Source organism: Trifolium pratense, linkage group LG2 (genome assembly GCF_020283565.1).
Source record: "Trifolium pratense cultivar HEN17-A07 linkage group LG2, ARS_RC_1.1, whole genome shotgun sequence".
NCBI lineage: Eukaryota > Viridiplantae > Streptophyta > Magnoliopsida > Fabales > Fabaceae > Trifolium > Trifolium pratense.
The window spans coordinates 16,843,518-16,895,058 of NC_060060.1; the positions used below are offsets into that span (position 1 = coordinate 16,843,518).

Below are 51,541 nucleotides of genomic sequence, written 5' to 3' on the forward strand. Positions count from 1 at the left end.
TAGTATTGCTGACTTACTGATAAAAACTTTTCATACAAAACTTTTCAGAAAATAAAAAAACAGAAACATAAAATAAAAGGACAACTATTTTTGTTTTAAGTAAATTTTTTTTAAAAAATATGTGTAGACAAATATAGCATTAATATTTTATTTTTTTAGGTAATTTAAAAAATGGATTTGTAGATAAAAAGAAAAAAATGTGGGAGAAGAGGTAATTTAGATTTAATTTGGGTTACATACAAAAAATTGGATTTGTAGGTGAAAAGAAAAAAAAAAGTGTAATCTACCTATATTAACAAAAACGTGGCAGATGGTCGATGCCCAGTTAATAAATATGTATAGGATATATCGATGCCCAGTTAATAATTGATTTTTATTTACTAAAAAATTGAATTTGTATAAAGTGAGGTATTTGAATTTGGGTTACATACAAAAAATTTGATTTTTAGATAAAAAGAAAAAAATCGTGGAAAAAGTAACAAATAAAGTCGAGTTTTGTGGTTACAATTGGTCATTTAACTCATATTGATTATATGTTAGTTCCAAAAATATAACAAATTAATTCATATGGCTTAGTGGTAAATTTAATAAGAAGTGTAACTAAAAGGTTAAGGGTTCGAATCGTACTGAGAAATTTTTTTAGCATTTTTCTACTAACTTTTTTTGATAAAGACAAAAAATAACCCTGAATTGATTATGTGTCAAAAAATGAAAAAGGGGCAAATTGAGAATTTCATTAGTATCTTCTTTTCTTATATAGTAGATTAACTCGAACAATACTTGTGTGGTTGTTCAATTTAGACACTAAATTTGGTATCACACGCATAACAATACATATTATTGAATTGTTTTAAAAATACATATTATTTAATTCTTTTCTCTTTTTACTCTTTCACCAATATATGTGTGACCAAATTGAAGATCTAAATTGGGCGGAGGCTAGCATGAGAAAGCTTCCTAGGTCTCCCACCATGGAAAAGTAATGTGAACCGTCGGGTGAACAATGTTATGATGCACCACATGTACCTTTTTCTCTCTCTTCCAATCATCTCTCTTCCTAGGTCTCCGGCCGCATACTATGGATTCCGAAAGAGTGATGGATTGTTTGGTTTTTCATATACCATGTTGGAGGTTGCAATGATTTTCATCAAAATTTACCGTTAATTTTGATGGGTCTCAATAACATATCAAATAATTTTTGATTTTTTTTAAAATTTCTATGGATGATCTATATGATATAATTTTTCAATCCAATAGTCAATTTTGTAAAATTTGTTTTTGTTATAATATTATTCGAGACTTGTGCACCATACATCACATAAATCACTTGTGCATGTTAGAGTTGACCTCAAACATAATATAGTAAAGTGGGTCTTCATTTTGCGTGTGAAAATGGGAGCAATAGTAGTTGATTGAGTCTTGAGCAACAACCGTAAACATGTCAATAAACAGTGGGTTGAGATGTTGTTAACAGGAGATGGGAAGAAACTAAGATGATGATGTACGACAAACTTTTTGAATTTTTTTAAAATTTGTGGATTTAATTTAGAGATTTTTGAATTCAACGGTTGGATTGAAAAAATAAAATGCCTGGTGAGAATATAGCAAGTGTGAGTTTGTGGAAATAGTCTCACATTGGATAAAAATGTAGTGAATTGAGCATTTATAAGTGGGAGAACACATTCACCTATCACCTTAAGGTTTTGGGTGGACAAATGGTGTGTCTTCCACAAAGGTGTGTTGCTAAAAACAAAAAGTCTCACAAAATTAAATGTTCCTCGCTCGACTCTCCCCGATTATTACACTAATAATACCAATATCGAATTATTAAGTGGAATTATTCATGAAGTCGGCTGATCCTCCTCATAAACATGTTGCTTTTAGTCTAAAATTTTTAGACTTTAGCTGGCAATTTCCTCCACAATTTAAAGTTTAAACGGATTGAAGCAAATTTATTACTAGTACTATATATGTATTGATTGATATGGACTTGACCAATAAAACGAATTGATTGATGGAAGAGATGTCAGTATTTACACCGTGCGATGACTTTGTATACCACGGGTCTTTTTTCATGTTACTAGTATAACTTACCCGTGAATTCGTTCCGGTTAATGCTCAATGAAAAATATAAGATCATTTTTTTGACGCATTAAAAATATGAATTATTAAAATTTTAATATTTTTTGATTTTTTTAATTATTTGTAAAATTAATTTTATATTTAATGTAATAATTTATTTAAATATGATAAATGATACAAATTTTGAATATTTAAGAAAGGAATGACGGAATAGAGAGTGATAGTGATACTCGACTCTCCGTTTCCAACTCACATGTTATAACATCATAAAAAAAATTAAATAATTAAATTCTATATTATTTTGTAGATGAAGGTCAACCTACTTTCTTTTTTTTGTTAATATATTATTGTACATTTTATGTTTTATGTAAATCAAGATGTATTTATTATTTTGATAAATTCAATTTCTTTTAGCACATTTTACACTTAGTTTGCTATACGAAAAATATAATGAACAAATATACAGATAAATACGGTGAAATGTTCGAATATACAGAAAAAGATATTATTTGCTTAATACTTCCATGTAGGTTATTTTTTTATCAATAACCCCCACATAATAATATTTTATTTGGTACAAATCACCATGTATATTTGAATCTGAGTTAATTCCTTTTTAATTTATTTTTAATAGGTGCATTAAATACAATTTATAAATAATTGAGAAATGATTGAATTTCCAAATTAGCCAAAGGTCAAGTAAAATGTAGGAAATAAATGTTGATTTGGGAAATAATAATTACAATAGATTAAGAGGATAAGATCAAAATCAACCAAAATTATGAACATCTTCTCAAATCAACATTTATTTCCTATATTTTACTTGACCATAAAATTTAACAACTCGGTCCCTGTTAATTTTATACTACCATTTCTCAAAATTTAACATTTTCCTACATTTTACTTGACCATAATAACTGAGTTGTTAATTTTATGGATAGGTGTCCCTGTGAAACTCATTGTTTGGATTTAAGGAATAAAATAATTGAAATACTCTAATACTCTGTGTGATTGAATTTTAAGGAACAAATCCATGCTTTTCCCTAATTGACGGCAAAATCCTTTTTTTTTTCTCGTTGAAATAAATTAGAGGGCTTTTTTTTTATAGAATTAATGAATAAGAGAATTACTCTTGCCTCTACGTGTCCTCAATATATTATTAAAATGTACTCAAAATAGTGAATATTATCTTTAGGTTCAGTTCATATTAGGATTTTCCTCAATATATTATCTTTCGCTTAAAAATAGAGAATACTTATGTAGAACCAATGATCTAGCGAACTTCTTAATATATAGCATAATAAGGAATATTATGAACCTTTTACATGATTCTGAAACCAACAAATTAAATGACTAACTCACTACAATAACAATTAAAAATAATATGAAGCAAATTATAACGAAACTGTTCTTAATATTGATAACTTTGCAACAACTTCAGAAACACACTATCAACAAATTAATGGCAGCGACCCAAAGAGAAAAAAAATAGAATTTAAAGAAAACTTTTGAAAAACTCAACCGTGATTCAAAATTGGTGTGAGATGTGTGAGAATCAAGAGCACTATTTATAGCTAAAAATATAAGAGATCAAAATAATTACCCCCTTATTTTATGCATGTTGTAAACCTAAAAAAGTAATTGTGGATTAATACTCATCAATTTATACAATTGAATTTGAAATTAGAAACAAAATCACACAAATTGAAAGCCACAAATGAACAATAATGTACCATTCAATCACATATTAATTATTTTCGTTTTTTCTTATCTCCATAGAATTATGCCTTATTAATATTAATATTATAATTAATATTATACTATTATAGTATTATAATATTATATTAATTATATTAATTTATTTTATTTTATTGGTTTGAAATTGATACGTTTTATGTTATTTACAACATCATTTAAATATTATTGAAAAATAAACATTATTTTTTTTTTATTTAAAAGTAAATTTCGAATTTTAATTTTTATGAAAAAAATCAAATGTGAATAAAAAGATTATAAAAATGGATTGGTCAAAACAATATATAATAAGAATAATTCATAATGATTGTAAAGAGAAATTAAAGAGAATTGGTAATGTTATTAAAAAAAATTAAAATGTATTCAATTGTTTCCTTTTGAATAATTATTTTTGAATTAGCATTAAATTTTGTTTGAGAAGGACACCAAAGAAAAGAACATTCCTTATATGAGTACCAAACATAATTTTTATTGAAGATCTTCTCAAAGGTTGCCACATAGGAAAAGATGTTCTCACAAGTTGCCACATGGATTATGATAAATGCGAGGTGACACTCTTTTTGGCGCTAAAATTTAATTTCAAAAGTATCTGCCAGAATTAGAAGTCAACTATTTATGGTGTCATTGATTAAATATTTGATTTAATATGGTGCAGGTATTCACAATCGAAAATCATGGGAAATATTAATGAGGTCAACCATGAAGATTGAAGTGAATGGAAATAGAATGTCCATCAATTTAGGGCTTATTTGAAGTTCAATGTGTGATGGCAGAAATCAATCATCAAAAAAACGTGTATCAATCTGCACCTTGACATATGATGGCAGAATTCATCATAGAATGTCCATCAATTTACTATTAAATTAAATTAATATTATTCCACTGACAAATTATTATTACTATCAGAAGAAAAAAAACGTGTATATAAAATTATTATTATTATTATTATTATTATTATTATTATTATGATTACTATTTTTTTTTGCTACAGAAAGTATTATTATGACTATTAATTACCAAAAAAATTATATGTTTATTGTTTCTTTCGGTGCAATAATAGTATACAATTATTCAAAATAGAAATATTATTTTTTATTATATACAATTATTTAGAATAAAATTATGACCTTTATAATGTGTCTTTCATCCGAAAAACATGTATTAATTATTATGCAATTGACAACTAATTCAAAATATCATATACAATTTGTACCAAAAAAAAAATTCAAAATATCATACAATTAAATATTACTATACATTTAATTTTTTTTTGGACAATAATACTATACAATTATTCAGAAAAATAAATTTATTTTTTACTATATACAATTATTTAGAATAAAAATCCGACATGAATGTTATATATTTATAGGTAATAGAACATTCTAATTCAAATTCTAAGTGCATTAAATGTTAATTTGTCTTGTGGAAGAATTAAATGCTATTTTGTCTTGTGAAAGAATTCATAAGAAAGAACTCTTAAGCATTTGCCACATAGGAAATGTCCAACCATAAGAGTGCCACCTATTACATAGATTAAGGAGATGTTGCCACTTAGGAGAAAGATCATGAAAGAGAAACTTATAAACATATAAATAATAGATTATCGGAGAAAACAACACAAGTAGGAAACCAGCAGGGTCCATGAAACTAGTTGGCCTTATGATTTTCGTAGAAAACAAGAAGTTAGGGTATGTTTGTTGGATTTTTTTCTCCCTATACCCCCACTTTTTTCCCTTATTTCTGTAATACCTCCGTTTTCAAAATAATTATCGTAATACCCCTGTTCCAGACAAAAACTGTTGCTGTGCAGGTGCCTGCACATGGCGGAACTGGGAATAACGCCATGTCAGTGAGGATGGCGGAAAAGGAAGTCTCGCCATGTCAGTGAGGATGGCGGAAAAGCGAGTGACGCCATTGACTGACATCGATTTCAGTGCCTGCGTGAAGGCAGTCTCGCAGGTGTGTTTTTTTTTGTTTTTTATTTTTTGTTTTTTTTTCGTTTTTGTGGCCAAAAATAGCCTTTTTTTTTTTAAATAATTATAATTAATAAATTTAAACATTATTAATAAAAATTAAAATAAATATATACATTGCGAAATATATTTTATTCAAATAGTAGTAATAATACACACTAATACTACATGTGTCCACCAGTGCCACAAGGGGGACGATTACGAGGACGAAGTCCAAGTCCAAATAGTTCTTCATCATCGGTGTCATTATCCTCCTGCACTCCAAGAAAATTTATAGCTGCTGTTACTGGAGAGGGGGTTCAACCGGAGCCGATGCAGAACCTTGACCTTGAGCCCACGTCGAGTTTAAATAATCGTCTGATAATTGTGCCCACGTTAATTCCTGAGGGTGAGGGGGTTGTTGGGTTGGTTGAGGTTGTGTAGAATCACCGGATTGGTAAAGATTTCTGAAATTATCATTGAAACGTTGTGTTCTCGGTGATTCGAAGTTGTCGTGATCGAAGTCGAAGAAATTCCGCGTTTGTGGAAATGAGGTCATAAAATCGGAATCACTAAATGACATCGACATCGGATGTTGGGTAAATAGTTGTTGTTGTGGGGTAGAGTTATGTTGTTGTTGTTGTGGGGTAAAGGTAAATGATGGTGGGTCTGAGATATATGTATGTTGTTGTTGTTGGGTGAATAATGGTGGATCTGGGATATAGGAATGTTGTTGTTGGGTAAATGGTTGTGTGAAGATGGTTTGTTGTTCTTGTTGTTGGGTAAATGAGTGTGGGATATTGGTGTATTGTGGTTGCATCTCAGGACGTGGACGTAGGCCATTCAAATAATAATCCTCGGACAAATAGGGCATGTAGTCTCTTCGATATTGAGTTAAATACTCGGTTGACTGCATCAGTGGTATAGTGTTGACCGGAACTCCTTGTAGAACACGAAGATGGCGAGTATCCCACTGTTGGATTTCAACATCAAAGTAAGAGGCCCAATCATGAACATTTTTTCGCATGTCTATCTTGTGGTAATGTTTCATGATTTGTGCGTGGTCTGTTACCTCATTATTAAGTCCAAATTGTAACCGGACTCGGTCGGTTTGGTGAAACTTAACAATCCCAAAATTAATGAGATATGAAACTGGATAAAATATGCTATCAGATACATGACAAATTATAATTGATAAAAAATTCAAAATAATTATCATATATACTAATTAAATCATACGCAAGACAAAATACGATACTGATTCAAATACAAAAAAATTATTTATAACTACAAAATATATACATTGGTAAAAAAAATATCCTTTCACATACGGAATAAATTATAACTTATAAGAAAATCAAAATTGCTATTATATACACTAAATAAATCATTAAATATTAATGAAAGTCTTCTGCTTTTTTTCTTCTTCTTTTCAAATGACTGTCTTAATGCAATATTTTATTTCCTTAATTTTAATTAGTAAATTGTAACTTAAAAAAATATCGACGTAACGTTACGACCAGTCGCACGAGTCTATTACTACTAGTTATTTCTTTATAAGTGGAATTCAATTTCACTACTCCTCTTCTCTTTTTCCCACTCTTGTTTTTTTTGTTGTTTTCATGATTCTGGAACGCCGATAATAATGAATCCACTATGCATAATATTGTTTATAGAGTCACATATTGAATCCACTATGAATCCTGACAATTGTTGCTTAATTTTGCAACATTTCTTTGACATCTAAATTTAACATAATTAGCAGGTTTTGGAAATCTAGAAGGTAACGAGGGAATGATTTCCTACACTCAGTATGGGTATTTATGTAATTATCACATTTATTTGGATTTTTTTTTTAAAAAAAAATTTCCCAGGAATTAACATTTTAACCAAACCCTTTTTTCTATATTTTCCCAGGAGTAAAATTTCCAACTTGACTTTTCTGGGAAAGTTAATCCCGGGAATAAATTTTGTATCCGGTAAACAAACGCCCCCTTAATTATAAGATTATGGTAACATTGGTAAGTGTATATTTATTTTGGCGAGATAGTAAACCTGTATTATACTGTGGCTTTGGCTAACATGGAAAACTTGATGAAGTCTTTCATGATGCACAAGTTATAAAAAAACATTATAACGAATTCAAATTTTACAAAATTCACCCTTCGATTGAAATTTTATATCATATAGATTATCCTTTTTTTTTAAAGAAATTAAAAATAATTTAATATGTCATTGAGAATTGAGATCCATAAAAATTAACGGTATATGCTTATACACTATAGATTTGGTTAAGTACGTATACTAATGGCATCATCTTATAAAGACATATTTCATATCTTCAATGAAATAAATAAATAAATAAATAAATAAATAAATCACATTGTACCAAAAATAAATAAATAAATAAATAAATCACAACTTAGTTATAAAATGCTAATTGAATTTGTAGTGTTTGATAAGATTATAACGGTTGAATTAGTTTATAAATAGGAAAATAACATAAAAAAATTGTTTTAAATTAATATTTAATTTTATTTAAGTAAGACGATATGGGTAAACTTGAGAGAAAAAAATAATAAGTTATAAGCTTTAAGGTTTAAGCTAGAAAAAATAAATTATAAGTTCGTAAAAAAAAGTTATCAAATAAGTATTTTTTTTGTCATACGAGCAGGGGCGAAGCCAGGTTAAGGTGAGGGGGTGCAGCTGAGCTGCACACCCTGAGATTTTCAAAATTACACATATAATACTATGATTTTTACATCTTGAACCCCCTGAAATTTTGTTTTTGCACACCCTGAATTCAACATATCCAAGAGAAGAACAAACATAGAAGAAAATAGAAGATGAAAATGCACTAAAATAGAAAAGAAGAAGAAGTAATGTGCAGAATAAATGAACAAGCAAATGGAACATGAAACTGCGGCCACCGTAGAAACTAGAGAGTTCAAAGTGATGCCGTGTAGTACTTATTACTAATATTTAGGTTTCCTAACTCATTTGGGCCTTTAACTTCATGAATTTAACATTGTGTTTGTTTAGGTAGATTTACAAAAGAGAGAAATAAGAAAAAGAGAGATAGCAAAGAAATTAGCTATTAATATGGTTTGGATGATGAGAGAAATAAGGAAAGAGAGAAATATAATGGTTAATAACTACCAAAAATAAATCTCTCCATATCATGAGAGATTTGTGTGACAAGAAGTGAAATAAACAATTTTACAACCATACCTTCATTCAACTAATTTATTTTCTTGTAGAAAAGGGTAAATTTGTTATTTTCTCATTTTTATTAATTTCTCTCTTCTCACTTTTCTATCCATCCAGAGCATATAAAATTTCTATCCAATTTCTCTTCTATCTTTCTTCTTTCTTGTTTCTCTTTTCACTATTTCTCTCTTACCTATCATGTAGAGCTGTCAAAACGGGCGGCCCGGCCAATTTCGGGCCGGCCCGGTCGGGCTTCTGGCTTCGTCGGGCCGGGCTAAAAAGTCCGGATAAAAAACGGGCTACCAAAATTAGTGCCCGAGCCCGGCCCGGTACGGGTAGTCGGGCTTTCGGGCGGCCCGGTTTATTTTTTGTTTTATTTTTTTATTTTTACTTTTAGTGCTCAAACTCAACTATATAAATAACATTAATAATTCTCGTGCGTCCTATTTTGTACTCATCCGCTATAAATATTATATAATTCGCGCGCGCCGTATTTTTACTCATCCCCTATCTACGAGTTTCTCGCGCGCCCTATTTTTACTCATCAACTACCTACGAGTTTCTCGCGCCCTATTTTTACGCATCCGCTACTTACGAGTTTCTCGCGCATCATATTTTTACTCATCCGCTACCTAGGACTTTCTCGCGCGCCCTATTTTTACTCATCCGCTACTACGAGTTTCTCGCGCGCCCTATTTTTATTCATCCACTATGTACGAGTTTCTCGCGCGCCCTATTTTTACTCATCCACTAGCTATGAGTTTCTCGCGCCCTATTTTTACGCATCCGCTACTTACGAGTTTCTCGCGCGTCATAATTTTACTCATCCGCTACCTACGACTTTCTCGCGCCCCCTATTTTTACTCATCCACTACGTACGAGTTTCTCGCGCGCCCTATTTTTATTCATCCCCTACCTACGAGTTTCTTGGGTGCCCTATTTTTACTCCTGCTACTTAAGTAGCGGACGGTATTTTATAATTTATATTACAAACTAATTTCAAATCATCCGAAACAAATTATTTATATTTATATTTTATTTTATTTTTAATTTTAATTTTTTCGGGCTTGCGGGCCGCTCGCAGCCCATTCGGGCTAGCCCATATTTTAATCGGACTTTGTCGGGCCAGGCTAAAAAGCCCGGAAATAATTCGGGCTAGGATTTTCAAGGCCCGAGCCCGGGAAAAAATCGGGCTTGGCGGGCCGGCCCATTCGGGCTAGCCATTTTGACAGCTCTACTATCATGACCTTATTAGTCTTCTCTTTTTTGTTTTAATATAAAAATATGTAAATTCTTAAGTACTCAACTTATATTTAACAATATAAGTTTTTTTTCGTCAAAAAAGAAACTTTTTTTTAACCAAACCGTCATAAAAGAAACCTATATTGTTAAATATGTGTATTTTTTAGGTAAAACTTATTTAAAATATAAATTTTTTAAATATAAATTAATACAAAAATATGACATCACATTAAATTTTGCTGCAATAACCAATTAATGTAAATTGGATACTGAAATATTCACCATAAAATTAGACGACCTTCTAAATCTCAACAAAAAATGAAAGAAAACAACGTTAGCGAAGTTATAAAAAAATTTGTAAACCTTATATAATATATTATTATTTATGTTAAATTTGTAAAGATAATATATACATTGATTTATGCATTGCAAATTTGCAACTAGTAAGTCATTCATTCGATTAGTAACTCAATGCTATGCAATATCAGAGAAAATTATCAATAATTTGCTTATCGAAATAATTCGATTGTGAGATGACAATTTATTTTGTATATTAGGTTCAATATTTTTGTCCCAAAATGGGGGTAAAAAAGTTTGCATCCCCTGATCCAGGGTACTGGCTCCGCCACTGCATACGAGTAAGCATGTAAGTTCAAAATTTGACATCGCCAAACAGAGGCTTTGTGTTCATTCGTAGATAATTTCAGTGTAATGCTCTTAGTTTTTTATTCCATGGAAGTTTTTGGTTTATAAATGCATGTGATATAATTTTCTTTTGAATGCCGGGGATGTGAAAGTAAAGTGTTGTTTGCCCATGTTACAAAGTTCGTGTGATTTGGTACAATTTTAGGATATGCACATATGGTAGGGTGATTTAATTTCTATCTGCATATTTGTATGTAGTAACTAGTAATATATTATTAATTGGTTTTGTAATTTTAAACTAGCATTGTATAGGTGAATATGACAGTTGCTTGGTATGCAAGTAACATGGTATAACTAACTTGTTGAGAGTTTGTTAGGTAACTTCAATGACAAGTAACCTCTCATTGTGTTGGTAATTTCAATGACAACTAACTTGTTGAGAGTTTGTTAGGTAACTTCAATGAAATAACACATTTTCACAAATCAATTTTCATATTTCATTCATTCAATATTCAGTTTTCATAAAAATCTTAGGCTTATCTCCGATATGTATGTCATTAGGAGTGTGAATTAAATTATATCATTTGGTTAATTGAGTTAAACTATGGATACATACTTTATCTTTGAGTTGCCTGCTGTTAATATTTGCTTAATCTAAGACGTAAATTGATTATTGGTGTGCTCATTTTCGGTTATTATATGTAAACAATTGATTATGAGCGTTCAGTAATCGATTAATCATACCCTCTGCCTGTAACTTTGTTAATTAGCTCAATAATTAATCGATTAGAAGTGTTGCTCATAATCAAATTTAAGTGTTCATTCTCAACGATTAATACCGATTTGTGTTCCAGCTCATTAAACAATCAATTAACTTGGTATACATTATAGATTGAGCCATTTCATCATTTAATGAACATTTTTCCTAGACTGAATCTAAAATACACCTCTAGTTTAAGAATAAGAAGTTTTGAGATTTTGAATATTTGTATGTTATAATCAAAACCCAATTTGTTTAAGAGAAAATCTCAAATTACTAGACTTGATATGATGTGGTTTGATTACTATTTTAAGTTGTAATAAGTGAGGAAACTTTTATCCCAAAAAGGGACTCTTGGTCTTGGTAGAACAATTGACTCGGCATCTCATGTAATATTGAAATACAAGATTATTCTTTGTCTAGATGAAAAATTACAGATTCTCGAAACAATAGAAGGAAAGCAAAGACCATAATAAGTTTCTTTAATTGCAAGAATCTCTATTGTTCTTGTGAGTAACTAACTTCTGTTGAACCATACATATATATATATATATATATATAAATGTTGTCATCCTTCTATGGTACTGATGCGGTTTTTCCATGTAGAGTGGATGATTTCCTTCATGAGGCGCAGCTGCGATAGTACAAGAACAATAATTGGAATACTCCCAAGTAACATGATAAGTACTATAATGGACCATTTATTGGTTCGATATCCCTTTGAGATCATATCAATAATGGCAGCACAAAATGCAACTATCATGGAACAAACAGAGAGAAAAAGGAATGAAAGTCCGAACATTAATTTCCAAGGCAAGTTCTTGACGAAGTCTTTCTCAGCATAACGCGATGTGAGGATTCCAATAAAAATCAAGACGGAAGTGGCTGATGCAAAGAGAGACAATGCGTCTGCTATGAGAAATGTAGTGAATACGTTGTCATGCAAGAAGATGGGCAAACCGGTATTTTGATCATTTCCACCTGGGACTGTAAAGGCTGCAGCAAACATGATGGTAATGATGAGAGTACCCACAATTGTATAAGAAGTTGCTGTGTCTTTTGCCCATTTCTCTCCATCTTTCACAAGCTCCTCGTGGTTTTCGGTGAATATCTCATAAGGCTTCTTACCATCATCATTTTCGGCTTCCTTAAACTTGGGATGCAAAACTTTCTCAACCGCCTGCAATGGTTTCATAAGCAACTTATTAAACAATAATCATGTACGGTCTCTGAGCTTCAATAAAATCACAATGCCGAGACATGATTCTTAGTACATTTGGAGCGTTATAAAGATAATTAAGTTGGGTGACCGACCTTAAACCATTGAATTTCTCTTTGCATTTGCATAGCAGCCCCAGACCTGCTATGACGATCAGATGGAGGACCTAAATGTGCGGCCAGGTGCAGCATGTTATTTCCAAACGTGTCTATACTATATCTAAACATCTCTTTCCTTCCATTGAGACAATGTATCAGTTGAAACACATTTTGTTTACGATATTGAATTGCATAAGAAAATATCCCTCTGTTGCAGCTATTGACGGCTGAAAGCAAAGCAGGTTTAGCCTCCCTCATGGCATTTATGAATTCAATTATTCCGTGCTCGGCTGCATACAACATGGCTTCATATGCGTAAGCATCTTTAAGCTGTTGACCATTTAATTTTCCAATACTTCGAGAGAAGTAACTCAATATTCCTATAACTTGATAATGGGTACATTTTTGCTCATATATTTCACTGATTCCTGACACAATTGAAGGGCCTTAATCAGTCTTCGACTTGTTACATTAAATTATTTCAAATTAAGCGTCTGAATTTACGTACCATACAGGCGTTTGAGAGTTTTATCGAACAAGTATGCAATTTCACATAATATTCTCCAGAGGTGTAAACCTGAACAAATCAACCAATCAGTAGAAATAGAAAAACAAAATACTAGAAGAAACATGATTCCACTATATGAGATATATAGTACACAACATACCGAAAAACTTTACTGGCCAAAAGAGTAATCTTGATACCATCTTTACGGGCCAAAAGAGTAATGTTGATACGGTCTTTACGAGCCAAAAGAGTAATGGTAATTCATTCTTTAGCGGCAGTATCCAAGACCAGAAGAGCCAACCTAAAGAAAATCTTTGAGCCATTTATCATATATATGTATATATTAATTGGTGATATTATATTAGAGGTGTCGGAATTCAAATTTCGAATTATACACTTCTCTGTATATATACTCTCTCCAACAATAAAAATTGATGTATATATAACGTAGCCAAAAGGGAAGGAACATAACGTACCCGAAACTAGTGTTGTAAGAAAATCCAAAACGATCAAAACCTTGTCATAGCGACTGAGAGGCCGGTTTGTAGAAGTCTTTAGCTGTGTTTTATCAACACTTGTTACTTTTTGGACGAAGTTCGTGATTTCGGTAATGCCATAGTCTTCGCTGAATTTCCTATCGACGCTCAAATCTACATGCAACATATGTTCAAATATTTTAACAAGTGCTCTTAAAAAACATTTATTATTATATTTTTTGTGTATCCTCTGCGCACAACTGCAGAGATTAATCCCTCAAGCCTTGTGGACCCAGATGAGTGACAAACTTTCCCTAAGAGTTTTAACACTACTGCATATCCAAACCAGAGATCGAATCTAGAACCTTGGTTAAGCTATTATCAACGATATTATTACCAAGAGAAAAGAAAGTACCAAAACTTACGGTTGTAAATGAATTGCCTTAGATGTCCATATTGGGTGCCACTTGGAAAAACTGAAGGCATTTTAGCTAATTCCATTAAGACTGAGAATTTAACAGATGACGATTCCGGTTGAGGAACTGGTTTTGAGTTTTGGTTTGGTAATGAGAATGATTCCCTCCTTCTAAGCAGCTTATGATCGGTGAAGCCATATGATTCATCGGGGAGATTTTGGAAACGCTTGAGTAATTTCAGAGCCACATCTGATCATAGAACAAATCAACCCACACACATTTGAATAAAAAAAATAGAAAATGCTTATTGGTACAATAATTAGGGGGTGAAAATAAGATAGCTGACTTTATTAAGCTTAAGACCCCGTTTGGTTGCCAGTTTGTTTTCTACTTTTTTTTACTTCTCCTTAAAAGAAATAGAGAAGTAGAAAATTGTATCTGACTCTATTTCTTCTTAAAAGAATTACAGAAATAAAGTAAAGAAATAGAAAATAATGACAAGTTAGATAAAACACAATTTTTTTTACCTATTTACTACTTTTAAGGAGAAGAAAAAAAGTTGAAAAAAAATAGGGCCAAACGGACTCTATGATTTGTAATCCGTCGTAGATTTAATTTTTAAGACCGTAATCCAACCTCTGTGATATGGATATTTAGCCTATTTAAAACTATATTTCATATTGAGTAAAAAAAACTATATTTCATATGCACGTATTTAAAAATAATTATATCAAAGGATAAATAAATTTTTGGTCTCTAGATATAAATATTTTAAATTTCATTTTTAATCCTATAAAAAATTTAACAAGTTTTGAACCCCAAATATTTTTTGTCGTGATTTTTTGTTTTGGTTTAAGTCAACTCATATTATGTACTCTTCATTTTTTTTAATGAATTTTTGCATTCATGTTATAATATTACAAGAATTTCTCCCACGCAAAAATTAAAAGTTTTAAAATAAAAATATGAATTTTTAAATCATAAAAATTTATAAATTTATAAAATTTAACTATATATGACATTATATTTCAATTATAATTTATAATAAAATTTTATAATAATACTTAAAATTATATTTGATTTATATTTTAATCCAAAGCATAAAATTTAATATATAACAATAGTATTATAAAAATATTTTTCTTATTTACTTAAATAACCATTCTATAACTGGCCTAAAAGTTTTTTTCTATGGCATGTAACCTGACTGTTTTTAGTTATTTTTTTATAAAAATTCAAAGGTATCCTCTACGCGCAACTGTAGATATTAAATTACTTAATTATTTTCGTAGAGCGGTTATTAACATTATTTTTTTCTTTTTAATAACAAACTAAACTTTGTCCACAAGTCATATCTCAACTAACAAAAATATGTCGAAATTGTTAGGTAAGACACCATAATCTCAGTTCGAACCCAGATACCCTCACTTATGTTTGTGAGTTTATGATGGCTTTGTCATTTCTACTCAAAAAAATAAAACAAAACAAACTTTAAATTGCTTACCAAATATTTCAGCCGTGATACATAGTGAAAAAAGCAAAACACGATTTTTTTTTGATTCATCGAACACTTTGGAGGGGGTTTTGGAGTAAAGATAAGTCGTCAAATCCTTGTGTCCATTAGCGGCAGCTAGATGAATAGGGATTACATTGTCAAGGTTCGTTTTTCCTAGCAGCTCTTCTTGAGATTTATCATTTATTTCTTCAACCATGCACTTTGCTATATTCGTATTTCCAGTATAACGAGCAACAAGAGAAAGTGCTGTATCACCATGTTGGTCTTGCATGCAAACTAACTTGGCATTCCCTTCTTTCACTAACTTTTCAACATTTTCCACATTTCCAACAATTACTGCAACATGAAGAAGTGTTGACCTACTTGAAGCCGAGGAAACATATGGGTTAAAATCCATACCCGTGTTTCCAATAAAATCACCTCTCTCAATCTTCCTGAACATTTCTTTATACTCCAATGGACCGCTATCGTCCATTAATAATACTTCTGCGATAATTACATTAAGAGGTTAATTAATTGAGGTAACATATATATATATATATATATATATATATATATATATATATATGGGCCAGGATCAAAAGACATCAACTAGTTTGACATCAAATGTTACATCTCTCAATAACGTTTTAACCGATACAAATTTATTAAAATCCACCGTTGGAATGAAAGTTTATATCATATAGATCATTTATATAAAACTTCAGAAAAATTCAAATTTGATATGTTATTGAGAAACATCAAAATTAACGGTTTGCGTCTTTTTTTTATATGCCGTTAATTTTTATGTGTCGCAATACCATATCAAATTATTTTGGATTTGTCTAAAATTTTACACAAATGATCTATATGATATAAACTTACAATCAAACGCTGGATTTTATAAAATTTATATCGGTTAAAATATTATTGAGAGGTGTAACATTTAGTATCAAACTTTTGATCATGCCCATATATATATATATATAATTGTCATAAAAATATTAGTTTAGCATCACTAAATATATATAGAGAGAAATTCTATCGTAAAGTTGCGATTTTTTTACCAGTGTAGTTTTTAGAGCTTATTATTAAAGAGGTGTAGTTTTTAAATAATTTACCAAAATGGTGTAAGTCGTGAATGAGAGTTACAATTTGATTTTTTTTTATGAAAGTCGTCATTACCATTAACGACTTACTCATCTTTTTTTTTGTATGAAAATTGTCACTGCCATTAACGAATTTTTTTATATGGAATTCAATAAAAGGGTAAAAAAAATAAAAAATTAAAGTTGCGTGACGACTTTCGTATGAAAAAAATTTGATAAATTATTTAAAAGGTATATATCTTTAGTACGTAGTAATAAACTCTAAAAACTATACACTTGTTTGGTAAAAATATCTGAAGTTGCCACTTTGAATGCATTGGAAAAGTCAGTTGACTGGCCAATCAAGGGCATGTTGTACGTACCTTGTAAAATATCTGTACTAGCCGTTAAATCGTTGCCGTATTGTGATTTCAAATAATTCCAGGCATTTTTGGCTGAATCAAAATGACTAATCTCATCTAGAATCTCTCGTCCACATGATAGTTGAATGGCATGCAAGGCTTTCGCATTCTTTGTTTTCCATGACGCTTCAGATTCGAATTCTGAAATACTCTGCATAACACCCCATAGACCTTGCCCCAACAATTAACAAGATGTATTTAGAGGAAAAGATAAAGACGATACTTTTTTTTTTTTGATAATGATAAAGACGATACTTTTTTTTTTTTGATAATGATAAAGACGATACTTTGTACATATAAATTATTATCAAAGAGAGAGAAAATATTTAATTCGCTAATGTTTGTTCTACGAATGGTCATGAGAACCGGGGAAATGTTTAATTCGCTAATGTTTTTGGATTAATGTTGGTCTAGAAGCTGCGTTTTTCTGTTGTTTTGCTACTGTTGTTGTGTGTTTTTTCTGTCTTCTGTTTGCTTTTCTCTATGTGTTCTTGGCTGCCAGCTTGTGTTTAGGGTGTTGTATTTCAGAGGGGCTCGCATGCATGTGCGAGGTGTGCGATGATATAGGGCCTCAACTCAAAATTTTGAGGTCCTATAATATTACTTATATATTATTTATACTTATAAAATATCAGATGTATATTAATAGATTAATTTTTAGGCCCTAAAATAATAGTTATATATTGTTAATGTTCATAAATATTATGAGTATCAATATATTAGTTATTTATACTCGTAAATATAGTTCTAGTCCATTTTAATCTTTGCATAAAATTTAATCTTAGATTATGATGTTCCTTTTTGACGTTATATTCAAAGATAATTATTTTGTATTTCTTGTTCTATTTAATTTAATGTAAGATTTAATATTGATAATTTATATGTTTACAAAAATGTTTTTTTTATATTATATGCAATTTAAATCGATAATTTTTTTAATTTTTTTTATTAAGGGGCCACTTTTATATTTTGCACAGAGTCTCCTAAAACTCGGAGACGCCCCTGTTGTATTCCTCTCATTGTGCTTGTGTTTCGGCTAAAATTGCAGGCTTGTATCTCGTAGTTCTAAAGTATGTCTTATGCCGGTACCAGTATCCATTATTTTGTCAAACTGAACCAATTGGATAGTTAACCCTCAAAACAAAAATTATATTTGTATTCTTGACACACTAAGCTTTCCAACGAATGGTCGTTTACTCAAATCGGACATCGTTTAGTATTTCAAATAAATTGTGAAAGTTGAGGGTCTCATGCAGAATTTATGCAGGAAATCTGGAAAAAAATTTGTAACACAATATTTCGGTTTATATTAACCGAAATTTTTTAGCATGACAAAAAAATTCGATTCGTACAAACCGAAGTACCCCCAAGGGCAAAAACGGAAATTCAGGGGGTAGAAAAAAAAAGGCGAGGGGTCGGGAGAGAAAACATCAAAGAGGTGGGTGATAATTTCAATGTGACCCCGTTGGCCCGTTCTACCTCGTACTGTTTAAAAACGAGTTACTGGAAGGGTGGACCACTCCAGAACGGGTTAGAAAATGTTACAAATAAAAGATAAAGGATCAAAATGTTACCAAAAAAAAATAGGTGACAACTTAGCTACCCATCACATCAAATTGGGTCATGCTGCCCATCCAATGTGTCTTAAATATATTGGTTCATCAAAACCTCACTTATAATATTATTAAAATGTGATTAATTTTCAATTTTGGCATACAACTTCTAACAATTGTATATTCACCCACGTACTAATTCAGTTTACTGATTTCTCTATCATTCTCGTTTCATCTTAACGTATTCCTAAAAAAAACTCCTTTTAGTCTAAATTTCTCTCCTTCTTCTTACACAAATTCATCTCTTGCACAGTACTAAACTCTAAAGTAACCATGGATGAAGCTCACTCTAACAAACCTTGGAACAACGGAACCCATGAACTGATCCTTCTTCGATTTTATTTCAGTTTTTCAATTTAAATCATTCAGTTTATTGATAAATGAAAGCATTCAACAAAAATTAGTTGATGCTATAAAACAAATTATTCAACTTATCGATTGAACAAAAACAAAATCAGATCTGAATATTTCTTCAACTTCAACATCCATTAAAGACACATACAACAAATTTGAGTATTTCATACTTATCCATTTACCTTTCGTCTGATTTTGCTTTGTATGATATTTCTGTGTTGTTAATTGTGAATTTTTAATGTTAAAATTGATATGAAACAAACGGGTTTTAATCTACACGTACAGGTTTTACTATTTGATTTAACACTTTTTATCGAAATTGAAAGCAGAAAAATATTAGAAATGATTTGTATGATGTTTCTGGGTTGTGATTTTATGTTAAAATTGGTCTGAAACGTGCGGTTTGAATCTCTATGTACGGGTCATAATCCGGGTCAAATTGACCCGCTGGAGGTCATAATCCGGGTTAAATAACTATTTATAATAACGCGTTGAACATTTGCCGTGGTGGTCAGTTGTAGGCTCCCTGTTTAATAGGTTGTGTGTTCAACTTTCACTTGTGCCATTTTTTTGTGAATTTTTTTTGTTATTTTCTATTTTAAAAACTAACTAGATTTCTTGTCAAAAAAAAAAAAAACCTAGATTTCTTTATTCTTCTTTTGTTTTTATTTACAAAAATGTTAGCTTGAACTAACAATCTATAGTTTATGGTAAAGTTAGTTTAGTTCGTTCATAAAAACTAGATTTCTTATTAAGCAATGGTTACTATAACTATATTACTAAGAAAATGATTGATTTTTGAAATTGGAATTCCTAATAGATCGATAGTATAATTAGGCGGATATTTGAACGGTTCAATTTGATAGACAAAATTTAAATTTCTTAGTCATACTAAGTTTTCTTCTTTTTTTTTTCTTGATTTTCACCTCCAGTATCCATACCATACTTTTTTTTTATGTAACATACCATACATATTCAATATTCCATGATTAAAACATTTTTGTGAAATTTTTTTAATTTATATTTTAAAAAAACTAACTAGATTTTTTTATAAAAAAAATAAAAATAAGGTTAATTAATTAGGACTATCAAATAATTTTAAATTAAATTTTAAATTTAAAAGATTGAACCGATTGTCAAAATTCAAATATTTAATTTATTTTTTAGCCCGATTAAGTAATATATTGAATTGTATGATGAAAAAAATTGAATTTATTAGATATGGTAAAGTTAGTTTACTCCATTCATGAGAACTGGATTTTTTATATTAACCACTCCAAGTTAAAATTGATAATTTTAGTTGGATTTCATGACAATTTCATTAAAATTATGTTTTCGATGAGTCTGTTATTACAATCGGTCTATACATTAGGAGTGATGTTGAACGGTCAGATAGATAAAATTCGAAATGTCCAGTCAAAATCGATAGTTTTAGTTAAATTTCACGACTCTTTCAGTGAAACTACGTTTCTGATGAGACTGTTATTACAATCGGTCTATACATTAGGAGTCTGATCATCAACTTTTTCATTCTCATCGGTTTGTCAGTTCAATTAGGTGATATTGAACGGTCAGATTGATAAAATTCAAAATCTTCAGTCAAAATCAATTGTTGTAGTCAAACTTCTTGACCATTTCATTAAAACCAAGTTTTTAATGAGGCCGTTAATACAATCGGTCTATACTTTCGGAGTTCGATCATCAAAATTTTTATCCTCATTTGTTTTCGGTCCAATTATGTGATATTGAACGGTTGGATTGCTAAAATTCAAAATATCCAGTCAAAATCAGTAGTTTTAGTCAAACTTCTTGGCATTTTCGTAAAAAATGGTTTTACGATGAGACAGTTATTTATTACAATCGGTCTATACGTTCAGAGTCCAATCAGTCTAAACTGGTTGAAATATTCACTCAAAAGCGATAGTTTTAGTCAAACTTCATGATCATTTCATTAAAACTATGTTAGGTTAAGACTGATATTACAATTGGTCTATACGTTCGGAGTCCAATCATGAAAATTCTCATTCTAATTCGTTTGTTAGTCCAATTATGTGATATTGAACGGTCAGATTGATAAAATTTGAAATCTCCAGTCAAAATTGGTAGTTTTAGTCAAACTTCACGACCCTTTCATAATAAATAGGTTTCTGATGAGAGTCCGATCAAAATCAGTAGTTTTAGTCAAATAAATCCATGGTAGTACTTTTTTTTAGGGTCAAGTAGCCTATTGACTATAAATTCCACCAACAATTTTTGAAAACTCTAATAAGATGAAAAAAAATAGGCTCTATATTTTAAGAAAAATTGTAGTATATTATTATTTTTTTTTTTTTGAACAAGCCAAATCTTATAATAAAAAATAAAAATAAAACAACTTTAACGTTTTTTTTAAAAAAAAGTAAGATTTACCAAACAATTTTAATTTTAATTTTAAAACTATTATTTCTAGCTTTAAGGTTAAAATAACTTCTAGACCTAAAAAACTGGGTCAAACGATACCAACATATGATAAAATACCAACATAAGTATTAAATAATGTGACAACACATTATTAGATACTATATGTCTAACATAATATTAGACTAATAATGCACAACAATTAAACTAAAAAAAATTAGAGTATATTATTAAAAAAAAAAAAAAAAAGTATAGAATAATGGGAATTTGTTTTGACAAATAAAGGGAGTACTGCTAGTCTGCTACGCGCCTACGCCTAGCCTTTGCCATGGGAGAGACCAAACGTTTGAGTTTTCAACAAATAGAAATAAATGCAAGACACTTGAAAATTGTGAAAGTATTTAATTGTGAAAGTATTCAAAATAATACTATTTAACTGTTTTTAATTAATTAATATATTTGTTATATTTTATAAAAATAATGTAATGCATTAAAAAAATTCAAAAAAATATCAGAAAAATAAAGCTCATTAAATAAAACGCAACACAAAAAATGGCGTACAAAACAGACGCTCGTAGCTATCACACTCTCTCTCACTCTCCCCTACCCGCGAGTGGGGTTTACACGCACGTGAACAGTGTCACCCTCAACCTCTTGTGGGTCGACCCAGACCAGAAACCGGGTCAAAACGCGGGTCGTTGCTCCAGCATCATTATCTTCGGTTTTCCATCACCATTTCGTCCGATTTTTTGTGGGTTTCAACCAGAATTCAATCTCTAATGATTTTAACACAAAATTATCAAGTGTTAAACATCAAAACATGAGATTTAAAGCAAAATTTGCGAACTATGTGAACCCCATAAAAAGGAATGATTTTTCTTAGATTACTCCCTCTATGGTTGTTGAAAAAACACAAAATTTGTGGCATTAGATTCGAAAAATCAAGATCTACAAGAGCTTTGTAATATTTCACTTCAATTTGTTGCATAACAAGTTTCGAAATTTTGAAAAAAAATAAAACGAAAATTATCTGAAAATTAAGAAAATAAGAATTTAGAGATGAAAAAATAAAAAGTTCATTTGCGGGTGTTAGAGATGACACGAAAATTATCAGTGTTAATTTTTTGTGGGTGATTTTGCAATTACATCATTTTAACTTACTACTTTTACAAAGTTTGTATATTCATTACATAGAAATAATAGAAGATAGATGGATGGTTTAGATTTTGCCAACTCAAATGGGCTGAGTTGCCCATTTTAATGAAATGGGTAGATAAGAATTTGTCAAAAAAATAAAGGATCAAAGTGTTACAAAAAAAAAAAAAAAAATGATCTGCCGTGTAATTTTGTCATCCTAATATATTAATCTAATATTAAATGCATTTATAATCTTCTCTTTTATATTCTAAGCTTATTCCGATACGCTAACCCTAAACCTAATATTTTTTCCGCTCATTTTTCCTCTCTTTTTATTCCAGTTTTAAATTAAAAAATAAATAAATTTGTCTACGGTGGGAATCAAACTCGCATCATTTGCTAACAATAAATTTTTTTTAAAATGCCTTTTAATATTATAATTTTTTTACATATTAGACTAATTTGATCTGTGCGATGCACGGGTCGAAGTTCAAGTACATTAAAACGGAAGCAACGTTGAATTGAAAAATAGCAATTTTTCTTTCTTTATTTTTTTTGAACAAGATGGGGATAATTTTGAAGAAAAATAATATATTAAAAATGAAATGCCTGGGAAGCAATGTTAAATTGAAAAAAGACAAAAAAAAATTCAACGTTATGGTTAATTTTTGTTGGTGGTTAATATACTACGTACTCAAAGAGTAATATAGAAACAACCTGGCTAATAATAATAATTTTCCTTCCCCAATTTATTTATTTATTTGTGTCAAATAGTCACAATTTTGTTTTTTAAAAGAAAGAATATAAATGTATCGTGAGCTTATCCTAGTTGACACGAATACTACATTATACATGTAGGGAGTCGGAGTTCGAACTTCAATCTTCCAACTTATCTAACTTAAAAGATGAAATTTTTAGTCATTAAACTATTTGACAGAAAAAAAAAAAATATAAATTACTTCGGAAAACATAAATAAGTATAGATCCCGAGTACTATACTAACCTTCCTCCAAATCTGAAATGGATTTTGAATCTGTGAAGTGATTCCTGCTAGATTCTTTTACTGTTTCAAGGACCCTCTTAGAAGCCTGATTAGTACTATCGACAAGATACCAGAGACCTTGCCCCTCAAGATAGTTTTGTATAACAATTTTCCATCTTTCGTAGTTGTCTTTACTCAATACTTGATGAACTACTCCATCGGAAACAACACCTGTTGATTTCATTCAGTTTATCCAAATCTGAAATGCACCAAACAATTCAATCAGTAAAAATAAATCTCAATATTCAGTTTTATAAATGGTTTAGAACAGAGTAGTAATTAGGCACAGGGAGGACAAGACTACTATAATCACATACTTGACTGGGAAAGTTAGGTGATTAATTGGAATTTTTTAGTAGTGTTGTATGCAAAACTATATAAAGAAGCTCTATTTATAAAATAATCTCGACGTAGGCACTGTATTTTAAGTTCATTGTGAAAGTCCAACCCTTCTACATCGAGATTATTTATAAATAACATCTCTCTTTAATTATTATATTTTTCTTAAACAGTGTGAAATGATTAAATATGTTATTTAAAATAGAACGGATGGAGTATTAACTTAGTACCTGCTTCTCAATTTATTAAAAAACAAATAAAAAAATTAACTGTTTTCTCCAAATGATAAATAAAAAAGAGTAGTTTTGTTTTTATTTTTCATAATCAATAACCAATAAAAATTATTTTTACAACTATCCATAAAATTTATTTAAAAATAAGCATAAAAAATTATACTTCAAATTTATTTTTTTAATAAGTGCGAAAATATTCTTATAATTTAAGATGTTGGGAGTACAGGATATACCCCTTTTGTAACTCCAAAGAAAATGGGACAGTTGCTCATTTTATACCAATTCAAATTATTATTTTTATCATCTTTAGCATCCTAAATAATAGATAAACTAAAATAAAATTAGATTACATGTGTATTGGAGCATATATTCAACTTAAAACGGTTTGTATAAAACGCAAGTTTTATTTAAAGAGATAAAAGAGAGGGTATCGAGAACTTACTTGATGGATCAATAGAAGAAATGTTCTGAGCTAGATGTCAGAATCTGAGGATGGAGATGATCAACAATGTAAAAAACAAAAACAGATACCTTTAGAAAACACTCTAACGCCTAAGTTAATATAAGTTTAAAGTAGTGGTTAGAGTAATGTATAACTTGTGAGATTATGAATGGTCCGACCTAAAAGTTATGTCACGAGTCGATATAAGCTTAAGCACCGGACTTTTAGGTAGTACATAAAGTTATGGGTTGAGCTTTTAAAAAATTAAAAAATTATTTTTTATTATAGTAAAATCTTGAATATTTAAAAGTTCAATACACAATTTTATGGACTATAATTTTCAATTTCTTAATATGTATTATCATATTAACAAAATACTCTCTATTCTTTAATATAAGAAAAATTTATATTTTAGATTCATTCAATAATTATTATATCTAGTCTATAAAATGAATTAAATACATCAATTATTCAATAAATTTAAAGAATAAATTTTTTCTTTTATTGAAAATTAGAGGGAGAATTTTTTTATCAATACTTCTTTTCTTAATATGTGTTTATATATAGGGACGGGGGTAAGTATGTGCTTCCATTGTTGTCCCAAAATATAAGAAAAAACATTCACATTTATTAAAATATAATAATTTGTTGAAGCATTATTTTTTGGGTTTTTCTTAAAATAAGTTTCATAAAAAGATGTAAATTTATTTATTTTTTTGAAAAAGCTAAATATATATATATATATATATATATATATATATATATATATATTAAAAAGTGTGGTTAAGCACAAGTTGTGCTTAACAAAACAGCTTACATGAAAAATAACGAGAACAAAAAGCCTCAAGGCTTAACAAAGTCAATTTCTAACCCCTAAACAAGCTAAAGGGTTAGACCGCTACAAGTTGAAATATAATCGAAGTCATGCTTACCAGTCTTTAGCCACCACCAAGAAGCAATTTTCATTTTTTCCACCAATGCTTCAACATATAATGCTTTATGGACAACTAACCTGTTATATCTTTCTTTCTAAAGGAAAATACCTTCAAGAAGCAACTTTATTCCAAATAACTCCGTCATCATATCATCATATTTTTATCAATACTTCTTTTTTTTTTTTTCCTTATTATAGATTGACTTTAAATCTTAAATAGTCCTGGTCATTTTTTATACAGAGTACCATGTTACTACCACAAAATAATTGTCAAATTGTTACTATCGATGACATTATAAAAATAAAAATAAAAATGATCGGAAGTCGGAACTAATGTGAATATCTTTTTCAAGATTACTACTACTTTTTTAAGATAGATCGATGACTTAAATACCGGTCATATTTTATTTTTTTTTTTGTATACAAATACCGGTCATCTTTTATTGGAATATACTACCATAAAAATTGCCAAATTGTTACTATCGGTGACATTTTAAAAACACTACTCTGGTAGACCGATGACTTACTGGTCATTTTTTATACCACAATATCATACTCCAATAATAATAATAATAAATGTTATTATCGGTCTCATATGTGTACCTCAAATAGTAAGTAGTAACTACCAGAAATATTATTGGAGTTGTCGGAATTCGAATCCTAAATTTCACATTTATCCATATTTATATGTGTGAGAGTCTAACTACTAGACTACTTGACAAAAAAAATATTTTCTCATGAGTTTGATACCCACAACCGAGTAGTGAGGAATTACCAAACCATATTATGATATTATTATGTTTTATTTTTGTTAATAAGTGTAAATTTTTTTCTTGCGTATATAATGTAAAACGGAAGGAGTATTTCATTATATCCTAGCAAATTTTTTTATTCAGACTTTTAATTTTCAGCATGATTCTTAAAAATAAAAATTACATGTCATAAATAATTATACATTTTTTTTACGGAATAAATAATTATACATGTGAAGAAGTAAAAATGAAATACATTTAGTACTGCCGCGTCAATTTCTTTTTTTTTTTGTTGATAGACGAAATGATAAAGCTATTGAAAACTCACAAGTGAAGTGACTGAGGTTCGAACTCCGGTCCCGAAGTCCGACACTAGCAATTTCGACATTTCTGTCAGTTGAGCTAGGATTTTGTGGACTGCTGCGTTAGTTTATATTAATGAAATTAACAGTGGGGAGTAATTTTAAAGACAAAAAAGTTTTGTGGGACTTTTATTCAATAATTTTTATTTAGAAAAATGTTAACTAAGGTCTTTAGGGCACTAGTTAAGTAACTAAATAAGATAAAAGACTTTTGAAACCTATGCAATCTACGCTTGATGAAAAGTATAAAGAATACTGTACTTTATTTAATGTAAAACTTACTTTTTGTGGTGTCCTTAACTAATGCTTCGAGTCACTAGTTAGCATGACCCATATTTTTATAGAGATTAAAGGTGAAAATTGAAATATTTAGAGGGACTATAAAAACATATTCAACCTTTAAAATTTACTCCATCCGTCCATAATTATAGGAACGTTTTTATAAAAATAAATAATTATCCTTAAATACAATACCCTCTATAAATTATAGATGCAATTATTGTTTCAAATATATATCTCATTAATATCACTAATTTACAATAGAACATGAAAAAACAACATTAAGGGTGTGTTTGGTTTTGTGGAAAGAAAGATAATTACGGAAACAGATGGATGAATTTGGACTATCATCCATTGATTTCTGGAATTTTCTTTTCTTCCACTTTATTTTCTTCAAACCAAGCCTTAATACATTAAAAACAAATTTACTACACTTGATAGAGAGGCATGAAGATATGATAAAACTATCATATTTCTATTCAAATCCCTTGTCTGAAGGTTAATTTAATTTTGGCTTAAATGCAGTTTTATCCTTCTATTTTGATTGAATAGGAATTTTATCCTATATTTTAAAATCAGGAATTTTAATCCTCCTAATTTATAATTCTTTGAATTTTGGCCCCAATAATATTTGACTCATATAAACGCATATGATAAATACGTATTTATTATTTAATCTCATTCAAGAAGTTTAAGGCATATTTACCATACAAGTAGTCGGAAGTTACATCGTAAATCACATTAAGTACTTAATCTCAACATAAGTTTTGATGATTTCACCAAATAGAAGCAGTAATTTCACCTGTTAAGTGAACTGAAAATTAAAACGTATGTGGTTTTGCCACTTGCAAACTCTACTGGTAACACCATGTTAAGCGTGTATTTGTCACCAGAGTCCACATTGGTTACATATAATATAAAATATGAGTTAAATATTACAGGGGTCAAAATCCAAAGAATCATAAAATAAGAGGGTTAAATATTAAGGTTTACATTACAGTGGGGTCCCCAATGTGTTGAGGATCTGCCACATATAACACCTGAATTGTTCTTTGTTTTGGGAGCATCTTTGGATATTGGAAGCCTATAGTCCTTATTTGTGCTTGTGTATTGATACCGTGGTCATTTGTGCCACGCACATGCTTATCCCATTAACATGGGCCTTGATGTGTATTGGACTTTTAGCCGATCCAGAACACCTCTGCCACCCCCTAGTATCGCTTCTGACTTCGAGTAGAGATCCTCTTAATTACTTAAAATAAATCGACATCACTATTACGCTCTCTGGTCGTTTTATAAGGAACACTTTGAATATATTTTTTGTCCTTTTTATACAATTTCATTTATTCCTTTATTAAATAAAATCAAATAATTAATTCCAATGTTAGTGCATTAATTAGAGAGCACATATTTCTCATACTAGTCAAGAGTTAGTTTTGGAATAAAATATAAAATTTTAGAATTATTAATGATAAAAAAATAGCATTATTGATCTATGTGACTTTTCAATGAGTTTCTTATAAAAATGATCAGATGGAATACTATAGAAAAGTATGAATTTATGCTATATAAATCTAACTAGTACCTACGAGTTTTTTTTTCTTTTCAAAATCCACTACCTAGTACCATTTAAAAAACTAAATATTGTAAATAAATATTGAAACTTATGTTATTCTACTTCTTAAAAATGTAAATAATGTTTTGTAAAAAAAAAATTAAATAATTTTTTTTGGGAGACAAAGGGGCTAAAGCCCAAAAAAAAAACTACAACGCTACTAGTCGGGGGAAGAAAACACCCTTATCATCATGGTCCGGCACTTGCATCAAGTTAGTATGCAGTTGGTTAGGTTCCATGATTATGAACACACCTCATATTGGCGAGCATATCTGCACCTCTGTTTGCCTCTAGGTAGATATGATAAATTTTAACACTCCAATCTAAGCTCGAGAGACTATAAATTTTCTTAATGATACTCCAACCAGAGACATTTCCATGACCATGCTTATTAATGATGCTTACTATAATTTATGAGTCCATTTGCACTTTCAACTTGTCAAACCCCATGCTTCTCGCCATAGATAAACTTTCCAACAATCCTCAAAGTTCAGCTACATACGCAATTGTTGATCCTAAAGATTTAGAAAAACCGTGAATCCAATGACCATCTTCACCACGAAATAACCTTCCACAACCGGCACTTATATTATCCGGAGTAGTATGAATCCAATGACCATCTTTATTGACATATTATATGAGTAGTATGGATTCTCATCGAAGCTTGTAAAACAACAAGAGTAGAGTGAATAAAGATGTGCGATGATATTCTCCGGAGCATGGTTGGATTTGTCTTATTAATGATGCTTACTATAATTTCTGAGTCCGTATTAAGACAAATCCAACCATACTCCGGAGAATATCATCGCACATCTTTATTCACTCTACTGAGTACTCTTGTTGTTTTACAAGCTTCGATGAGAATCCATACTACTCATATAATATGTCAATAAATTCATAATAATCTCCCAAGGCTTATAAGGATCCTGAAAGCTAGTATCATGCACTCTTTGATTCCTCCATTGCCACAGTAATGACAAGTTGTGGCCCATGTTGCATCCCATTTAATCTCTTTATTCCTCCCAATATGAGTTCTCAAATTCAATTCAAAACCATTGCTCTCTAGTATAAAGAAAAAACGTGCTCCAATGGTTTACTTCTACTAGGTGTTGCCACACTATAGATGCAAGGGGACAATCCCTCAATACATGAAGTAAGGATTCCTCCATTTGACCACAATAATCACAATAAGGTTCTTTCAAGTGCCAAGATGCTATCATTAGTTAATAACCTGTTATGTAATGTTTGTTTTGACTTCCCAGCACCGGCGGATTTTTTTAAAAGAGTTCAAAAGGTTATGCATAGTGATATTGTGTCTCTTAGGTCAATGAATGCGATTTGCCAGCGGCGCAATTTGTTGCCCACTAATAGGGATGACAAAAATATCTGTAACTGCAGATATTTACGGATAAAATCTGTCACGGGCACGGAACAAATAGTTTAATGGATATCCACGGATAAAATAAATGGATATTTCAATTATCCGTATCTAATAGATATGGATGCGAGTTTAATACTAGCCGTGTCCGCAGATATCCATACCCGCTAATAAATTAATAAAATTATTTAAATGTCTTTATTTAAATATAACTCTAGTATTTTTATCTTATTAAAAAAAATTGTCTTCTCATATTTTTATTTTTCTCTTCATATTCAATAGAGAAAACTTTTCATGTTATTTTTTCATCTTTTGAAGTAAAAAATTTCATTTATGATAAAAAAATCCTAATTTGTCATTTCATCCATGGATATATGAAAATATCCACGAATATCTAAAAATTTGTGGATTACCCGTTTAACGGATACTCGCACAGATATGGAGCCGACACGGATATCATATTTATCCAGTGAAATGGATACGGATATCATACTATCCGCCTCCATGGATATCCATATACATCCCTACCCACTAAGTTTCATCTTGTGTAACATATTTTGTTGTAAAAAAAAAAAACAAAAAAAAAAAACAAAATATACTTCTTTTGGATTTCTGGAGCACTAGTTAGCATGTACTCACTCCGTATGAAAATATAAATAAAATGATTCAAAAATATTTAATATATTTAATACAAAACTTACGTGTAATTGTTGTATTTGACTATTGTACACTTGGTGATGTACAATTTACTATAATCAAATTGTATATCATCATGTGTCTGAGGGCATCAAGCAAATTACAAGCAATGATTCAATCACAACCAATAATTATATTGTTTTTGAAATCATGATTTACTTTGTTGACTAATTTTTATTTGTATTTTAGAACGGAGGGAGACTTTAAGAGGAGTTGTTTCTATGCCGTTTAAGTCGTTTTATTTAAATGAGTAAAAATAAAAACTGTAACAGTCAGTCACACACGTTAGGCGGCAAACACCACATGCGTCGATGAACCCAAAAATTAGCAACATTTTAAAATTACTAGTTGAAGAAAGAAACCACCTATTACGCTTTCTTGTCAGATTATCAATTAATAATCATCAATTAACAATGATAAATCATGATCAAGTACTATTTTTATATTGTTTTGATTAAATCAAGAGAGTTGAAAAAAGTTTAGTGATTTTAATACTAATAATATCTTCTTCTTCTTTCACCATCTAATTACCAGAGCACTAATCCATCATCCATTTTTGAACATTATTATTAAATTTTCACACACAAAAAAAAGATCAAAATGGACGTAACCATGCTTTACCATTCAATCTCCAACATCCTACAATGGAAGAAATCTCTAAAACCACTAGCCAATCGTTTAACAGGAATTGACATCAACCAGATTGAAACCATTCTCATAGAAATCAATGAAAAAGTCCAAAAACAGAGTAACTATTATTCCAAAGAGTGGCTTCAAAAGGTTAAAGATGTAGTGATCGATTTTAACGATTTGATGGAAGATCTCCGTCAAAAGGAAGGTACCGGTGGCTTAAATTTAAACGATCGTTTCAAAGCCACGGTCCAAGTGAAGAAAGCCACAGGGGAACTCAAACTCCTCCTGCTTAATGATAAAGAGGCAGCAAAGGGAGAAGAAACACCAACAGCTAATACTGCTGCTGCTGCTGATGATGATATAAGGAAGTCTGCATACGAGGTGTTTGACAAAAGTATCAAGTCTGCAGTGTTTGGAAGAGAAAATGAGAAGAAAGAGTTTATCGATCAGCTGCTGAAGCCGAACAACTCTGATGCTGTTCCTGCGGTAGTAATTGTTGCTATTTTTGGTGTTCCAGGAATTGGGAAAACAAAACTTGCAAATCTCGTTTGTAAGGATGATCGTGTCAAAGCTCATTTTGGTTTCCAGCCAACCTGGATCAATCATCTGCAGATTCTCAACGAAACCTTTGATGTTAAATCTATAGTAAAACGCGTCACCACCACCGACAGTAAACGTCTATTACTTGTTATAGATGATCTGCGTGTTGAGATTGAGCATGGTCATCTTGAGAAGATGCAGAAGAAATTAAAGGAAGTGATTGGTTGTACTGATATCACGATGCTGGTTACTACAAGGAGCAACCATGTTGCCAACAGCATTGCTGCTGCTGCTGGAGGACATGTTCTGAATTTGCAGGGGCTTAACCAAGAGGAATCTCGGTCCTTGTTTCAGTGTGTTAATGAGCCAAACACCGTTGAACCTGAACCGAAGATTTTGAAAGATTGTAGTGGAGTCCCTCTATTGATTTTGATGATAGCAACCTTGATAAAGAACCGTGGTGGTGAGTCCACAATGCAGGAAGTAGCAGCTGCAACACTAACGGAAGAAGACGTGGAGAGGAAGTTTCTACCGGAGCTCGAGTTTTTCTATTATGGCAATCTTCCCACGCATCAGAAGTTGTGTTTTGCTTATTGTTCATTGTTTGCAGAAGATTATTTGATTGATGCCGACAGATTAATTCAACTCTGGTCAGCTGAAGGATTTCTCACTATTCACTCCGACAAAATTCCAGAACAACAATTTGGTCGATCTTGTTTCAACTACTTTGTTCCTTTGGTTTTTCATCAAGGGGAAGAAGAAAACAAATATAGAATGAACCCGTTAATGCATAAACTCGCAAAACTAGTTGCCACCAACTATGACGAAAACGTCATCGTGGATTCAATGGGGGAGAGAGTTCGCAGCGGAATGCTGCGAGCTTTGTTTGATTACCCTATAGATCTGTTGTGTGGGATCCCAGATTCGATGTTTGATCAAGCAAAAAAACTAAGAACCATTCTTTTGCCATACAACAGTAACAACCCGCGGCTTCCACACGAGGTAAGGATGACAACATCAACCTGTGATAAGATCTTCAACACCTTTATATCCCTGCGTGTGCTGGATATGCATGACTTGGGAATCAAGACAGTTCCAGGCTCTATTGAAGAGGTGAAGTACTTGAGGTTTCTAGATCTATCCAATAACAACATAGAGAAGCTTCCTAGTTGCATCACAAACCTTACCCACTTGGAAACATTGAAATTGTCTCAGTGTCATGTCCTCAAGGAATTGCCAAAAGACATAGAGGATTTGAGTTGCCTCAACCATCTTGACATTGAGGGATGTCTTGATCTTACTTACATGCCAACTGGGATAAATAAGATCACTTCTTTACAAACATTGTCACTCTTTGTAGCTAGCAAGAAACAGGTCATGGGAGGACTAAGAGAACTCACTGATCTTAACAATCTGAGAGGCCACTTGGAAATTTCTCATCTAGAACAAGTCAAGTTATCTCCATCCAAGGACACCGCTAAAGATGTTTTTTTGAAAAATAAACAACACCTTGAATTGTTGACTCTAAGATGGGAACAGGAGGAAAATGAAATGGAAAAGGAGAAGGAAAAGAAAAAGGAAAAGGAAAGCACTGTCAACAGAGACAAAGATAAGAATTTGCTTGATTATCTTGAGCCAAATGAGCATCTGAAAGTGTTATTCGTTGTGGGGTACAATGGTAAGACCTTGTCTAGCTGGTTTGCTTCACTTCATTATCTTGTTAAGTTTACCTTGAACAACTGTCCCAAGTGCCAATATCTCCCATCATTGGATGGCCTTCGACTTCTCAAGGTTCTCCAACTTCGGAGGTTGAACTCTCTTGAATTCATTTCAAAAGACAGTAATCAACCTGAAGAAGGTTCCTCTCCCTCTACACCAACATTCTTTTCATCCTTGAAGGAACTTACAATTTCGGATTGTCCTAATCTAAAAAGTTGGTGGGAAAATAATACAATACAAGTTAAAGATAGACCATATTTCAGATGCATTTCAAAGCTAAATGTACAATATTGTCCTAAATTAGCTTGCTTGCCTCTGTATCCTGGTCTTGATGAAGAGCTGGTTCTGGTGGATTCAAAGGCTAAATCCATAAAGCATACAATAGTGCATCAGCATCCTGAGTCCATCATTCCCTTCTCCAAGTTGAAGTTGATGGTAATTGAGCGTATTGAGCATTCTCCACCAGAGGCTTGGATTGCGAACTTCACTTCGCTTCGGCAACTTCACATTCGAGATTGTTCTACTTTAAAGTCTCTACCACAAGGTTTCAAGTCTTTGTCTTCACTCAAAACACTCACTATTGAAAGATGTCAACAACTTGATCTTGACATCTCCAAAGATGAATGGAAGGGTTTGAAAAGCCTTCATTCTCTTACATTAAGGACTATTCCACAACTTAAGTCCCTTCCAGAGGGACTTGAAAATGTGAACTCTTTAGAAGTTTTGAGGCTTTATGATTGCTCTGGTTTAACTTCTCTATCAGAAAACATAGGAAACCTCACCTCACTTAGCAAACTGGTTCTTTCTGAATGCAGAAGTTTGGAATCGCTGCCCAAAGGAATGGAAAAGCTGAAGTCTTTACAAACTTTGATTATTAGGGACTGCCCCTTTTTATTGCCTAGGTCTCAACCAGAAACTGGTGATGATTGGCCACAAATTGCTCATATCCCAGAAATACTAAAGAAGCAAACTCCTCATGACTCAAGGGACTTGTGAAGATGATCAAGATTCAAGAGAAAATGTCTTACACGTTTGTCGGTTAAGTGAATTAATTAGCTAGAAACCGTATGTCTTAATTGAATTGTAATTCAGATTTTGTTGAAGCGGAATAGATTAGGTTGGTTTTACTGAATTTAGATAATTTAGATTTGTCAAGAATCCTCACTTTTTTGTTGTTTTCGGTTGCTCTGCACTCTTTTTTTTCCCTTGTTAGGTTTTATTCTTTGGGATTTCTTGGCAAGGTTTTTAATGAGGCAAAGATCGAGTTCTTTTGGTTTTTATTCTTCACACTTGACCAAATAAATCACAATCAACAATCAAATCATTATAATTTTCATCCTTTTTAAAGCCACCTGAACATAAAATAGAAGTTGGATTCAAGACTCCACAACGAACTATATTATCCTTCAAAGGGAGTCTCTGTTAAGAAAAAGACGCCAAGCAAACAGAGAAATTTTCGAGAGAAGTTATATTATACAGGTGTAACATTTGTGTGATCTTATATTGTTTATTAACACTTTTAACGAATACAAAATTTATAAAATTCATGGCTGGATTAAAAGTTTATATCAGATAGATATTCATGTTCAGTTTTTTAAAATTTTAAATCATTGGGCATGTTATTGCAATCCACAAAGATTAATAGTTGGATTCGTTGTAGTTATTGATTTGATTGTGCTTGTTTTGTAAATTCTGGGGTTTTAATATTGTAAATTGAGATTGCTAAGCATATGCATTTTGAGTTCCGTATCTACGAAGATAAGCAGAGTTGATGTTCGTTCATAATTTTAATCTCTATTCCTTCCACATTGGCTCATTTTAATGTCATCAGGAGGTCTTTTTGGGTTTCAAAGTTTTTTTTAAGCTTGATGTTTTTTCTCTTTTTGGGATAAGTTTGATGGAATTTTTAGGAAAAAGAGAAATTCAATCAATTTAATCTTTTGCTTTGGCAAAAATTAAGCTATAAATTAGCTTATAGCTACAAAGCTAGCTGATAGCCGAAAAACTAGTTTATAGTTGATAACTGATAGCTTATAACTGAAAAGTTAGTAAATTAAAATTAAATTGTTTAACAAATTTAGCTATTGTAAATGCAAAATGACGTTAAAATGAAAAATAATACTAACTAATAAGAGTAAAAATGAAATAAATGTAATAAACAAAAATTATTAGCTCGTACGCTACTTAAAATAGTATGTTAAAAAATGCTATAAATTAATTAGAGAAATTTGTTACCTAGTATTTTTATTAAATAAACTTATAAGTTAATTGAATAACTTATTGAACTTAACAAACATACACTTTATAAAATTGGAAGGCAAGATGTAACTTGTAAGGATACATCATCGATTTTAAGTTTAACAATTAAATTTGACGTAAAAATTTATTTAATGTAAGTTAGGTAAATTTAGCAACTATTTAGCTATTTCAAAAAATTTTGAGGATAAAATTGATTGATGAGTATAAATTTAAGACTAACAAGTCTATTAACTTAAATTTTTTCTTCACAGTGCAATCATGCAACATTTATTACTTCGACATCTATGTTTCTTACAAAAATGGCACTCTCTCTTCATTTCAAATTATAAGAAAAAAATTCACTTTTTTGTCTAATGAGTAAAAATTTCACCTTAAAAATGAATAAATAAATTGTTCAAGATTCAAATTTCGGCTTTTACATTAAAATATTATGTCCTTACCAACTGAATTAAGCTCACAGGAACCAAAAATTCAATTATAAAAAAGAAAAAAAAAAGAAAACACTTGTATTCCCTATGTCATGTGGCCAAATGAGCTGATGTTACCGAGAAAAAACAATATTTTTTTTTAATCCGCATTAAGATATTAATAGAAAAAAAAAACTTTTATTGACCAAAACCATCGGATTTGGAACTTCTCCTTTAATACTTTCTTCGTCCCATTTTATAAGACCTCATTTGATTAAATGCACTATTCATATGTCTTGTTTTGACCGTATTTTTCTAAAAGTATATAAATGTAAATATTATCATATAAGATCTTGTTTGATTTGTTTCGACGAGTATTTTCAAAATATCAAATTTCTATAATTTTTACTAATGGACAATTAAATATATTTGTAATCAAAGTTATGCATCGATGTACGTGCAGTGATCAACTAGTTCTTATATTTTAGGACGGAGTGAATATTTCACTATATCTTTCTCCTAATACTATCTGTCTCTTCAATAAAAAATAATAAAATTATTCAGATATAGAGAGGAATATTGAAGGAGAGAATCCAATTTCAAAACCAACACACACTATAATTAGATAGACTATAATAAACACAAAAAAAAAAAACAAAAAAAAAGACTAAAATAATACTCACACATAAACCTCGATGATGATATCCGACCTAATAATTTTAATATCTTTGTTGATTGAACTAGAATTTGTGAACGAAAAAATCCCCTGAATTTGTGTTGTGGTGAGGAATTTATATATGAGTCATTTGATCATAGATTCAAGGTAATATTGTAAAAATAAAAAAATTTGTTGATAGAATAAAATGATATTTAAATCTATAAAATATAATAATAGGCCAAGTGGTACACCCGGTTGTTTGCTAAGCATAAAAAATGACTAGGATATATAAACAAGTCATCGATTTAACGAAAACATATTTAACCCATAAAATTATTTTTTGGAGAGTAGTTCAGAGTTTATCTTGTAAAGAAGCATGCAGACAAGTAATTCCTTCTTTTCATTATTTTCCTGATCAATTATTCATACAGGAAATCAAATAATATAATGGACAACACCCAGTTTCCTTGACTATAATACTTACTAGGGACACTAAGATACAATTCACACACTACATATGATCCATGTTGTTTTGAATGGGTTAAGAGTAAACAAAAGGGTAAGTAATCAGAGTAGGTTATTATATTAGTTAATTAATTATATATTAATCAATGGGCTAATTGTCACCTAAAGTAACATGTGCCCCCGGCCAACTAGTCTGTTCTCATGTCTTTATCTTCAATATATAAAATAGACTTCATTAATCATCAATATATAACAAAGACTTCATTAATTAATGGAGTCAATTGTGTACCCCCAAAAAAAAGTATATTCAAGTCGTCGTTAATGTAATATTCATTATGATTTTTGTTATCAGTATCAGAACGTTACATAATATTAATATGTCATCTGTTGTTCTGAACTAGACTAGGACTAGTCCACTTCATACCCTCTAAAGTCCACATGGCTTGCCCCATTATATCCATGTCAGCAGAACATGGTGGAACCTCTCCAAGATATGAGCAAATTACTGTTCTACCCACTATCTAAGGGTGATATCTTGGCAGTCCATCTTATTAGGCCTTGGCAAGTCCAACCCAATAAGAGGACCTTTGGCCCAGAGCTGGGGGCTATATAAGCTCTCCTATACAGGAGAGCTAGGTAACATTATTCATTCTCTCATTTACTTTCTCTCTCTAGTATCTCTCTTGCTCTCTTTCCTTGTCTGACTCTGGCATCGGAGCACCTGCAGGTACAACCCCCCCCTCCGTGGATCAGCTGCTCGACTCACCGTCAACCACCTGCTCAACGGACTGCTAACTGGCCATCTACCTGTTCTGATCAACAGTTAAGATCAGTGGCGCCGTCTGCGGAAAACTGAGTTCTCCCCTTCTTTATTTCGAGCACGAAACTAAAGAACAAAACCAATCAATCACTCATGGCCAGTTCATCACAATTCAACAACAATGACATTGAGGACGTGAATACTGCCGTCCAAACATCTCCCCGGAACACTGTTTTGTCCCCCGTTCGCATTACTGACCTCCAGGCCCTCCCCGAGACTGACTCCAGAGACGGGCAGGACCTTTCCTGGGCTTCCGAGGACGGCGACCTGGTCGCCTTAGAGTCAGCGGAGCAATCAGGTGCAGGCTCTTCCCAACTTCCCTAAGAAAAGGAGCTATGGCATGGTACCACAGTCTAGCTCCTCAATCTGTATCTTCGTGGAGAGATCTAGCCGACCAATTTTGCAGGCACTTCACTGCCTCTCGGAAACAACCAAAAACCGAGGCAGTGTTGGACGCCATTTTCCAAGGTGATAATGAATCCCTTCGCAACTTTATTGAGAGATTCAACAATGAAGCCGTTCAGGTGGACACAACTGACGATATGAAGAAGTACCTGCTCCAACGCGGTCTTCGCCCGAACAGTGACTTCGCAAAAGCTGTTGGAATTGAAAAACCACGTACTTTAGATGACCTCCTCCTCAAATCTCAAGCTTACATACAATATGAGGAGCAGCAGGCAGCAGATGCAGCTCGTTATATATGGGCGAGCAGGCAATACCCATTCTGCTCCTCAATCTCATCAAGAGCAGTCAAACCGAGGAGGAGGAGGAGGAGGAAGAAGAAGAAACGAAAGGCCAAGAGAGCCCCGAGGACCTCCAACTACATTCAGCAACTATACTCCCCTTAGCAGAACCAGGGATGAAATATTCAAGGAATGTAACTCAGCCGAATTCACAAAAGCGGGAATCAAGTTCCCAAGACAAACACCTCTCAAACCTGGTCAAGACAAGAACAGATATTGCAAGTACCACAAGGGTTATGGCCACTTGACTGAGGACTGCATTCAGCAGAAGGATGCCATCGAAATATTGGTCAGAAACGGACAATTGAAGCAATACGTCAAAAAGAGCAACAATCCCCGACCAGAAGCTGCTGGAACCAGCACAGTTGAAGAAGCTCCACCTGAAAAAACCGGGCACAAGCCAGTCGCCCTCTCCATTTCCCGTCTAGAGGATTTTTCCATCCCTGATTATCTAGAAGACGATTACATTGCTCCCACTCTGCATGAATGGGAAACTTTTGCTGAAGCCATTGTCATATCCGCTGGAGGATTTGACAAGCACACCGTTGGCTCAATTAAAAGAAAATTTGAAGAACTCATTGATGCCTCTTCCAACATGAGTGCAACCCTGGACAAAGCAAAAGGACAATCAAAGCCCCTATCATTCTACATGGAAGAGATGCCTGGAGGAGCTGCAAACTCCCAGATTCCCCTGCTCATCAGGGTCGATATGGCAAATATGGATGTTCGACGAGTATTGGTCGACCAGGGAAGCTCCTGCGACATTATGTATGCCCAGCTCTTCAAAACTTTACAATTGGACGAAACTTACTTGACTCCTTACTTGGGATCTGATCTGACAGGGTTCAACGGAGCAACTACCAAACCGTGGGGGTATGTCGACCTCTTGGTCACCTTCGGTTCCCAGTAAACAGCTAAGACAATTAAGGTCAAATTCCTGGTCGTCGACTGCCTTTCCCTATACCAATGCATCCTGGGCAGGACTGCCATAGCAGACTTGGTAGCTGTGCCCTCCACTGCTCACCTGAAGATGAAGTACTACACCCACAAGGGGCAGGTTGCCACTTTGCATGGGGACATCGAAGCTGCAAGGAGATGCTTCAATGCATCCTCCAAGGGAAACAAGTACATTGGAGAAGCTCCCGAAGCCAAGAAAACCAAAACTCCAACATCGTCACCCGCACCACACATCAGCTCAATCGACCTGGACGGCCGCTTCTCCAAGAAAGAAAACAAGGAGGAGAAGAAACTACGCAAGGAAAACAAAGAAGAGGACGAAGCTAGCAAAGAGCACCATCGTCCAATTCCCGATGGCGAGTTCGAGCTGGTCCCATTCGGCGAAGATCCGAGCAGGGGTGTGAAGATTGGGACAGGGCTCCCCGACCTGGCTAGGAAGCAGCTAAAGGCCTGCCTAAGAGAGAACGCTGACCTGTTCGCCTGGCACGCCTCTGAGATGCCCGGGCTCGACCCCAATGTGGCCTGTCACCAGCTGACCATCGATCCTTCTGCTAGGGCTGTAGTACAACGTAGGCATAGGCAGTCTCCCGAGAAAGCGGAGGCTGCAGAGAAAGCTGTAAAAGACCTCCTAGAGGCAAATTTTATTTCTGAAGCCAGATATACTACCTGGTTGTCCAATGTTGTACTCGTTAAAAAATCTAATGGAAAATGGAGAATGTGTTGTGACTATACCGACCTCAATAGGGCTTGCCCTAAAGATTCTTATCCTTTACCCTGCATTGATAAATTAGTTGATAATTCTTCTGGCTTTAAATTATTATCTTTTATGGATGCATATTCAGGATACAATCAAATTCCAATGGCAGTTGCGGACAGCGAAAAAACAGCCTTCATGACTGAGTCGGGCAACTATTACTACAACATAATGCCCTTCGGTCTGAAGAATGCTGGAGCAACATACCAGCGAATGATTAACAAAGTATTCCGAGGACAAATCGGCGACATGCTCGAAGTTTACATGGACGACATGATCGTCAAATCCCCAGAGGAAAACGATCATGTCGAGCACCTACGAAAGGTCTTCGAGCAGGCCAGAAAATATAATATGAGATTCAATCCAGAGAAGTGCACCTTCGGAGTCCGAGCAGGAAAATTCCTTGGATTTTACCTGACCGAGCGAGGAATTGAGGCAAATCCCGACAAATGTCGTGCCTTCGCTGAGTTCCCAACTCCTAGTGACAAAAAATCAATACAAACTCTCAACGGAATGCTAACGTCCTTATCTCGCTTCGTAGCCAAATCCGCACAACACGCGCTCCCACTTTTCAAGTTATTAAAGAAAGAGGCTATTTTTGAATGGTCTAACGAGTGCGAGCAGGCTCTTCAACATCTGAAGAAAGCTCTATCCGAGCCACCTGTCCTCTCACGACCAAATGACAAGGAGGTACTATACTTATACCTCTCTGTCGCGTCAGAAGCCGTAAGTGCAGCTCTCGTCCGCGAAACGAACAAAGGACAAAAGCCAGTGTACTTCACGAGCAAAGCCTTACAAGGCCCAGAACTTAGATACCAGCAAATTGAAAAAATAGCTCTCTCCTTAATCTACGCTGCAAGGAGATTGAGGCATTACTTCTTGGCTCATACTATTGTGGTCCGAACAGACCAGCCCATCAAATCACTACTTGGTCGACCAGATATGGCGGGCAGGATGCTGAAATGGTCCCTCGAACTTTCAGAGTTTGACATTCGTTACGAAAGCAGAAAAGCATTAAAAGCTCAAGTCCTAGCCGACTTCGTAGCAGAGTGACGAGCCCTTCCCCCTCAACTGACGGGGCAGATAAGTGGACGATCTTTGTGGACGGAGCGTCAAGCGCAACAGGAGCAGGTGTAGGTATCATACTCGAAAATGAGGATGGTATACTGATCGAGGTATCACTAGCATTGTCTTTCCCAACCTCAAACAACCAGGCAGAATATGAAGCTTTCCTCGCTGGCCTACGTTTAGCCGAGGACATCCATGCCAAGGAGATTAAAATCTATACAGATTCACAACTAGTTGCTTCTCAAGTACTAGGAGAATATCAAACCAAAAACGATAACTGTAAGACCCGTAATTTCCCAATTTATTTTGTGTAAGAAAAATAAATATTGGATAAAAGTTTTAGGGTTTTTGTTTAAGTCGTTTTGTATGTATCGTTGTAATGACGGCATTTTGCTGAGTTTAAGTCTGTTTTGTACTCGTGCGCTGAAAAGGCACAGACTTTTGGGCTGTAATCCTCTTTTATGTATGAGAAGGTTTATGCAAATTTAGAATGACGAGTTTTGGATTATTCTCGCTTTTGGAAAAACGAGTAGAAATTTTACCCGCTGACGTAAAACTTTACGGTTTCTGAATTCAGTAAAATTATTGGGAGGAAGTTTTATATATCTGAGCGAGTTAGGATATGTCCTGAGAATAATTTTCGAGAGTGTGGAAGAAAATTACAGTCGGGGAAAAATGTTTCGCGATAATTTTTGGAAATCGTTTAAGGCGAACGTTTAGTTTCTAAATTTTCTAGTTTCGCGAGTTTGGTCCGTAAGCGTAATGCGACTCGTCTGTGAGGCGTGAGTTCTCATGAGAGAAAGAAAATATCTTAAGAGGATAGACTTGGATCGATCCAATGGTTAGGGTTTAATCTTGCTTTAGTGGCACTATTTGATCCTATGGCTAGGAATGATCATGATGCCTTTACATAGGATGACTTTGGTCATTGTTTTGTACTTAGAAAATATCACAAAGACCTCTCCTTTCTCTTGCTTGGCCGTGAGACCCTTCCATGCCCTAGCTCATCACAAAATTTTCATTTCTCATCCATTCAAGCTAGGATTTGTCTCTTTGGAACTAGGAACTTGCAAGGAAATCACTCCTCTTAAGGTAACTCACCTTCTCCATGCTTTTGTTTAGCTAAAAGTCATGATTCCTAGAATATTTTAGAGATTGTCAAGACTTTGTTCTTGAGTAATCTTTTTCTAGAATAAGTTTTGGGTGTTTGTGGTTCTAGGGAAGTGTTTAGGAGTAGTTTATAAGCTTGTTTAAGCTTGGCACATGTTGGTTTCCATGGTGATTAAAATTTTCATGAAAACTTTTGTTAGGGTTTGGAAAATTTATTTGAAATGCTCATAACTTTGAAAACTTGTGTTGTGCTTTTATTTTTGGTGTTGTTTATGAGCATTGTAGGGAAATGGATGTTAGGAAATGGTTTTGATTTTGTGAAACAAGGAAAAATATTTTTGTGTGTGTTCTTGAGGACTTTATGAACAAATTTTTGGAAATTCTTGTTTTGACCCTCAAAATGAATTGGTTGATCATTTCCATAGGCTTGTGAACTAATAGAGGCTTGCTAGGTATTGGCATTGGAAAAATTTTGGGTGTGGTTCACATTTTCAAAACTTTTGGTCATGTGAAATTTTGGAAAAGTGTGGGAGAGGTTTCAAAATTGGTTAGGGCTTTGGGGGAGGCACAATTGTGGCCTAGGGTGAATTACCATGCAAAAAGTTTTGGGTAAAAATGGTTTTGGTGTTGTATGTGTCTTAAAGAACAAAAAATTGAATTTTTCGTAATTAGAGGCTTTGCCCGGAAAATTTTTTGGGGCTTGGATTAGTGACTCGGGGGTATTATGGGATATTATTACCATGCCCTCGGAAGCGAAAAATTTTGAGCGCAAGTGCCATTTTGGTTTTTGATGGCCGAACCTCAAGGTGTGTGGGGGGGGAAATTTGTGAAATTTTTCTAAGTCCACAATTTTGGGAAAAATGATCATGCTTTGATAAAATGATCATAGGTGGGTCAAAGTATGACTATAGGATTGTATTTGGAAAGAAAAACTTGAAACTTGCGACGCAAGAAAAACTCGATTATTTTGTCGAGATATTTTCGTAAAATTTTTAGGTTGTTTTCAAGTGTTTTGGTAGTGTGTGAAAGTGTCCTTTGAAGTTTAAAACCATAGAGAGCAATGGTATGCTTTGAAAACGAAAATGTGTTTGTTTTGTGAAAAATAGTGTATTTAACTTCGGGAATTTTTAATCACTATGGGGAGGACTCGGAAATAATATCCGAGAGTGTTAGGAAGTGCCTTAGACACCTCTAGACCTTTGTTGATAGGTTTAGTTTCGTTAAGATATTTTGGGAGAAACTTATGCATTGTCCGCTCGTTATTTTTAGGAAACGCGAAACGGTAGATAGTGTGAAACGTTGTGGTTTTTGGTTGGAAGCATTGCCGAGGTAAGGGCACCGTTTTTATTTCCGTATTTAAATTCCGTCGATAGCATTAGGGTATGCTTTCTTGTTGTGCTTGGTTGCTTGCTTGTTGTGCTCGGTTGGGCTTTTGTGCTTGGTACGTTGTGAATGTATTCTCGAGTTGAGTTCGTAATGAATACATGTTGCTTTTGGTCTTACATATAATTTGGTTTGGAATATATGTAATGTGTTGAAATGGCATAGATAGGGGTATCGTATGCTCATGCACTCATAGTACGTGGTTGCGCGAGTGGACCGCGGGGTGTGACGATCCTGTGACGGGGTGTCCATCTTAATCCTTCGGGATCTTTATTGAGTCCCAATACGTGACGATCCTGTGACAGGGTGTCGCGGAGTGTGATGATCCTGTGATGGGGTGTCCACTCTAATTCTTGAGATTGTATTGATGATAGTAGAGGCAACGATCCTGTGACGGGGTGTTGCTAGAGACCTACGACTCTCCTTTATGAGAGGTTATTTTCCGGAAATAATTCATGCATGTAACGATCCTGTGACGGGGTGTTACCGTGGCCATCCTGTGACGGGGTGCCACACTCATTCATTAGAGGTTTGCATTAGGCTATGTGCGCATTTTATTTATTATGCGTGTGTTGAGGAAAATGATAAGTGTTTAGCCGCTTTCTATTTGGTATTTGGTATTTGGTATTTGTATTTCCTGTTTCCAGATGGTGACCCTTGCTTTGTATGTGATAAATGAACGGGTTATCCCCCACCTTAGATGACGGAGAGCCAAGCGAGACTGTGGGTCGTGTGGATGACGAGGACTTCGTAGATTATGCCGGAGAGTAGATGTTAGCACTTGTTAGGCTACATTTTTGGTTAGGCTTAGGGCCTAGTTTGTAGTTTTGGATGACTGTATGTCTTATACATTTATACTCAGACATGTTTAGTGCCTTTTGGCCTTGTGATATATTCGGTTCATAACTCGTGTCTTTTGGTTGATGAACTTAATGTATCCGCTGTATGTAAATTATTCAGGTACACATTTGCTTTTCGAAGCCCTTAATACAATCGTTTGATATTGTATATTAAAACTGTTGTATGATTTAATGATGAGCTTGTCATGAGTTTCACGCGCACTCTGAAAATATTTATTTAGCGTGATGTCTTTTAAAAAAAAATAAAAAAAAAATATGCCCTTTGTTTGGTTTGAAAATCGGGGTGTAACAATAACCTCTCAGAATACTTAACTCTAGTGAAAGAAAAAATTACTAAGTTTGATTCTGTGGAGATATTACATGTACCTCGCGAGCACAACAAACGGGCAGACATACTGTCCAAACTGGCAAGCACAAAAAGGAAGGGCGGAAACAAATCTGTGATCCAAGAAATACTCCCTCGTCCAAGCATAGAAAAACCGACCAGGGTCCTCGACATCAATGTTATCAGCGACAAAGACTGTTGGATGACACCAGTATACAACTTCCTCGAGCACGGAACTCTCCCTCCCGAGCAGAAAGAGGCAGCGGTGATAAGGCGAAGAGCATGTGCATATGTAATTCTCGATGGAAAGTTGTACATGAGAGGATTTTCCATTCCCCTTCTAAAATGTGTTGACGAGGACACAGTCGACTACATCCTGCGTGAGATTCACGAAGGAATCAATTCACAACACTTGGGAGGCAGATCACTGGCCAGAAAAGCATTACGAGCAGGATATTACTGGCCTACAATGCAACAAGATGCTAAGGACCACGTAAAGAAGTGTAACAAATGCCAACGACACAGGGACATGCACTTAGCTCCCCCTCGCGAGCTCAAATCTTTATCCTCACCATGGCCGTTTGCCTGGTGGGGCATGGACATACTTGGTCCCTTCACAAGAGAACTTCATCAAAATAGATTTTCAATAGTCGCAGTCGACTACTTCACCAAATGGGTGGAAGCGGAACCTCTCTCTGACATAACATCATTTAGAATTCTTCGTTTCTTCAAACGAGATGTGCTATCCAGATTTGGAATACCACAAGCTGTGGTCACAGACAATGGAACACAGTTTACAGACAAAGGCTTCCAAGAATTCCTTGCTGCCCTGGGCACCAAGCAACATTTCACATCAGTCGAGCACCCCCAAACTAACGGGCAGGCCGAAGCCGCGAACAGAGTAATCCTACGTGGCTTACGGCGAAGGCTCGACCAGAACAAAAAGAAATGGGTCGAGGAGCTCGAAAGCGTGCTTTGGGCTTATCGAACAACCCCACACTCCACAACCGGGGAAACCCCATTCCGGATGGTATACGGAACAGAGGCAGTTATCCCCGTAGAAGTCGGGGAACCCTCCCGACGAACTGAGCAACCCCTTGAGGAAGAATTGAACAACGAGGCACTCCGAGAAGAGCTCGACCTCGTCGAAGAAATACGAACAAAGGCATCCCTACGAGAAGCCACTCTTAAACAAAAAATAGCTGCTCGACATGATACCAAAGTCATCAAGAGAGAATTTGAAGTCGGCAGCCTCGTCTTGAGACGAAATGCTAAAGATTCCCAAGATGGAAAACTTGCAGCCAATTGGGAAGGACCATACCGAGTCCGCAACAAAACAGAAAACGGGGCATACTACCTCGAGGACCTTCAAGGGAAAGAGATCCTCCGACCATGGAATGCCCAGAAATTGAAACAATATTACATCTAAGTTTTTGCCACACCAAAACGCAAAAGGCTGTTCGAACTCAAAACACAACGAGTCGAACACCTAGACAACGGAGGGCACCTAGGCACACGTGCTCATCTAAAAATCAGAGCAAGGGAACCAATCTACCATAAGGGGAGAGGAACTCGTGCTCGACGAGGAAATCTCTCGAAACGAGCTCCATCGTCTCTGTGCCATGACCTAACACCCAGCTCGCGATGGGAGGTTCAGGTCGCGGAGAAAGGCACATCAACGTGCTTGTATTCGCATTAACTTAGAAACAACTCTAAGTGCTTATACAGTTCCACAAACTGTTTAAGTTTAAACCGAGGAAACCAACCTCAACAAAACGCGCTCGACAAACAAATTAGCGAAACGGGATAATTCCGAGCAGGGATAATAAGTCCAAAATAACCAATATTTTCGCTTAGTTAAAAACGAGGACAAGCTCCCCGGTAAAATAAAAACGAGCAAAGCATTCATACATGCAAAAGTTTAAACATACATTCAAATAGGCAAACTTAGCAAAAATTTAAACATTCACACGAGCAGGGGTGAAATAAAGATAGCTACGAGCAGAATATTTACGAGCATGAATAAAATGCGAGCACAATAATAAACGGGAACACACTCGAAATCGTCATAGAAGGTAAATTGGGACAAAAGCCCACTTGTTCAAATATTACAAACCATGGCACATAGGCCCCAAAAGATTACCAAAGAAAAATAAGATACATAGAGCATTAAAACTCCTACTCGTCACGATCACCCTCCTCGTTTCCCTCCTCCTCATCTGAAGCCTCCTCGGTTTCCAACCCCTCAGGAATAACGATGCGACCACCTTCGATCCTTCCATTAACATGCATGCCCTCCATGACTAAATTCAGCTCGGGATTAAGAAGCATCATCTGCTGCTTAGCATTGCCAAAAGCATAGACAGCACCATCGACGCAATCAGCAGATAGCTGAGCAATAGCTTGAACAAGCTCTGCTCGGGTAGTCAAACCTGCTGCAACTGGGTGCTCATCCTCGCACGATGCCATAGCTGCAGTCAGTCGCTCCACTTCTGCCCGGGCAGCATCTAACTCCTCGGTCCTCATGCGAAGCTCGACTGTCTGATCCCCAAAGATCTTTTTCTTCTCCTCATAATCCGCTTGATCATTTTCCAGATGGACGATGCGGGACTTAAGCTTCCCAATCTTAGCCTGAAATGCATCTCTCTCCCCCTCCAGTCTGTCCCGCTCATCACCGAGCACCAGAGCACTCTCCATCATCCGTATGACCCCGGCCATATCCCGAGCATGTTGTGTCCTCCTCGCATCAGCTTCTTGCTCGAGAATGGCAACCTTCTCAGCATCAGCAATCATAGGAGGGTACATGTCAAAAAATCTGGGCACAGTATAACACCGGGGAACAAGAAAGCCGGTCATATCTCCCATGCCTGTCTCAGGACGATCACTTTCCCTCGCCCTCTTCTGAGGAGGCTGCTGAACAGAAGAAGGAGTACCAGAACCACCTCCCCGTGACGAGCACCCTTGCGCAGCAGGAGTCCCAAGACGGACTCGCGGGGGACTCTTGGTTGCTACCTTTTTCTTCTTTCCCTTGCCCGACGCTCTTTCATTGACTGCGGCCTTCAACATACGATCAGCAATGGACTCCATCTTACCTGCAAGAAAAAATAAGACAAAGTCAAAAATAAAGCAAAGACAGATAAAATATTTTAAGAAAAGCAAGTGAAATACGAGCACGTTATACCTAAGCAGATCCTCACTTCCTCGGCATTCCTACATTCAAGGAGTTCCCGGATATTGATAGACCTCTTGGAGGTCTTCGAGTTCCCATCCTCATCTACAATAATTTCACCTCCCCTGTTCACCCACACAGCAGGGGTGAAACCTTCAACAAAACTCTTCAAATCTTCAAAACTGGCCCTGTCCTCAACGGATAAATCAGCATCCCTTATCATATACTGACGAGGATCCTTATGAAAATGGAGATATGTCCAACTTAAAGGAAACTTGGGTTCCATCCTAGTCAAAACCCTCCCGGCAGCATCCCTACGAACAACCCCGTATTCATCCAAATCGGGTCTAGGCTCCAACAGATTATCCAGGGCAGCAGGAGACTCTGGTCGGACAATGTAATACCTCTCCTTAAAGTTCCGCACGGAATCAGTGAATAACTTAAAAAGCTTCACGTCATCTTGTTGCTTCAGCGATACCCAATTCTGCCGAGGAACCGCTCGATCTTCACTCCTCGTGGTCTTTCGTTGGACCTTAAAAATTCGGAAGAAAAGGGGAAGAGTAGGTCGAACACCCCTATACTCACATAAGTGCTCAAAAGCCAAAATAAACGCCCACGAATTTGGATGAAGCTGGGAAGGGGCAACTCTTAATGTCCTAAGTACTCCTATCATAAGAGGACTGAACGACAATCGAAGTCTTAGCTCCTTAAAATCAAACTCATACATGGCAAAGCCATATCCGTCAAAAGAAGAGCACACTCTTTGACCCTCGTCGAGCATATAAATTCGCCAGTTAACCGGATCATTACTCCTCCTCCGCTCGACCACTGTGTGCAATTTCGGATCATTGGGAGTAAGCACAGAAGCTATCCCCCGGGGCTCAGGACCGACCTAATCTAGCTCAGGATCAGTAATCGTATCAAGTAATCCATACCTCACGACCCCCTGACTCTCCACTACCTCCTCGATATCTGACATATGGAACCTGAAAAGCAGTGAAAACAAAGTGAATTCGACAGTCAATCAAATCCACCCTTTCACCGCAATTCAAGTGAAAAAGCGCAGAATAGGCCGAGGACGCTGTCCCCAACCAAAGCCCTTACCAATTGGCAACACACAAACCGGGGAGGAGGCTCCCCATCACGAATTATTTACAACAAAATTCGTTTGAAAAATTTTTCTAAGTTAAAACCGGGGAGGAGGCTCCCCATCAAAAAACCGGGGAGGAGGCTCCCCATCACGAATTATTTACAACAAAATTCGTTTGAAAAATTTTTCTAAGTTAAAACCGGGGAGGAGGCTCCCCATCAAAAAACCGGGGAGGAGGTTCCCCATCACGAATTTTTTACAAAAATTTTGCCCATATGCCGAGCACGACAAATCCGAGCACGGGACGACTGTAAATCCGAGCACGGAGGACTGTAAATCCGAGCACGGGACGACGATGAATCCGAGCACGGAGGACCATACGCCGAGTACAATAATTCCGAGCATGATAAATCCGAGCACGACTTTTTCCAAAATTACAACTACCCAGATTATTGAAAGGGTGCTCGGCATAATAGTACAAGGAAGAAAAAGGATGGCCGAGCAGATTCACAACCCTTCTTTCCCAGATTACAAAGGGTGCTCGGCATAATAGGAAAAGGAAGAAAAAGGGTGCTCGGCATAATAGTTTAAGGGCACGACGAATCCGAGCACGGAGGACTATTATGCCGAGCACGGCGAATCCGAGCAAGGAGATTTACCAGATTTACCTCCCAATGATTCCGAGCACGGAAGACTGTTACGCCGAGCACGACGAATCCGAGCACGGAGAACTGCTATGCCGAGCACGGAAGAATTATTTCCGAGCAGAATTAACTTAAAGGGGACAAGGTTCCCCGACCAAATGAATACTCCTAAATCTACCCAGAAATCTATCCTTCGCTAATCTAGTGCTCGGAAATTTCATATGGTGCCCGGAAAATTCATCCTATGTTCATCATGTTCTTCATAGCAGAACCCAGAAAAACACCCAAACTGAGCAAAAAACAATAAAAACTAGATCTAAACAAGCAAATCATAAGAAGAAATTTGAGGAATACCTTGAATTCGAAGAAGATTCAAAGAACGAGATTTGACACTTGAGCAAAGTTCCCAGAGAATCCTAACGACAGCAAACGAAGAGAGAGAGTGAAATGTAAAAAATAAATCTACTCCCCTCTATTTAAAGAAATCAAAGGCCACTACAACAAGAGGGCACTTTGATCCAACGGTTTATACACCCCCTCGTAAAAACAAAAAGCAAATACACCTCTTCACAGACACCCCCTCGTCGCCACAGGCACGAGCAATAAATACACCTCTTTCACGAGCAGCTGCTCGTACGAAAGCAACTCCTCGTGAACGTAACGAGCACGTCCTTCTTTAATCAATTATGATCTTCAACCTCCTCGTAAACATCACGAGCAGGATCACGCCAGGTGACGAGCACGTCCTCATGCAAAAACTGAACTACACAAAGTCAAACAGAGGTAACGAGGACATCCCTCCTCGACATTGGGCTTAGCCTAAAAGTCATTAATCTTATGTCTAAGAGCAACGACTTGGGGGGCTCCTGTTCTGGACTAGACTAGGACTAGTCCACTTCATACCCTCTAAAGTCCACATGGCTTGCCCCATCATATCCATGTCAGCAGAAGATGGTGGAACCTCTCCAAGATATGAGCAAATTACTGTTCTAC

At 34.3% G+C, this 51,541-nt stretch overlaps 2 protein-coding genes and 1 long non-coding RNA gene across 3 annotated transcripts; 2 read left to right on the forward strand and 1 right to left on the reverse strand.

The window, feature by feature from the left end:
• Positions 1–11,955: 11,955 nt before the first annotated feature.
• LOC123907652 lies at positions 11,956–24,346 on the reverse strand. Its single transcript, XM_045958002.1, has 10 exons — positions 24,232–24,346; positions 23,876–24,113; positions 17,333–17,542; positions 15,871–16,368; positions 14,376–14,615; positions 13,951–14,124; positions 13,635–13,775; positions 13,475–13,543; positions 12,964–13,394; positions 11,956–12,829 (listed from the first exon to the last, which is right to left on the reverse strand). The coding sequence occupies exons 2-10, from the start codon at positions 24,096–24,098 to the stop codon at positions 12,218–12,220; spliced, it is 2,598 nt and encodes an 865-aa protein (XP_045813958.1). The 5' UTR covers positions 24,099–24,113; positions 24,232–24,346; the 3' UTR covers positions 11,956–12,217.
• A 6,839-nt stretch (positions 24,347–31,185) lies between these two features.
• On the forward strand, positions 31,186–35,094 carry LOC123907655 (putative disease resistance protein RGA4). The gene has a single exon (XM_045958005.1). The coding sequence runs from the start codon at positions 31,545–31,547 to the stop codon at positions 34,830–34,832; it is 3,288 nt and encodes a 1,095-aa protein (XP_045813961.1). The 5' UTR covers positions 31,186–31,544; the 3' UTR covers positions 34,833–35,094.
• A 7,878-nt stretch (positions 35,095–42,972) lies between these two features.
• On the forward strand, positions 42,973–45,498 carry LOC123907656. Its single transcript, XR_006809299.1, has 2 exons — positions 42,973–43,059; positions 45,161–45,498. It is a non-coding gene; the product is annotated as an uncharacterized LOC123907656 (long non-coding RNA).
• The last annotated feature ends 6,043 nt before the right edge of the window (positions 45,499–51,541 follow it).

Bases quoted from the DNA above. Each gene is read 5' to 3' on its own strand.
- LOC123907655 (XM_045958005.1), top strand. From the start codon at position 31,545: ATGGACGTAACCATGCTTTACCATTCAATCTCCAACATCCTACAATGG.
- LOC123907652 (XM_045958002.1), bottom strand. From the start codon at position 24,098: ATGAAATCAACAGGTGTTGTTTCCGATGGAGTAGTTCATCAAGTATTG. The intron at 13,776-13,950 runs GTACGTTATGTT...GATTTTCTTTAG, and splicing joins TCTTACAACACTAGTTTCGG to GTTGGCTCTTCTGGTCTTGG. The intron at 12,830-12,963 runs GTCGGTCACCCA...AAACCATTGCAG, and splicing joins GAGAAATTCAATGGTTTAAG to GCGGTTGAGAAAGTTTTGCA.